Source organism: Lichenostomus cassidix, chromosome 4, assembly GCF_008360975.1.
Source record: "Lichenostomus cassidix isolate B80296 chromosome 4, HeHo_3.0, whole genome shotgun sequence".
Taxonomy (NCBI): Eukaryota; Metazoa; Chordata; class Aves; order Passeriformes; family Meliphagidae; genus Lichenostomus; species Lichenostomus cassidix.
Window position 1 is genome coordinate 70,541,918 of NC_139484.1, and position 71,681 is coordinate 70,613,598.

At 42.1% G+C, this 71,681-nt stretch overlaps 2 protein-coding genes across 4 annotated transcripts; both read right to left on the minus strand.

Moving 5' to 3' along the window:
- Positions 1–1,091: 1,091 nt before the first annotated feature.
- On the minus strand, positions 1,092–3,789 carry NKX3-2 (NK3 homeobox 2). The gene is made up of 2 exons (XM_085059831.1): positions 3,164–3,789; positions 1,092–2,712 (listed from the first exon to the last, which is right to left on the minus strand). Exons 1-2 carry the CDS (start codon positions 3,558–3,560, stop codon positions 2,234–2,236), a joined length of 876 nt encoding a protein of 291 aa, XP_084915957.1. The 5' UTR covers positions 3,561–3,789; the 3' UTR covers positions 1,092–2,233.
- Positions 3,790–21,115: 17,326 nt separating this feature from the next.
- BOD1L1 (biorientation of chromosomes in cell division 1 like 1) lies at positions 21,116–57,984 on the minus strand. 3 transcript variants are annotated; one of them, XM_085059832.1, is made up of 25 exons: positions 57,635–57,980; positions 57,081–57,205; positions 55,628–55,818; positions 53,841–54,461; positions 53,156–53,305; positions 51,684–51,853; positions 50,663–50,786; positions 50,182–50,326; positions 49,447–49,522; positions 42,449–48,557; positions 40,550–40,617; positions 39,081–39,150; positions 36,510–36,553; positions 35,525–35,612; positions 34,347–34,426; positions 33,636–33,720; positions 32,593–32,657; positions 31,210–31,285; positions 31,095–31,129; positions 29,162–29,207; positions 26,304–26,338; positions 26,114–26,198; positions 25,509–25,662; positions 23,684–23,827; positions 21,116–22,497 (listed from the first exon to the last, which is right to left on the minus strand). In XM_085059832.1, the coding sequence occupies exons 1-25, from the start codon at positions 57,827–57,829 to the stop codon at positions 22,389–22,391; spliced, it is 9,090 nt and encodes a 3,029-aa protein (XP_084915958.1). In that variant the 5' UTR covers positions 57,830–57,980; the 3' UTR covers positions 21,116–22,388. The 3 variants fall into 3 exon arrangements, 2 of the variants coding, with proteins under 2 accessions (XP_084915958.1, XP_084915959.1); XM_085059833.1 differs by having other exon boundaries at positions 53,159–53,305; positions 57,635–57,979; XR_014851936.1 differs by lacking the exons at positions 21,116–22,497; positions 23,684–23,827; positions 25,509–25,662; positions 31,095–31,129 and having other exon boundaries at positions 57,635–57,984.
- Positions 57,985–71,681: the final 13,697 nt, after the last annotated feature.

Here is a 71,681-nt window from a genome sequence, read left to right on the forward strand (position 1 = left end):
CAGCGAAATGACAGCAAGGACGTGCTGGAGCGAGGGGCTGACAGGGAAACAGCCCAGCTGCGCCTTGGGGCGACTAGCAAGCACAGCGGGCGGGAAGCGCTGGGGCAGCAGAGGCTTCCTGCAAGCCATTTCGCGCTCGGGAGCCGCCGCGAAAGCCGAAAGGTTCCCGCGAACCAACGGGAAAGGAAAGGAGCCGGCGGTGAGGAAGAATCAGCGGCGCCCAGGCAACGCGCCGCCCGTGAGCGTGGTCCGAACAGGGCTCCATCGGCGGAGAGAAACAACTGCAGCCACCGCTGGGTCAGCTCCCTCCGAGCGCCACTGCCCGGCCCCGGCCCCCGGCTGGAGCTGCCCACCCCATGGCACGCTGTCCTCCCCTTCGGCCAGCACCGGCCTCGGCAGGGATGAGCCGCCAGGACCGTGCCGAGGGTCCGGGCTCGCAGCAGAGGCTTGGAGGAGTCAGTCCAAGGCGGGAGGCTGCCCCAAGTGGCTATCGCGGTTGTGTCGGGATACAGACGGCCTCGGCAGCTCCGTCGAGGACTGCGAAGCCTCCTCTCGCAGCCCAATCCTCAGCCCGCGCCCCTGGTCTCCCCGCCAGGCTCCAGCAGAGCGAAAAAATCTACCGACCCACGCACTGTCCCCGGGATCCGCCAAGGTTTTAGAGGGACACGGCCCGTGGCAGAGGGGCCACAGCCTGCACGGAGAGGCCGCCATCGACCGGGAAAAGCAGTTCGAGGTCTCAGTGGCTCCTCCGACTGCACGGCGTCCTCACCGCTACCGGCAGCCGTACATTCAGCCAGCGACCCCAGCTCTCCGGCAGACGGGGGATCGCTCCACCCGGGACAGGCGTTACCAAAGCAGTGTTTGAGGTGCCCGGCCACAGCTCCTGGGCCCTCTCCGGCTCCCATCGAGGGAAGAGGCATCGGCGCTGCATGGTGCAGCCGGGCAAGGCGGCCCAGATCCTCATCGCCTGCCTCCGTGCAAGTGGGAAAAGGAGGGATGGGGTCTGAGCTACAGCCTGAGGTCTGCTGCGGGGAAAAAAAATCGCTGGGGAAATCAGTGTCTGCTCTCAGGAACGACACAAGCAGCAGAGGTAAGTGTTCAACTAAAGTTTATAAATTAAAAAAAAACCAACAAAACAAGTACAGCGGGTAGCTTACAAACATTCACAATTCATTTGAAGTAAATAATCTAGTTGAGTGCACAGTGCCATTAAAAGAGAAATGGAGGGGGGGGAAAAAGAAGGGGAAAAAAAAGCAACGAGTTACCTTGGAAGAGACTGTAATTACATTGCTGAGCAGATTAGAAATCCCTACCCCTGAAGGAGAGGTCTGCAGAAGAATCATAAAAGGCACTGATGGTATTAAAGTTTCCCGTTACATCGATTCCTTAAAAAAGCCTGACTAGAAATATTCACATTGAATATAAAAATAATAACAACAACTTTAATACATCTGGAAAGTGCGAAAAATCCGTAACTCCTCCCTCCCCGAACACGGAAAGATCTCAGGAAAAAAAGGAAAACAAGAAGTCAGGAGTTTCAATATAAGTCTCACCCTTTTGTGACATATTTATCCTTTGCCAGGGGTCATGGAGTACAGGAATAACATGGGCAAGAAGAGCAGGGGGGACCTGAAAGAGGCTTCCTTACATTCAGCACCATACAAGGCACACTCAGTTTGCAACAAGTTGGAAGACCAAGGACTCAGACGACAAAAATAATCTTCCTTACAATCCACCGAGGGAGTCCTTGATCTCCTCTTTTGAGCTGCATTTGGTTTTGCGGGTTGTACTTTTTTTTTCCTCTCCTTTGTTTTCTCTTTCTTTTTCTCCACACAAGATCGAGTCTCTACCAATCCGAAGCAAAATAAAACAAACAAAAAGTCTACACCAAATACACTGACAACATGGATACCATGAACAAGTTGTGCCGAATTGTGAGAGTCCTCGGCTGGAGGAGTGGGGATGGGGTGAGGGCCAGGGTGGGGATGGCCAAGAAGTCCTACGTTGAAAGAGAAGAGGGTGAGGAACCATCCAAAAATATTAATAATAAAAATAACAATAAAATAATAATAAATACTGTCCAAGGCACTGAGAGCTGCAGCTGAGGCTCTGCACTTGAGAAGCTGAATGGATGGATTGATGGACTGGGGGGTGGCAGAGGGAAGATGGGATTCCTGGCTGCCAGTGTGTATGGTGGGGCTGTCGGGGCCGGGGGGTAATGTATGTGTGCCTCTCACTGCGTGCCGGCGGCTGCGGCGCAGGTGGACAGAGCCCACCCGGGAAGGCAGTAGTAGGGGTAGTAGTAGGATGGCTGGAGGGAGAGCAGCGAGGGCGGCCGCAGCACCTCGCCGGGGTGGTACTGTCTCTGGTCGTCGCGCACCAGCACCTTGACGGCCACCTTCTTGGCGGCGGGGGCGGCGGCCAGCAGGTCGGCGGCCATCTGCCGCCGCTTGGTCTTGTAGCGCCGGTTCTGAAACCAGATCTTCACCTGCGTCTCGGTGAGCTTCAGCGAGGCGGCCAGGTCGGCCCGCTCGGGCCCCGACAAGTAGCGCTGGTGGTTGAAGCGCCGCTCCAGCTCGAAGACCTGCGCGTGGGAAAAGGCTGCGCGGGAGCGTTTCTTCCGCGGTTTCGGAGCCGCTGCCGCCTCCTCCTCCCCCGGCAGCAGATTCCCGCACTTGCCCGCTCCGTCCTCCTCCTCCGGGGGGCTGCGATCTGCGGTCAGGGCGAGAGCACGGCGGTCAGGGCAGCAGGCACCGGGTCAGCGGCATCCCCACTCCTCGCGGGGCCCGCACCCGCGCTCAGGCGGCCAGGCGCGCTCCCTGCGGCCAGTCCGCAGCGACGGGGCGACTGGAGAGCCAGCCAAGCCGCTGCCCGCCCCGTCGCCGGGACAGCCGCCGCCGGCAGCCGGGGCTTCTCGCTCTCCTTTAAGCGCCGGGCGCCCTGGCGGGCTGCGGGCTCAGCCCGGCCAAAGGCCCTCCCCGATCCGCCCTCCCTCGCCCCGCGGGACGCGTTTCGGGTTTTTTCTCCCCCCGGCACAACCCGAGCCCGTCGCACAACCCCGGGGGGCGGCAGAAAGCCACGATATCTCCCGTTCCCGGCCCACCGGGGCCCTCTCGCCCTCCTCGCACGGGTGCGGAGGAGCCGCCATCGGGGCCGCCCCTACCTGAGACGGCGGCCGACATCTCGCTGTCGCTGAGGCCGGCGGCGTCCCGCTCCGCCGCCTTCGGGGGCTGCGCCTCCTCCGCCGCCAGCCGCCCCCCTCCCGTGGCTTCCGCGGGGCGTGCGCTGCCACCGGCGCCCTCCTCCTCGGAGCGCCGCTCGCCCTCGGGGTCCTCGCTGAGCGCCGAGTCCGAGTCCCAGCCCGCCGGCGTCCGCAGGGCCGGGGCGCGGGCGGCGGGCGCGGGGAGCGGCGGGTCCTCGGCGGCGCCGCACAGCCGCCAGCCGCCGGCAGCCCCCGGGGGCGGCGGCCGCCCCGCCGCGTGGCGAGCGCGCTCCTCCTTCTTGTTGAGGATGGCTTGGATGGAGAAAGGCGTCAGGGCGTTGCCGCCGCGGACGGACATGGCCCGGCGGCGGGCGAGCCCCGCGGGCGAGCAGCGGACCGCGCCGCGCCTTCAGCTGGGCGACCGCATCGCCGGCCGCCGCCGCGCCGGTGCCGGGCCCTGTTCTGCCGCCGGGAGGGCGGGCGCCAGCGGGAGCAGCCTCTCTGCGCCACTGCCGGCCCGCCCGCCCATAGGGCCGGGGCCGCCGGGGCCACCGCGCTGCGCCGGGCGCCGCCGCGGGTCCCTGGCGGCGCGGCGCTGCCTCCGCCCCGCTCTGTCCCGCCCCCGCCCGCCCTCCGCTTTTTCTGCCGGCCGCGCCGCCATCCCTCACGGCCGCCTGACAGCGCCGGCCCCGCGCCTTCCCATTGGGCAGCCCCCGCGCGCCCCGCCCGCCCATTGGCTCCCGCCGCGGGGCGATGCGGCTCCGCGGGGCGCGCGCCGGGGCGCGCCGCCTCTTAACCCCTTGCGGCCCGCGGGGCACCCCGCGCCCGGGCCGGGGAGACCCGCGGAGGGACTGTCCCTCTGCACGCAGAGAGCGGCGGGTCCCACCTGGCCGCTGTGCGATCGTGGTCCAGAGGTGTTTCGGGTGTTTGTCCCCTCGCCGCGCCTCAGCCGAGCGCTGCAGCCTGGCGCCGGGGAAAGGCGCGGTGCAGACGGGGAGAGTGCCGAGGACGGGACCCCCGCCGCAGCCCGGCGCGCACCGCTGCGCGCCGCTCGGGAACAGCCTCGGAACTCGTTCGTTTGCGGTCTGCCGGGGCCGAGGTGCCCAGCCCCTGCGGGTCTGTGCGCCCAAGCTCCCGGCCGCCCGCGCTCTCGGGGTAAACGCAAAACAGCCGCGGCCGGTTCTGGAAAATGCGCTTTTCACCATTGCGTTTGTTTAAAAACATGGTCGGGTTTATATCAAGTACGGTCTTCTGTCCATGGGGCTTTTAAAGCCCGTATTAGGAAAGCAATTTCTCTCAGATTAAACTCTTTTCCCTAAACGATGCTTTCCCTAAAGGAAAACGGCCCTGCACAAGGAGCTTTTGGAAACTTTTGCACGCACGTGAATTGTATATATGCGACTCGTTGCCAAAACAACAATATGCCCCCAAGCATCGTGCTTTTCTCTTTTTCAAATAGTGTTGGCATTCTCGGAGCTCATAAAAATACCGGCGAGGGTATCAAGCAGGTACACGAGAAATGAAACGCCTGCGCTTCAGGAACAGGGGTGTTCGGTGCCGAGAGAACGCGGCAACATCAGCAGATAAAGCACATGGAAAAGATAGCCGCAAACCCGCTTTCCCCCGTGAGCTAAATTCCCAGGGTGTCACTGGGCTTCTCCGCAGGCGAGTGGCCACCGCCAACACCTCCCTGCTGGATCTCACAGAGATGAGCGTCTGTTCGCAGTAGACTACGGAGCGACGGTAATTGATTATCAACGACTGTGGCACGAATTAAAAGTTTTCAATCAGAATTCTTTTAAAATAAGTCAATAAAATAAATAATCCCTCTTTCATACGCAGCACGAAGATGGGGAGAATCTCTCCTGACCAAGCGAGAACTGGCTTTATCTTTCTGTACAGATTCAGACCGTTTTAATAACCTTGCTTGGACTCACTTTTTACCTAGGTATTTCCACGAAAGCCATCGCTTTGCCACCGCAGACTTCGGTGTCACGATACACTAAGAAAATATCCAAAGGGGAATTTTTAAGAGCTGGAGGTAAACAAGAAGCATCTAGGTAAGCTGCGATAAATCCACTTATGAGAAGATACATGGTGGGGGGGCTAGGAAGGGTGCCTTGCACGAGTATTTTAAAGGCTGCTTAACAGCCAACAGATGAAATTAGGGATGTCAGAAGAGCTGCGTGGCCTCAGACACGGGGACAGAAGAAGGGCTCCGAGCTTGCAAGGGGAGCGCCTGGAGGTGCGGGTCGGGAGGGTCGTGGTTTGGGTTGACGGCCGGAAAGGGGCTCGGGGCACGGCGGAGACAGGGGGCTCCGGCCAGGGAGTCTCTTTTAAAAGTCGGGCTCTGCTCAGGTGCGGCAGAGCGCCGAGAGCCAGGCGGAGCGGGAAGCTGCCGGGGAGGGCGAGCTGCTCTCCCGCTGCAGCCTCCCTCCGAGCTCCTGCACGGGGAGCTTCCAGCCCACGAAGACCCTGATTTAAGGGTTTAGTGCCCAAGCTGTTGAAAATACCTGCAGTTGGTTTAGAGTGGCTGTAATTCTTTGCTAATTTACTCAGCTCTCCCCCCGCTCACACATTTCCTTTCCTCTTTTCTTTCTTAACTTTTTTTCCTCCTCCGCCTCTCGGGCGATCTCTGCACCCTCTTTTCGATCAGAAAACCTCTGTTTGGGGGAGGAAATGCCTGGGAAGAGGCCGGGAGGAGAGCGCGGCGGCGGGGGCAAGGCGCAGGGGAGCGGCGGGAGGCCGGGCAGCGCCGGGCCCGGGGGCCAGCTGGGTGGTCCCGCCTCGCCCGGCCCCCAGCCCCGCCGAGGAGACGGGCAGCGGCAGGGAGGGCAGGAAGGAGGGATGGATGGGGCAGAGCGGCTGCCCGGCTGTGCTCCGCGCTGGTACGGGGCTGGCAGCAGGCTCCGGCCGCGCTCCGCCGGGCAGCACCGGGGGGCACGGGCTGCCGGCTGGGTGTGAGGGACACAGGGCCTCCTCCGAGTGTGGGAGGGAGAAGCCGGGATCGAACTCTCCCGGCTGGAAAAGGCTCGGAGGGGACCGGAGGACGCAGCGGTGCGGGCGGTCGAGAGGCAAGGCAGCGCCTGCAGCGGGGATGTGTGCGGGACACGATTCCCGCCGTGCCTGCCCCGACAGGGGCTCCGTGCTCCCGTTCCTCGCCGTCTGGGAGCGGCCAAAAGCCACAATACACAGCAGTATACCGTAATACACGGATTCGCCTTTCACCGACGTGTATTACATCGCAGAGGGAGAAAGCCCAAAGTGCGCCGTGCCCCAGAGCTGCCTCTCCCCGCGCCCAGCGGAGAGCCCGGCCGGCTATCCCGGGAGCCCTGCTCGCTGTCCCGGGAGCCCGGCTGGCTATCCCGGGAGCCCTGCTCGCTGTCCCGGGAGCCCTGCTCGCTGTCCCGGGAGCCCTGCTCGCTGTCCCGGGAGCCCTGCTCGCTATCCCGGGAGCCCGGCTGGCTATCCCGGGAGCCCGGCTCGCTATCCCGGGAGCCCTGCTCGCTGTCCCTCTCCTGCCGCTTCCCCGCGGCCGGGCTGCCCCACCTAGAGGCGGCCTGGCCGCACTGCCCGCCCGGGGCTCCCCTCGGGGCTGGGCTTGTCCCCTCGGGGCTGGGCTTGTCCCCTCGGGGCTGGGCTTGTCCCCGCCCGGGGCTCCCCTCGGGGCTGGGCTTGTCCCCGCCGGCCCGGGGCTCCCCTCGGGGCAGCGGTGACAGCGGGGCTGGGGTGGTCAGGGCACAGCCCCGGTGCCCGCTATCCAGTGCCAAACCACGGCGTGAGCTGGCTAGCAGGAGCGGAGCTTGCCCGGCTGCAGTCGGAGGTGGCTTCCCGCAGCCACCTGAGCCGTTCTGCTAGCCAGGTGAGAAGCTCACAGAAGCACCGCATATGACATGTGGGGTGATGAGATGCAGAAAGATGTGTTCTGCTCCCGGGCAGCTTATCAAGGCCTTTTTATCACATGTGAAAGGACAAAGGTGGCTGCAAAACCTTAAAAAAGCCTTTGTAAAGAGAACACATTTTCTACATAATATATAAAGTTGTATAAAAAGACCCAGATGATCCCCTGAGTGGGAGAACATTGCAGTGGGAAAAGGAAATGTTATAACTTTTCCTTCAGGGCAGGATTTGCCCAGTATGGGAAAATAATTAGTGGTGTAATCTCCATGTGCCAGTTCTGGGGCAGAGCCAAGCTAGCACAGTACCACTTCAGCCTTCCAAGCTCTTCTCAGCTCTGAGGCAGGCCAAGGAGTTTCATGGCCAGGGGCTACCACACACTGTAGCCCTCTTGGCAGCACCTCCCAGAGCCTGCATGGTGGTAGGTAACACTTTTGCCATACCTTATTAGAGGTGAAATTTTCCCTAAACAGAAGTTGTCTCCCTGAGCTAGTTTGCCTCTTGATGTACTCAGAGCAGTGCAAATCCTTGCTGTGTCTCTTGCTGGGTCTTCCAGGGGCTTAGGCAGAAGATGGCAGTGCTACAAACAGTGTTTCCTTCTATGAGGAATTTTAATCCCTTGCTGGTGATGGGGAAGATTTTGTCCACGGCTTTTACCTTGTGCTTCCCTCTGGCTGTGCAACAAAGGCACATAAACATGTCCTGGACAACTTGCTGGTTTTGCAGGAAAATCTTAGGTCATCTGCTTTTGAACAGGTTTTGACTCTATTTCTTAAATAATAACAATTGATTTCCAACAAATGTAACTGTAACTACATGGTAGGTGACAGCTGTACATCTCCAAACCACATTCCTGCCAGGATTTCTCTGTATATTTCATGGCCTCATATAAGTAACTGCTGCATCATTCAGTCAGCAAATTGCTTTTTCAGTTGGCATCAGGATTGTGTATTGTTGCTGAGATGTCAACTGTAAGATGCTTCTGTATTCGAGTGAGAGAAGGACAACCAAGACAGAAATTGGAATGACTTCTAGAATTCAACTGAATATGTACAAATATAATACAGGCAGTGAGAACTTTAATCTCACTAACTTGACAACCTTTTAGCAAATTTGCCCAGTGAGTTTTTATAGCTGCTTACATATATACAGTGACACAATTTCTCCCAGTCTTATTGCCCAGAGATGCTGTTTCTGGGAAAACCAACCCAAATCTCCCTCTTGTTGCTTCATCTTTACACTAAGAAGTGAAAGTTTGCCATGCAGAGTTTACCAAGTTTGAAAAGTTTACCAAGCATGAAAATAAAGTTTACCAAGCATGAAAATAAAACTACCAAGATTTAATTTCACTGCATGATGGTTTCTCCTAAATTATTCCTCCTTGCAAGACCTTGAAAAGAAAAAGGCAAACGATGGGCTGTGTAACCATGTCATGCTCCCAGGAAGGAGTGAAGCTGTACAATTGTGTCTGATGCTTAGCTCCAGGAGGCAACAAGTTCTGTACACATTGAGAGCCCTGACCCACAACCACCTTCAGGCACCACCAACTTTTGAAATAAATCTTCTCTTTGACTGTCTCCTTATTTTTATGATAGGTTTCATATTAAAGAAATAAATGGCTATATATTCCTCGTTGTCTGATGTAGTTACCTGTAGGATGGCAATACAATCTGGATAAGATCAGCTAAAAAAAAGATAAGAAAACAAACAAACAAACAAACAAAAAAAATCAGCATATGCAAGTGGTGCTTCTTGTAGTCATGAATTAAAGCTTTTGTAGACCCTGTACTTAGCTTTTAATCTGTTTTATTTGCAGTCCCTGAGAGGAAAATTGAAGTAGAAACAGATCAAAATACTTATATCATGTGTGTGAGTCATTCATACAGTGTATCTATTTGTGCTGGATTTTTTCTTATTTAGTAGAACATTTTAATGACTATTCACCATATTACAGTAGATGCATTTGCTGTGTGCAAGTCTCTAGGCTTTTAAGAACACTCCTAGCACAGATTAATCATGTTTATTTGGTACAACTTCATATGATATCCAGGTTTCCTTTACCACTGGTCTTCCATCTATATAGAAGTCATAATCTTCCTTACTTTTTGTTTGAATAAGTTGAGCTCACTTTTCACATATGAGGGATTAACTTGGCAATTAAATCAATGGCTATGTTGGGGTAACATTTAAATATTTTTATTTCTTCTGATGCTTAGGTAAATCAAGTGAGCCTCTCAGGATTCTGGCACTGTTTACATTTCTAAAGTGATTTTATATGTTTGTCTAAGAGTCACCTCTTTATTGATAGCAAGTCAATAGTCATTTTACAGCAATGTTTCTATCTCTTTATTATTCATATCAGGAGTAGACACCCACCAAAGTTAAAATCTGGGGGTGTTTGTAACTTATCTGTTATACATTTACACAGACCACCAATTACTCAAAAATTTCAGAATTTGAGATCAAGGACTTGTTTGTTTCACATCCTCCTCACACTGAATAGGAAGCCTAGACTGCAGAGATAGGATGTGGAGTTTCTCTGTGTCCTGGGCAGTCTCCTGCATGCAGTGCTGGCTGTTGGGATGCTGCTCTGAGGAGCAGACCTGGCTCAGGAGCTCCTGTACTCACTCAGGTTTCTCAAGCACGGTGTGATGCAGAGATGAGAATTGTGGAATATCTGTCCTGTTTTGGACCCAGACCCGTGTGATTGACTTCATTGTAGGGAAATCAGAGGTGTGAGAGCTCCAGCAGCTGCCCAGGGGGATGGTTCTGGTCCCCAGGAGCAGCCCATCGTGCTCCCAGGCAGAGAAGGAAGCGAGCAGTTTAGACCAAGAGTGTCATTCCATGGTAGCTCTGTTCTTTGCAGGGACCTCTGGCTCTCTGAGAGCACTGTGACACCTCTGGTGGCACGAAGGGCCCCAGCTCTGACACTGTGGGACAGGGTGCTCATGCCTGCAGCTGCCTTGCAAGCTCTCCGTGCTGGTCTTGCCCTATAACCTGTGGTGGAGCTGCCAAGCCAAGCAGCTTGAGCATGGAGACCTTGGATCCAGCACTGAGTTTATGAAGTTCAGGCAATTAGCAGCTTCACTGTGTGAGTTGTTTCCGCTGGCAATGATTTTGTATGTACAGTGACTGTATGTTTCATCTGAACACAGCTTTTACATTAAATCACTAAATCTTTTGGCTTGCCCAGTGAGAATACAAATACTTACATAAACTTCACAAATAAATTAGTGACTCTGTTTTGTTCAGTGCACCTGCAGGTTTAATTGGCTGCCTGAAAATTACAGACCAAAAAAGCAAACATGGCACAAGTTGTCTGCAGGCATTACAGGCAATTGTTCCTATTTTCTCAATGTTTCTTAAAGGAAAGAGACTTTGAGCATGTCACTTGTGGCTACAAATAAGCACCCTATCTTGTCCTTATGACTCTCAGTTCTGTCCTCTCAGAATGTCTTTCTCCATTAGATTTTTTTTGGTTTTTGTTTTGTTGCCTAATTTTAAATATTCTGAATTATAGGTTGTCTCCTGAGTAGGTTCTCAAGGTATTCCTGTCATACAAGTAGCTATTTCTAGAATTTATTCTAGACATTTTTTGGGATTTATCTACCAGAAAAAAAATAATAAAGCAGGTGACAGATGACAAATAAAAATGTGTAATATTGCAAAAGCAGTTTGTACTCTACCCATTACATGCACAGGTATAAATGAGATGGTTGGAGAAATATCCACTACTAAAGGATTCTTGTGACTTAGTGGAAAACTCTTGTGATGTGAGAGGGACAGAAATGTAGGTAGACAAAACATCAGTTATGGACTCCTTAGAAAACCCAGAAAATCCTTCTATTTCTCCAGGTTTTTCACAACAAAAGAATACAGAAATATGTCTGCAAGTGAAACAGAGAACTAGAAGAATGCTGTCTGGAAAGACATTTTGGTAATACTTCCAAGATTGTAAATTGTGATATCCTGCTCTGTGGAAGAGGTTATTTTTGGCAGGGCAAATGAGAGCTCTCTGCTCTCCCTACTTTGGAAGGTGGGTAGTCTGTGGTGTGACCTTCTGGTGCTTTATAGTGTAATCTGTATTTTATGAGAGCTGATTAACAATTCCACACTTTTATCCATGCACTCTTAGCATTCCAACCCTGTACAGGACCATAGTAAACTGCTGCCTGTAGGAAGCATTAAAACACAGTATTCAGTCAAAAATGTTGCTATCAACTCTCCTTTCACATCTCTGGAGGACTTCAGATGTGTCCATATTTCTTTCACACTCTGTACACTCTGTGCAACACCTCTCTGTCAAAGACCTTTGCACCAGTGTTATTCTTCATAGCTCCAAAAAGATGTCTGCAGTATAGTCTTTTGCAAAACAAGTAACAAAGCTGTTGTAGTCCAAGATCTTTGTCCCAATGTGATGATTTGGTCTGTCCAGCTGAACATTGCAAACAGGGATGGTATGTATGTCTATGGATCACTCACTGATATCTGTTTCTCTGACTTTACCCATAGTTATCATGCAGGGGACAAAAATCTCCCACAGGCAAAGGACCTTCATGTACAACAATATTTCTATCACAGGGTTAAATTTATCTATTTTTTTGTCTCCTCAATGTCTAACAAACCTCTGCAAGCATAAGGTGTGTTGACCCTGAATCCCTGTGAGCTGTTGGCAGGCTCTGGAAGAGCAGCAGCATGCTGGAGGGAAGAGTGGACATCCTGCAGTCTGGAGGATATGGAAGAGCTTTCCAAGCCCAAATGCCTTGCTCCTTGGTCTGCATACAGCAGGTGCACCACCACAGCTCCTAGGGCTACTGGCTAACACATGGTGGCTTCCAAAGCAGGCCCAGGCAGCTCAGGTACCCTCTTTGGTGTAAGGTAACAACTGCTTTTACAGAGACTATATTAAGTGTCAGAACACCTGGATAATGAGACAGTGAGATCCTTCCAGTGAGGAGGAGGCAAGTCCAGCAGCTGTGGAACTGGAAAGACAAATCAGTGTCATGACAGGGATCTGTGCATTGCTCTGTTCCAAAAGCCCCAGCCCTCTGGACATGGTATGTGGGAGTGGTACTTGTGAGCATCACAGTGCCACACAAGCATTTAATAAACTACTTTTCAAAAAGTGTTGATTCTGAGACTCATGGTAAGATCAGCTTTTGAATATATTGGGTTGCTGCTGGCTGTAGCTTGCTTAGAAACAAATCCTTTGTCGTGTGACCCAGCATCTGGGCCCCAGCCCAGAAAAATCCCCTGTGCATTTTCTCCAAGAGGCAGAGAGTGTTCAATAATTTCCTTGAAGAACAGGCTTTATTTTCCCACCTGCTGGCTCAGCTGGTTTTTGATATTGAGTCTTTTTCTTTGCTGTGGTCTGGAACTCTTAAAGGTGATTCCAGTCACATCGGAGTTAACTGAAAGAAATGAGGAATAAGGATGGCTAATGAAAAGGGGATTATGATTGCTCTGCTTGATATTTGCACAGCTTCTCTCATCATATTGACTCTCAGAGGCTAGTACAAATCAATTAAAGGCCCCTAGGTGAAGTCTAACCTGGTTCAATGTGAGTACATCCATGTACTTTTTCACCCAAAGAAGTTCTTGGTCATGGCAAGAAGACTGAGAGGAGGGAAGAAGGGAGTTGAAGAAAGGACTTTTTAAGAAATAAAAGGAGGACAAGGGCAATGGGAGAGGTCATATATCATGTGATTCAAGAATATGCAACAAACTGATGAGGGAAAGGGGAAGGGGAAGGGGAAAGGGGAAAGGGGAAAGGGGAAAGGAAAGGGAAAGGGAAAGGGAAAGAACAAGGAGAGAGGAAAGGAAGGAGAACTGAGGTCTGAGAGGGACCCTGTGAGAGAATTGAAGCACATGGGTGGGAACAAATGGACATTGAGCAGAGAAAGACAGGTCAGATGAGAAGTGAGAATGGTGGGAATTAGACTGGAAAAGTGCTAGGAAGAGTGGGCTAGAAAATGAGAGAAATGAGAAGGACTTAAGGAAGGAAACAGCAGAATGGAATGCATGGCTTCTATTAAATCACCAAATCTAACTCATTACACTTGAGAAATAAAAAAAAAAATTAAATGCACTGTTCCTGAAGTATTTTGATGTGCCCATAAATATAGACCCATGTTATATGGAATTTAATATTGTATCTATGAACACAGCACTGTGTGGACTTGGACTTTTGCATGGTACTGTGCACAGTGTTCTCCTGGATACAGAGTTGAAGGAAGGTGTTTGCTCTGAAAGTGGTGAATCCTTCCTGCGCCGTGCAGGGCGGCAGCTCAGGGGGAGCTGCTGGGTGGCTCAGGGTACCCGGCAGTGGTGGCCCAGCACCATGGCTCGCCAGCCGCCCCTGCTGCTCTCTGGAGCACTCTGGGTCTCGCCCAGCCTGCCGCAGGCTCTGTGCGCCCCGGGCAGGAGGGGATGCTGCCTGTGCCCGCCGCGCTCCCTGCAGCCTCCCGTTGCCATCTAGCGGCTCTTGTAGGACTAGCTGTGCCTGGAAAACAGGTTTTCCCCAACCAGATGGACGCCCAGCAATTGCTTTTCTGGAGAAGATTTTCACGATTTGCCCCCAAAGGCTCCTGAGCGACTTGCTCAGAAGCACAGGGTCTGATGCTTGCAGTGGAGAGAGGTCCCTTTCGGCAACACCCAGAGTCTGGTTGTGCTTTGCAATTAGACAGGCTATTCACCTGCCTTCTAGGTGTGCATTGTACACAAGGGGAAGGCTGGGAAAGTCTCAAAGGCAGCCGAGTGAGACTTCAGCCCTGCTGGGCTGCCTCCCTTACTGGCAGATGGGAGCTCAGCAGCACCAGGATCTTCACCTCTCACTTTTAACAATTCTGGTTTTTTGCCATGGTATTTTAGTATGTTCACCCTTGCTAGATCCCAACCAGACCAAGACAAAATCGTGTAGCTGTTGGGCAAGCACAGAGCAAATATTGGTCCAATGGGTATATTGCACTGGCTCCATGCCATTCCTCTCCCCTGGTCCATGAGAACTGAAGGCATGGTGCAGATGGACAGTTTAAGACTGATGTCCTTGAGTGAAGCCAAAAGTAATTGGACTCCTTTTCCTTCTAGAGAGCTGCCAGTCACTTTCCGTTCTTTTTTTCCCCCTGAAGAACAGAGATGATAAAAGCTGAGAAAATTTGGGAAAGGTGAGAAAAGAGGGAGAGGAGTGAAGGAATGAGATCTGTGAAGCATGCCCTCTCTTCATTGGTGTCTTTGAACAATCCAATTTTCTCAAGAAATCAAGTGGAAAAATCTTAAGGAAAGAGTTAGGAGAACTTACTTAGAAAAGTGGAAAACCTCCCTTCCCCTTTGCATTGCTTTCTTGAAAGGGAGACCACTATGAAAGAATAAAAGAATATTCCTGCTCTGTCTCATGGAGTACCTCAATACAGAACATCCCCACATCCATTGCTGTGGTAGCATCTGCTTGTCTTTGTGTTAACTTGTGATGGATTATTCCATTCTGGGTTATTGCCACTGTGGTGTGTAATCAGCATAGCAAATAATATCCAATTGTACTTACAATTTAGCACTTACACGCTGAACCTGTTGTAGTTTTCAGAAGAAAAACTTCCCCAATTGTAGAAATACAACAAAACTGTACAAACATCCATCAGGAGGTAGTAGCAGTAGTGGGACAGTGTTTGTTCATGCAAGAAAAAAGAAGCCCACAATATGTCTGTAACAGCAAAGCTTTGTGCATGTGTTGTATGGCACAGCTGCCTTTCTTCTTCCTTGGATGACCTTGAAGAGGATCCTTGTGTCTGCTAGCTGCAGGCTAAGGCAAACCAATGCATACCTGCAAAGCATGACTGCAGGGCAAAAATCTGAAGCCTTTGTATGAAAAAACCTCACCATAGATGTTTCATAATGAAAAATGTCCCCAAACTTCTATTTTTTTAAATGAAGAACTGTGTCCTTTTTTTACATGTTTATTTCAAAACAAAACTTTGCTCTATGCATCTGCCTAAATTGAAGGTTTCATTCTGTTCTGCTTTTTTTTTTTCTTTTTTTTTTTTTCAGTGGGAAAGAGAGAAGGAAAATATATGAGCCACTGAAAACTGAGAGCAAAAACAGCTTTGATTTTGGAAAACAGAAAAGTAACAAAACTAGATCAAGCAAAATGCAAGTCTGAAGGTGGCAGGGCCCTGCTGTAAAGAGATACTGTCATACAGGGAATAAAAGGCACAGATTGAACAGTGATTTTCAGGCTGGAAAAAAATTCTTTAAATCTAACCAGCAGCAGGAGTTGGGTGACACGGAGTGCTGTGTGTGTTTTGCCATCACTGGGTATCTGTAAGATCTGGTTAGACACCACACAGCTGGAACCACCTGGGACAAGCTGCCCAGTGGACCAGGGAGTCTTTTCTCCCCCCCATGAGAGTGGCTATCCTGGGCATGACTTCCAGAGGTGTTGGTGCCAAACCTTCATGAGGAAATGATCCAACTTCTCAGAGCCTCCAGCCCCTCTCTGGCAGCCCTTTGCCCCCAGCACTGTAGGCAGCAGGGTGTGGAAAGAGCACAACCTCCAGGGCCTCCCTGGGCTCTGTAGCTCCTCACACTTGTATCTCGTGGCTCTTCTTCTCCACTGTCATGCCAGTCTCTGTCCCCAACCCTCCTCTGATCCAGAAAAGGAGGTGGCACCTCACTGGGAGTGAATGAGTACCATTTTACTTTGATTAGAGCTTCCCCAAGAGGGTATTTCCTGTGACTGAGTGCCACAGAGGGTTCTAAGTTCAAAATTAGTTGAAAGAAATTTTATCATAAGTTTTACATTTTTTTAAGTGGCCTTATATTGCCTATTTTCTTAGCCTGAAAAATCCTGAATAAATAGACTTAAATAAGCACTATATTACTGAGCAATTCTTAGCTCTTGTTTATATAAAAAGAGCAGAGTGAACCTATCACTGTCTGAAAGGAAAGTCACATTCCAGATCTCTGCTTGCTTTGGGCACCAAAGCAGGAATGACTATTTCATTTTAACATTTTTAAGTTTATATACTGGAACTGATGCTGGAGTATCATGAATGTGATCACAGAGCATTTTTCTTTCATGTATTCCTCTTCATTCATTCATTTTAATGTATGTTGACTTATATAAATCATTGCAAAGCATGCATGACATGTTACAATGACACCTAGAAAAGAAAAGGACATCACTGGAGGGCTGAGTTGTCCAGTTGACAGTAGGACTGACAGCTTTGATGCTCCTCTGTTATTCTCAGTTACATCCTCAATTACATATCATTGCATTATGTGCAGAGGTACAGCCAGTGCTTGTGCTGTCTGGCTGTGTGATCAGCAAAGGAGCTGTGTATAAAAATATGGCTCAATTTTGCACTATTTGTGTGGTTTGCAAGTGAGGGAGAATCCATATTATTCTGAAATATGCTATAGAGCTTTTTCTACTTTAGCTATATTCCCACCAGCTAGTTGAACTGGATAAGAGCTGCACTTGGTGTATGGCTTAGCTGCAGCCACATGTAAGCATTGTCCTTCCACAAGGAAAAGCCCCAAATGGGCTTCCATAGCACATTACAGCTAGTTTAAATCCATCTGGCTTCAGCTTTCTAAAACTGCATGATCTTTTGCTGGTACATGGTAGATGGCAAGGATCCCTGAACAGCTGGATAATCCATCCTTCTTGCATGAAGCCTCTTTGTTTTGTCCCTAGAAATGACAAACCCCACAAATTACCCCACTGTTCACTTATACACCAATTTTTTTTGATAGAGAGGTACCATAAGGGCAGGGGAGAGCTAATGGTGCACCTGGATGATCAACACAAGGGCACTCAAATCCATGGTAGGATGGGAAGGTGATTTCACAGCCCCTCTCTGCCACATGGACATCATTTTGTGCAGGCAGCAGTATTTGCCCAGCTCCATCAGCAGCTGGTTTAGTAAACTGATCACGTTAAAAACTGATCTGCAGTTTTGTTTTGTAGAGGCAATTTCAAGCTCCCTGATGCAGCCCTCTGTGACTGTGCAACTCAGCACTGGCATGGAGAAAGGCACTGACCAAGGGGCAGGAAAGGGAAGGTGAAAAGTGCTTTGCAGGCACAGCCTGACCATACAACCCCACCCCTGGCTAATTAATTGCACAGTCAGTGCCAAAATTCTATTCCTGCCCTACTAAGTTACGGCCATTTCAAATCATATTTTTCTTCCCCGGTTGTTTGGCAAGAGAGTTATGTTCCTAGCTTTAAATACAGCTATCTAGGGACTCCCAGAGAGACATTTATTTTTATTATATTTTTCTTTTGGACTTTATTCACAAAGCCAGCAAGGATAACTAAAAAGCTGAGATTTGAAAGAGGAAGGGGGTTTAAATGAGAAATACCCTTTCAAGGAATTTTGGTGAAACATCTTGAAACAAAGACAAGAATGGAGATAGAATTTCCTTGGTGTTTAAACTTTCATGTTTTAGTAGAAGAAAACCCACCCTGTTTGAAACAGATTTTTGAGAAGCTGATGGAAGTAATGGAGTGTGACATGCAGAGCTGGGACAAGGAATATACTGGAAGAAGCAAGCACAGTATCTTTAAGAAGTTGCCAAGACCTACAGAAGGCTGACATGGGCAATTTCCTCCAAACTGAAGCTACAAGCAAATGAAATAGATGGAAGGTTGTTGAAATTGAAGGTAGGAGTCTTCTGAGCTGTATACAAAATGAATGAGCAGGCAATTATGAGGACACCAGAGCTATCAAGAGTTTGGAGTAGATGTGTGCTGTGTGAATGTGCAGTCACCTTTGTCAAGATGGTCCCAATAAATTTTAAAACTGAAAATTTCAATGGGAAGAGAACAAAAGTACACCAGTTACACTCATTCTTTACCATATAAACAGGTACAGCTTCAAGGAAATCAAATGCTGCTTTGGAAGGATCTGTAAAGTCACTCAGTTCAGAGCAACTCTCTTCAGACCAGCAATGCTCAGTGTCACAGACATCCTACTACCTCTTCCAAAAGCAAGGGAGTACTGAAAGTCTGTGGTGGCAAATGATCTTTCTCTAATGCAGAACTTGATACAGGTATCAGACTTTGGCCACTTTTAGTGTAGACATCTAAGCTGGTGTTGGACTTGCATCACAGTGGGCATCTGATTGTCACTATGACCAGGAGCACCTGCTGCTCCTGATTGCCAAGGTTTATGGGACAAATTCTCACTGAGTTTCTGGGCAGATGAAAGCAGCTCAGGACCTTATACAGCCTCTGAGGGATTGAGGTCAGAAATTGATCTGTACAGGAGGGTCTTGGAACATAGGTTGAGAGAGAAGAAACTGTAGATGTGTATTTGGGATGGATGTCACAGATTAACCCCTGCCTCTCTCCAGAGAGAAGTACAGAAGCTGTTGGAATAGAAAACTGAGGCACTCAGAGATCTGCCAGCGTCAGCAAAAACCTTGCCCCAGCTGCTGAGTGCACCCACTGGCTTTGGATCAGGCTCCAGAGACAAATTTTACCAGTTGCAAGACTTACAAGCTTGCCAGACCCCATCTAAAAATGAAAACTGCAAACTCGTAACTGGTGACTCTCTAGGTGGTTTTACAAAACCCACCACAAAGAAAAACAGCAGAATAAAATCCATTTGTGTGATTTAAAATCGATATAGTACATAACTCCATAGCATTTCAAGTTGAAGACAGTTGAGAGGTGTAAAAAGCCTTTAAGTAGAATGCACTAGAAATATGAAGAGATACTGAGAGCTAGCCAACAGGTCCTGCTCTGTAAAACTCAGCAGGAGGAGTTGAACTCCATCTTCCACCAGCACATCTTTGGTTCACTCAGTGTTTTAATATTCAAAGAAATGAAGTTGTTCCAAGAGAAGGAACTGGAAGAAAAAACAGCCATTAAGACGTAAAAACCAGCCAAGTGGTTTAGAAGCTTACTGGGATTGCAGTGTAGCCATGTTATTGCACCAAATGGCCCTGAGAAAATCTCTTCACAAAACACTTTCAGGACATTCTGTTTCATCACAGTGCAGGACTGTATTTTTCTCCTGACCTCTCTAAATTTGCATGGGCTAGGAAAGTGTCACTATTTTATGCCTATGTCAAGATTCAAGCTGGAGTACAAGCCCAGGTGTGACAGTGGCAAAAGATAGTCTTCCTCACTTCCTCCCTTGCCCTGCTTTGCAACTGTCTTTGACGGGCAATATGATTTATCCCAAGATGAAAACCAGGTGGGAATTGCAGGAGGAACTGTCACATAAGGAGATAAAACCCTAAAGTAGCTCCCGAGGTGCTTTGATGTTTTTGTCATTGTGGATTCTGCAAGGCTAAATCTGTAAACATTTCTGTTTATAAGCTAGCTACAAGCTCTTCCTGCTTATATATAATGCTTTAGACATGCTTGTCTTATTTTGGGACTATTTAGATACTATATCAGCAATACATCCAATCATAATCATCCACATAACCAGTGTCAGGCTTCTTGTGCCTGAGTCTCTCTGACTGCCACAGTGTGACTCCTGCTGCACCTCAGGGAAAACTGATTCTTCTTCCCCTCCCTGTCTTGTGCTCAGAAGGGCTCTGGGAGACAGAAGGTATTGAAAGAATTGGAAGTTGTAAACATCAATTATAGAATCACTTAAGTTGGAAAAGATCTCCAAGATCATGAAGTCCAACCCTTGATCAAACACCACCCTGTGAACTCAACCATAGCACACAGTGCCATGTCCAGTCATTCCTGGAACAGCCCCAGGGATGGTGACTCCACCACCTCCCTGGGCAGCCTGTTCCAATGCTTAACCACCCCTTTAGTGAAGAAACTTCCTTATGTCCAACCTGAACCTCTCAAGTTTTGGTTAACTACAGCAGACCAGTATTGTAATTTAGATGACGCTTTGAAACTACAAAGCAAAAAAATTCAAAAAATTTCCAATATGGATCAACAGTGATGTAGCCTAGCAGAAATATCTATTTTGTTAACAAGAAAGAAGCTGGCAGCAAGTGAAATGTGCATTAGATGAAGGCATGTGGAATTGGCAGTTTTTACCCTCTCTTAAGTGGCTGTCCTGCAGAAAGATAATTCCTTTAATGCCTTCATATTACAGGATAAGTTAATAAATTATCAAAGATACATCCCTCAGACAAGGAGATGTTCCCAAATGTTATTCCTAGATGTTATCCATCACTAGGGGGAAGGACAGTAGACCATCTTCTAGCTTAGCTTTGAGAGACTGACACTGATCTTCAGAGCTGTGTTTCTCTACTGATACCACCAGACAAAGACTCTCCAAAGGAACTGACCCAAGTCAGAGCTTTGTCAGTCAGAATCCATCAGAAGAGCTGTGCCTGTGGAACAGGCAGATATGAACTGTCCCAGGACAGGACAGGTACTGCCAGCAGAGAGAATAAATGATAATCATGTACAGTGCAGTGGGGAGGCTTCCTTAGGCAGCTCCTGAGCAATCTCACTACTGAACTCAGGTGTAAAGAAACAAAGGAACAGGTGCAGGGAGACTCCAAATCCCTTCTAAAGTCTGGAAAGCACCCATGGAAAAACAGGCAGTTCAGCCTCTTTAATCTTACAGAACAAAGGCTGAGATGAAATCTACACCTTTGGTCTATGCATACTGCAGGGGGCAAAGGGAGAAAAGGGGAAGACAACCTATGCTACAATTGCACATAAATACCAGTATCAGTAATGTATGGGAATATACCAAGCAGTATGTTAGCAAGGTTATGTATCAATATGGCAGCACAGTTAAGGTAGAAAGTAAAAGAAGCTAATTTTCAGAGCAAAGGTATTTTCTTCTTTCAGACTAAGTTGCTTACAAAAGTATTATGTGCACACTTGCTTTTATAGTGTACTAAGGCAGGCAAACAGTTACACACTTTCCCTACTGTTTACATACCTAAAATATAAGCACCTGTGAACACTTTTTAAAGACAAGAACCAGGTAAAGCTTGTAGACATGACTCCAACCAGACACATTTGTAAAGACAAGTTCCACAGTAAAATGATTAAAGGAAAATAAAATATGGCAACTCAGATTTTTGGCAAACATTTTATATTTTTTATATAAAAATCTCAGTAAGAAACCTAGCAGAATATCTGACGGAAACATCTGCCTTACAACAAGTTCAAAAAAACTCACAAAAAAAAGAGAAATAAAGAAAAAAAAAGTAAAATTCCAACCCCCCAAATCTTTAATTATAAACCAGAATATCAACAAAACACTTAAAATAATCTCAGATTGTTTGGCAATTCATCACATCATAACAAGAGACACATTTGATCATAAAAAAAAAGTTTAACTTTATATACAACTTCACTTGAACATTTGCTCTTACCAGAGTTAATATACATTAAAAAAAGATTCTGGCAATAATACCAGCTTCTATTTTTAATACCTGTGTATAAAATGTAACATAAAATGCTGAAGCTCTATAGTTAGGAGAAGTGACATTTGATTTCAATGGGTCCCTCTTTGTTGAAAAAGACAAATACTGAAAGAACAGGTGTTCAGTTGCAAAATAAAACTTTCATTTTAGGGTGGTGTTGGTTGACTGTGGATAAATCTAACTTAACACTATTTGTTTCTTGAAGTTGGTAGTGGATTTACAAGTGAAAATATAATCTAGTAAGATTACATTTTAAATGTCATACTTTGTCACAAATGTGAACAGAAAGGAGCCAAGTCCCTTTCACTATGCTAAACTACTTTAATGCATGCGAGAAAAATACTTTACCAACTGTCTGAGCATATTTTAGAGAACTTCAGATTTTAGACAGCCCTGGGGGAGCAGAGGGGAAGTTTCCTACTGACATCTGCATAGAATGTAAAATATATAATTAAAAAACCCTAAGGTATATACTAAAGTTTACAGACCAATGCTTTCCATATAATAAATAAAATGTCCATCATTGATTAGATTCATACACAGAGTAAAATACAACCTATTTTTACAAGTTTATGTACAAAGTGTATTAGTAGGCACATGGGTGCCTTATGGGTTGGAAGCATTTGCATTAGCATGTCACATTGGGAAACTCCAACTTTCCAAGTCAGTGATAAAATATATAACTACTTTGTTTTTCATTCAGATACAAAGTAAACTTATTTTTCATCTGAAATAAATGTACATAATATTCTGTATAAACAATAGTTTATAAAGCTGTTTAAAATGTAACTTAAAAGTACTGCATTGTTTAACTTAGAGCTCTGAAACAAGCACGTGCAAATCCCTTTGCTTTAAAAAAAATAGAAGCACAGATGTTTGTTTTCCTTTTGACTCTTCCAAGAACAGTACTGGCTGGTAAAGATTATCGTTTTGCTTTCTTTACTGGCGTCTCCTCTGCTTTCTGCTGGCCTTTTCTCCGTACCACTGTTGGGCTGTCCTCCCTTTTACGCTTGGCAGACTGCACCTTCAGCCTGAAAAGCACAGCAAGCGTTACTTTCACTGAGAGATTATTTTCACAATATTATTTTCACTAATTTTACAGGTAGAGCCTGTGAAACAAGGAGTGGTCAGGCACAGTTCTGTTCAGAGGGCTCAACTAGACTGTCCATCTCTGATGAATTGCAAGGATATATTATATAAAAGCTCACTACTTAAACACACATCTTAACATGATATGGGGTACTAATTCTGTATGTTGGAGAGTACCCCACATGTAGAATTTGGGGCTAGAATTCTCCTTCATCCTTCCCTTTCTTTGGAAAGATTTGTGGATTATAACAGGATATAACAGACTCCATAACCCTGTACCATGTCCCCCAAAGACAGAAGAGCAGCAAAAGTGTCTCAAGCCCTGCATGCACCAGAGGGAGTGAAGGGCAGACATCAGGTACCCCTACCCTGTGCATTCACACACCCATCCATATGCTCACCAAATTTCAGCTCCAACTAATTGTAACTGGGCTTAAACTCTGGGTTATGAATGGCCATTCAGAACCACACAAAATAATGGAGCTGAGGTGAACTGGGACAGCCAGCAGTGCACAAATGTTCCCCAAGTTCAGCCTGAGGACACTAACATTTCAGAGAGGATACAACACATTTTACAGGTAAACTACAAGATGCAGAGCAAGTGTGCATCATATTTGTTACTTATTCCTTTGGGATTTTACACTGTCATCGCAGCTTTACAAATTAAAAAATACACCAGGAAAGGAGGGAAAGGGAAATATATTCAAAACTTGGTTTAAGGGCTCTCAGAGTTTCTCCTCTTTTTATCAGCTGATCTTAGATCTTTGAAGCATAAGAATCATGTCACCATATTTAGCTTTAACCTGAACTACTGATGCTCTTACCCCCCACCCAGGAAAGAATCACAGCTGAAGTTAAAATACTACATAAACAGCATTTTCAGTTCTCCCAAGAGGTTTCCAAGCATAGAAAGAAAAAAAATCTAGTCTTCCAAATGTCAAATAAAGGAAGAAAACGAAAAAAATGTAAACAGAAGAAAATCCTTTAAAAGCTTTTATATATCACAAGAGAACAGAACAAAACTAGTCTGCTGTTCACATTCTGAAGCAGTATGTTACATATAAGGAAAGAATCAGTGTAGTGGCTTCCAAAACAAATACTCAAAGTAGATTCAACTTTAATACTTACTGTGTCAATGGAGGAGATTTATTAATTTTTGTATCACTTGGAGATCTTTTTTTAGCTGCTAGTTTCTGTCGTTTTCTAGGAGAAACTGAACTTGGACTGCTGCCTTTAGAAGTTGCACGTGTGGTTGGCTTGCTGTGCTGCTTTCTGTAATACAAAAGAATGATGAATTTATAGACAACAAAATACATTTACCCAGTCACTGTCTTCTTGCATTCCAACTGCAGATAATTCAGACTGCACAGTGTTTGCAACAAGTATCAAAGTTGCCAAAAGAAACAGTGAAGAAAACATATTTGCCTGCTTCAAGACACACTGCGATGCCAAGCTGTGTATTTTCGTATCAAATGTAGAATCAAAAGGCTGCTTTACTGACAATATTTGGCATTGAACTAAAAACCAAAAACCCTGTTGCAAATCTGCAATATTTTTTGTACTTAAGTGTCCATGTTTAAAGGAATGTCTTGTAGTATGAACTCACTCACATAAGCTTTGGTACCCACAAGTTCAGAAACATAAAACCTGCTTAATTTCATGTGATTAATTTCACAGTTTAGAAAACAGGTGACTTAAGTCAGAGCAATCCAGCAATGCTGAAAATGAAGAAGCATCCCCTTCCACAAAATTATTCCCAAATGCTACTTATAAAATGCAGACTGTATGCAACACCTTAAGGCAGAGATGCTTTATTGCAGTCAGAGCTAGAAAAGTAGAATTGGATATCTGAGACACAACCCCAAATCTATAAAAAAGTAGATGTTTCTACAAGCAAGCAGAATAAACCCACAAATATCTCAACCTTTATTACAATTTTAGAGTTAATGATCATGTTAGACTAAAGGAAGTCCCCTAGCCTCTCCCAAAACAAATTTGTGGTTTACTAAGTGCTAGTGGTAAACTTTCACAGTTTTTATGTAAATGAAGAATCATATAATTACTTTCAGATTCAGTTCTGAAATAATCAGTTCAGGAACATTGTGTGAACTGTGCTTCAAGTCCTGCCCAAAGGCTAACAAATAATACACACAATATAACATATAACATCCTTAGAGTGAAGTAAATCTGGTAAATACAGTAAATTGAAAGTAATCTCACCACCAACACAAAAAAAAAAAGCCTGGACTCCAATTCTGTTCTGAAAGACAGCAACATAAATCAAAACTTCCTAAAGCCGCTATCTTTCATTGTTTCCACAATAAGATCAAGAGGATGAGCTCTGCTAGAATTCAGTTTCCCCATGAAAAGGCAGACCTGTGCTAAGGCAGATGAAGAATTGCTCCTTGAAAGCAGAACTCTTGCTACCACACTCATCTTTTGCAGCAAGACTGCTCTGCAGGCTTGCAGATCACCATACTAGAAATTATATCCTCCAGTACTGCAGATTCATGTATTTAACTTGGACAATACTTAAAGAAACAGACAAGAATAATTATATTTTCACCTTGTCCCAACATCAAATACCAAATGGTGAATTGTACAGTCAACTCACATCTACCATTTTACCTATCAAAACCAAATGTCCTTAGACTCAACTTCTGAGGCATCACTGGATTGAAGATGCCAACAGGATCAATTCTTATCTTACTACATATTCAAGTATGCCTTCTGAGACCCTAACAGTTTCCTCCCACCTCACTTTTTGTCTCTTCACCTCTAGAAAAGTGGTACTAGACTTTGAATCAAAATTATTTGGGAAGCTCTTATCAATTTAAAGCAAACAAACAGAAGGCAAGAAAAGGAAGCAACAACCTTTTCCCTGCAACAAACCCCAAAACAACAGAGAATAAATGTAGAAAAAAGTTTGTTATTGGAGTTTCTACACAGTTACCTTTGAGCCTCTAATCTTGTGGCTGATCTAGTTGTGGCCCCAGAATGTGCATCATCATCTTCCTCACCATCCTCTTCATCACCTTCCTCTTGCTCTTTTAGTTCATCTTCAGAAGATGTTAATTTCCGACGTTTCTTCTCTGGCTCCAGTGTTTCTGTCCATGAAAAGGTTTTACACATATGCTGTAATTTTCCAAAAGCCCTCCAAAAGCACATGAACACTTAATTTAGGAAAGGTATTCATTCTAGTCACAAATCCCATTTTCAGTAAGTAATTTTCCATTTCCTTTGTATTTCAACATTTTTAATTCACACTTGTTTGACTTAATCTTGCTAACACATTCACCACAGTTTACTTACACAGCCTGTAGCCAGAATTCATAGAAAATTCATGAGGCTTTATAAAAGCATCTGGGATGTAGCAATTCTGACATGAGATTACAGCAATTTACACATATTTACATAATATTTACACTAGCTGTAACTCAATGATTTTTCCTCGAGAAAGGAAAATTGAATAAAGCTTATCTTGTTGCTATTAGTAAACAGAAAGGCACAGCAATATTTTCTTAATCTGTTAAGAGTTGCATAGTTTCATGCTTTTACCAGTTTCCTCTGATTGAACCAGAGAGTGCTTGGGCTTTCTTCCCCTTTTACGCACAACCATTTCTGCTTTCTCAGCTTCATCTTCCTGAAAAACCAAAATGGAACCAAGTAAGTCAAGAACTATTTACTTTACATAGCAGACAGACATTTTTCATTACATACTACTTGTAAATTTACAAATGGCACTTACATTTGTTGTTTCTTTCTTATTAGATATGTCTGTACCTAAAAAGAAAGGAAAGAACAAAACTTAATCCCCAACTTCAAATCTTTCAATCAATTTAAAAGAGAGTTCTTTTATACTCCCTCAACTTTGCATAAACATCACAGTAGCTCAGAAAACATTTGAAGTCTCTTTCTAACTCAGAAAATGGCTTTGCTGTATTTTGTTATATACAGAGACTGGGATTATGATTTTTTTTTAAGTACTAAGGCTTTATATGACTGACAATATTTATTGCTTTGTTGCATATGCTGTTTTGTTTTAATGGAAAAGCAAATGTTACTTACCCCTTTTAACTACTGTCAACCAATTACAGAATCACAGAAAAACCTGAGGTTGGAAGAGTCCTCTAGAGGTCACCTAGTCCAACCTCCTGTCCAAAGCATGGCTAAATTAATTGATCTGATCATACTGTGCAAGATCTTGTTCAATTTTGAAATGCTCCAAGAACACAGTCCTTCCAGGAAATCTGTTGTAGTGCTTAACTGTGCCCATGCTGAAGCACCAAGGTGACTGAGATCAAGTTCAAAAAAGACACTGTTTGAAACCCTTCTAGTACCTGCTATACAAATTACATGACTTTCTCTGCTGAAGTATTTCTGATTTCCAATTCAGTAATTTTTACAGACTACCCTGTACATGTTAAAACATTTATAACTCTATATCCCATGTTTCAACTTGGCTTCTCTCCGTGGTTACCACTTTGACCCTAATTCTGTGGTGACAGAGATTATTTTACAAAGCTTTTGAACTCTGTCAAACAGAATTATCTCTATCACCACAAGGATAAAAATCCTTAGCAACAGAAAACAGAAGCAACCCAAATAAAAGCAAGTTTTTGTATCTTTTTTTCCCCTGCCATTAAATTGCTATCTAATTTCTCAAAGCTATATAAAAGAGGACACAAACTCTAAAACCCTCACCAATTAGACTGACAGAAGAAACCAAAGAATGTTAATGCAATGGATCTAAAATAGATCTCAAAGAGCAAAAACATATTCTAAAACTCACACAAAAGCTTTTTTGCACTCCTTTGTAATGTTATGGGGAAAAACTTTTATACAAAAGCAAATTAAGTAAAACTCAAATACATTTAAGTATTCAAAAAGTGAAATAAAACACAGGACTGTCCACTGTATTAAGTTCTTCACACAATGTAAATAAATACATAATACAACCAGCATGTATTAGTACTGTTGTGTTCAAAGGAGATACTTCAAAATTCCAGGACATTTTGGCAAAGTTGTCGCAGAGGGGTTTTTGACTGAAGAATAATGCATCTAGATCCATGACATGCCTTTAACAGACAACCCTCTGTAAGATGTGAAAATGTAGTACTTTTGCCAAAAGTATAAAAATAATAAGACATAGTATCTAAAGATCTTGCTAGTTTTAGAGCAGCAGCTGCAGGTTAGTGCTAAGTAGTTAGTTTCAAGTTCAGTGTCAGTGTTTTGGGAGGGTGATGCCTTCAGAAAACACACATCTCTTAACTGCATGTGCTGTAGTGACCAAAAACAAAACTCTGCATCCCACTGCATTCCTGGGTCTGTTCCTATTGCAAATCCTTATGCAGAACACCCAGAAATTACCAGAGTAAGTGAACTGCACAGAGGGATCCAACTTGGTTTCCTTTTCATCGCTAGGGGTTTTCAACCCCTTTAAGCACATGAATGCTAATATAGGATGAGAAGTTTAAAAGTGCATTCAACTTTACATATTCCTCTTAAAATTGCTGTGATATCAACAGCTTTGTAACTGGAAAACAGAATGTTACATAACACACTCAAACTTTAAATACAAGGTCAGATGTCTGTCCTTTTGAATAAAAAGCAAAGCAAAATGCACTTATTTCATTCTCACATTCTTGTCTGTTCTCTCTGCAGTTCACAGAAGCCAAGTACCACACAACGAGCTAACCCTCCAGAGACAATTCTGAAGCATATGCATTAAAGCTGACATTTTAATGGATGTGAAGAAAATAGGAAACAGTCCATATGTGCAGTGCAGCCAGATTAGTATCTCTGTAGAAACCTAAGCTTTTGGAAACTCCACAAGATTTATTTTCTCAGATTTGTTGCATGTTTGTTTGCATTTGTTTACAAACAATTTTTTAACCTACTTTTCAGGTTCACCTGCTTCCTGAAATGGGTTTTTAAAGTTTGTTTTATGAATAGCCATAATTAAAAAGACACATTTAAACAACCAGTGCAGTTCAGACTCTATACAAGAAAAAATTAGGAAAAATAAATAGAAGGGTATTTCACTTAATTCTAGTTTAGTTTGAAGCACTAAAAGTACATTTTTGAGTCAAGCTAAGCAACTATCCTCCAAAGATCTTCCAGCAGTTGTGAAAGGGGAAAGAAATATCCCCTTTAAGACACCTCTAAGCTCTTTAGATACCTATCCACAGATAAACCAATGAACTGAACAAAATGTGAAATTTAATGTACTAAGTGTGATTGATTAAGAAAGAAGACATGCAGAAATGGAAGAGTCACTTAGAGCCAGTCTACCTTCCTGTGAAGCTCTGCCACATGCCTGGCACACCCAATCAGTTGGTATATTATGCAATTCATTTTTCAGCACTGAGCAGAGCTGCTGCAGCTTTGAACTAAGTTCTTATCAAGCTGCTCTTTTTTAAAATGAAAAACTTGGTAGCAATTAGGGATAAGTGTTCACCTCTTTCTTCAGATGTTTTCATTCATGAATAACACTGACTGCCAGAGATGATGTCAGGAAAAAGGACTTATGTGATTTTCGTAAAAACCCTCCTGTATTTCTTCCATCTTTTGTTCTATATGTTGAGGCAGGTATCATTTGCTTACCTGTTTGAGGTGTTTTCCCTCTACTTGCAAAGGCAGGAGACTGCAGCTGAAATTAAAAACAAAGTGGGTTTCTTAATTTAAAGAAAATCAGAAAAATTCAGTGTTGTATTACATAATCACAGAAACTTGCTCACATTCATTATAGAATGAATCTTTAAATCTAGAAAATGTGAACACTAATGAGCACACAGAAAGTTTGTACTGAGTTTAACCATAGGATGCATTTTTCTATTTTGATAAAGAACTGAAACCAGTTAAATCAGCCCATAAACAAATCATAACACTTCCAGTAACTTGACACTAAAATCATTGCAATAAAAGACACAAAAGATAAAAGCAGTTTCAGTCAAACAATTTCTGAGTATTTAATTATCAACAAAATAGTTTAGTACAGTCACTTTATGTAATCCCACATACAGATTTACAGAACTAAAAATCACCATACATTTTTTATTTACTCAGAATGCAGAAAAAGCTATTTATAATTACACAATATCCTATGATGAATGCCCAAAAACGTCAGTGTTTTCACCACTGAATTCCTACACTAGGATGCCTATGGCTCCTCTGATGTAGCAACATGTTGCCAAAGCAGCCCTGGGAAACTGTGATGCAAAGGTATCTCACCTCAGAGAGCCCCTGTGTCAGATGGAGAGCAGGTATCACTCCTGCCGAGCCAGCCTGCAGCTGACACCAATCACTCACTCATCACTAAGAGGTACAAGACCTTTAAATGCATGAACCAGAACAAGATGATTCTGTTCCAGTACTGAAGGTGTCAAGGTACATCTATTTCTGAGGGTGATTTTAAAACTTGTTTTAATCCTTAACTGGACAAACCCTTCCCCCCAAAACAACTAAAAAACCAACCCACAACACCAAAACCCACATTAGCTCAAATTACATTTCCTAAAATTAATACTGAAAAAAAAATCAATTAGGAAAGACTAGGAATTCTGAAACAGAATTCCAGCCAACCTGTACGAAGGGACAAGACTCACTGCCTGAAATATGAGAACAGAACAAGCAGAGACAACAATTCCTGTTATCCATAAACTAGGTAAATTCCCAAGCTTTCCAACAGCCATGCCAGCTGGTGCCTCACCAGGCAAATAGGCAGAAAACACGAGTTTCAACACACCTTCATTTTTAAAATCACCCCTTTCCTATGCAATAAGATTGATTCTGAAATAAAGGAATTCCCTAGAGAGGAGCCTTCAACCAGAGTAAATCCAACTAGTTGTACTCCACAAACATGCCTGACCCATTACTACCCTGTGCTCTAATCCAAGTGGATGGCAGAAACAATACCAACAGAACACTTTCTTAGCTGTGAATGTCCTTCACAGGGGTTAGGAAATGAAGCTACCACTGAGCTTTAAAAGACAGGTATGCTTCATGAGCTCCTAGGTTACTCACCAGTATGTCTCTATCTCTTGCATGAACTGTCATGTTGCAATATGTATGTAATACAATTGCTTTACATAACATTTTTTACAGCTATGAAGAGATACTATGTGCTATTATTATGACACATTCAGTAGAGGAAAAGAAATTCCAAGTTTTTGAAATAAAGTCACCCTTGCTCTTCAGGCCAAAATTAGTCTCAGCATAAACTAAGACACATGCACACAACCAAAAATTCACCCTGCACACAGGTATATATTGGTAGCCAGTGTAAAACTTAGATATGTATTAAGTGAACTAAGCGTGAAGCTGACAGTTTATTTGCTACGTTCTGACTTAACAATGTATTTTGCTTTAAAAGTTCAGCTATATTAAGAGATACTATTAACAGTTTTTGTTTGCTTAGACTGAACTCAATTATCAAGTTTTCCATAAGATGTTTCTGAAATGCTGTTAACTGGTAAACAAATAAATGACTCTTGAAATACTGTGTTTAAATGCACCCAAACAAAATAAAGGCACTTACATTCCCAGTGCTCATATCAGCTTTTGACTCCCCACCTGAGGGAAGAAATATGAGTTCAGAACTTGAATGTCACTATTGTCCTTGTTCTTCCACACAGATATTATGAGCTACTTACCACCAGGTTGTACTGCTTCAAGAGGGTATTTACGAGGCCTTCCCCTTTTGCGTTTCACTACTACAGGCTGATTTTCCTATTAAAGACAAAGAACAAAAATATTTTAGTTACTGTAACTGACATTTGGTATTTGAGCAATACAACACAAAACCTGCTGAGTTCATAATGTGACAGTGGCAGTAGTAGTGCCCATCAGTTAAAAAACAGATGAGGCAGGTTTCATAGGAAGAGACACTGCCTGTTATGAAATCAACTAATATAGCTGAAAAGAAACAAGACAACTCGCAATTATACAAAATTCGCTGTGGCTTTACTCAGGCACAAAGCATGTCTTAGAATGCAGTACCTTCTGCTCCCTTAGCCCCAAAATCTCTATCACTTGGTCTCAGAAGTGCTGCTGGCTTACCCCATACAAGAACTCCAAACTTGACACCTCGTGAGCCCCTTATTCCAGTGCCACAGGCCACACCCTGTAAGCTGAGCAAGTGCTTCAAAGAGCTAAAATACTAGTTATCCCAACACACAGATTGCTGATATTCTCTGTATAAACAGGATCTTTACCAAAACAAGGTCCCTTCCTTTGAAGTTTTAAGCTATGAAAGCCAACTATTAAGTAACAAATATGGTCAGATGCTCAGATTGCGAGATCCCCGACAATAGATTTTCTCTTATATACAAAGAAAGAAGATTAAATGCCTCATTCAGCATTTACTGAAATTTAGCAGTATCTCCCCCAGAAATGTTCTTAGTGACTCAAGCCTTGAGTGAACAACCATAAAAATGTATTCTTTAGATTTCCTTCCACTTCCAAATTTGAGGCAAAACAAGGAAATGATGAAACCCAACATGCTTTGTGAGATCAGCGTCCATTTCTAGAGGCCAGCAGCAATTTTAATCTCCAAGGTCCAGACATTTGGTTACAACCCATACTGCAGAATATCACAGGTTTATGTCTAAGAGGTAATATGAAGTGTTTTAAGACCATTAAAAGATAGTATTTTTAAAGCCAAATCATATTTGTTCATGACTTAACTGTCCACGTCAATTACAAAGTTCTCAGAAAACATAATTTCTATACAATACAATTCTACATAATTGCTTTCTAGACATTTTGTAAGCACTACTAAGCACAGGGAGGGACTTACTCCTACTATGGTAATCAGTCACTAATGTCTTATGGTCTGTGAATTTATACTTTGTGACAGAGCTATGTAAGTCCTTGGTACTTTACAGTACCAAACAAATTTTCATAACTCTTTTCTTGGTAGGTGAAGACAGTTTTAATATTGCTGTCAACAAAATACAAAACACTTATGTACTGCAAAGACAGAGTACTGTGAACCTGCACTATCTCAGGCAGTTAACAGGAATAAGACCACTCACCTCTGGAGAATTTTCATTCGATTCTAGACTGTGCTTTTTCTTTTCCGGTTCAATGTTGAATTCATCTTTACACATACAAAAGAAAAAAGAAAAAGAAATTGTATACCTTTGTTTTATTAGGCAAAGGAAATGGTATAAGCCACCATCTCCACATTGAAAACATTATTTCATTCTTTAGTCCAAAATTCCCTAAAAACACCCATCAGAAATCAACACTGTTTAATTTGTAGCAACAGTGTACTGGTCTGCCAAAATGCTTCCCGCTAACACGAGATGAGTTAGGCAGTTACCTTCTATTTTAAGGTAAAAACAAAAGCTCACAAGTGTGACATACTATAAAATGGTACAATAAATACAAGCCCCTCTTCCATTTTCTCCCACATTCCATGAAACAGGAAGCTGAGGATACAAGAACATTGCAGAACAGATTCAGACTTGTCAACTTGATCACATGAGAAACAAAACTCGCAATAGGTCAAAGTGACATCAGGGAAGATTCTCACACTGTTGCCACAAAGACAGACTGCAGTAACATCAAAGCTGGTATTAATACTGTGGACACACCATCTTTTATTATTTATTCTAGTGCAATGAGTAAGTCAATTACAACAATGGAACTTGCACTCTTTTTCTGGTTGGTTTCTTGACAGAAACAAACAAAACTGATTTAATGGTGATTATGTCATGTCATAGAAGGACAGCTCATGCTTGTGGTCAGAGTTAGGAGAAGTTCTTGTCACATAATGCTGACCATGCTGTTTTCCCCACCTACCTGTTTATTTCCCATTAGCTTTCCTATCCAAGGTACATACTGAAGCAATAATGCAGTGAATGGCTGGTTGCACAGCAGAAACAACAAAACTCTTCTCACCATTAAAGAACTAAGATTAATGCATCATTTGATAGCAGTGATAGAGCAGATATCAACTCGAGAATACATGCAAGTATATTTGCTGGGATCAAGTTTTCAATTTCTCTCAAAAATCATTCAAATGAAAAGCAATGAGCGTTCAGTATGGGTTCAGAAAATCTGCCATGATTACCTTTTTCTTCCACAGTACTTCTAGGAGGTGTTTGTGTTACATGAATTTCTTTGGACGCTTCTGCTGCATCACCTGAAATAACTTCCTACATTATTTTGAAACAAGAGAGGAAAGAGTGTCTTACTACACATTGAAGGTCATTGTCAGTTACACTAAAAACCACCCCAACCCAATACATGAGTAGTTATTTTACTCATCAAGATTTTGTACTCTCTTAAAAACTTTGATGCTGAAAAGCTTCACCGAAAATCAGTGGGTGAGATAGTCCCAAATATACTGCATGTGCTCTTAAAAGGAACATCTATTTTTTCCTAATTTCTGTTTTCATTCAGCAGGAATCAGTGCTAACTCAGAACTCCAGTAAAGTGCAATATCCTTTTGAAGATCTCAGAGCAGTGTGTCCATGCAGATGCTGAACTGACTGGACAGCTGGGATCCAGCAATGCTCCAGGAGATCCCAAGCTCCTAAATATTGTGCAACTCAGTCCTCTCAGTCTTCCACACCTCAAAGACATTCAACACAGACCCCTGCCTTTTTTTAATTGTCTCCCCCACTGAAGAGTATCATTTCTCTAGTCATTTCTTTTGTATTCAAGACAATCTAAAAGTAGCTTAATTATGGAAACCCATCCCCAAATAAACTGCTGAAGAAATAACAACTTAGATTTTCACCTTATTTACAATCGCAGAACATAAAGTTCTTGGAAATACCTTGACGTTATCAGGTTTCATTTTGGAACACTGACTTTGTTCATCATCTTTTAGCACATCCTGAGCAATCAGCTGGTTGCCTGCAAAACCAAGTGACAACTGAAGTGTTACAGAAATGTCTTCTACATTTGACATATTTTCATGCCACTTTTGTATCAGCTCACTATTCCTGACATTCAAAAGTCTGAAAGGAAGTATCTTACAAAAATATGAACTGAAAGTTATTCTAATCTCTCTTTAAAAAGAGAAGACAACACAATTACAAAAGAGAATTACATGTTTCTTGTATGTTACAGGTGTGGTTTGTTTTGTTTGCTTGTTTCTAAAGATAAGCTGAAAATTGAAATTTAACATATTTGAAATTTTTCCACATCAAGAAATGAGCATCAACCTTAACTTCAACTCACCCAGAGAAAGCAGTTAATGCTATGTGGGACACTAATGAACACATGACTTCTTATTACTCACTTCAAATCAAAATTCTTAGAATAAGAATAAAAGCTGTTATACAAAATGCTATTATTAATTATACTAACTTTTTTTCTAAATTGTTCTCATGCTGAAAAGACAAAAGCAGTTGAGGCCAGAGCTTGAAGAGAAATTACATTGTCAGTCTTGTAAGTACTATATCAATAAAATGCCCAACTTATTTCTATGTTATTCTACTTATTTCTACTTTATACTTATTTCTACCTTCATCTAAATTTAATTTAGAAATGTTTATAGTATTCGAAGGACTGAATTCCTTCTCACTTTTTGCCTCCAGACAAATAAAAGGCTACACTAAAACTTAGTTCTTTCCAACCTAAGAAAAGGAAGCATCCAGCCCCACAAAGTCTGTTGAATGTTTAGATTTTCCCCTAATGATCAGTTTCCTTATATTTTAAAAGGATATAATTAGCAATTATTTTAAAGACTAAACAAAAATGTTTCTTCATTATGATTGAAAAAACTACTATAATGCTCTTGTGTGCAGTAATTAAATTAGTATAATATTTTTATCAAATATATTAACTGTAACATTCAAAGTTGTTCTGGAAATATAAATTGCCTTGGATTTTGGAATTTCCCACATGCCATTCTTTTCTCAAAAATACCCTTTTATGGCCTTACCACAGGAGAACTTGGTTTACAGCAGAAAAGCTTTGCACAGATGTGTGTATTTCTGTATCACTTACTTTTTTCTTTATCCATTGTTTCTGAAGGTTTCCGTTGTATTCCTCTAGATCTATGTTGTTCAGTTGTCTGGGTATCCAAGTTTTCCACCTACACATAAAACACAATAAAAGATAACATCTTTTTTTCCATGAAGTTTACAAACACAGAAGGGAGAAACTTATTTCTACTTGTTACATTCAAGTACAACATACATTAAAATGGAATGCAGCAGTTTACAAAAGGAATTTATTCTTAGAACTCAAGAACCATTAATAGTACCCAACAGCATGATCAAAGAACTTCAGACTTGCAGTGTTTTCAGGTTTTCTGTCAGATGTTTTTACTGAAAAAAGTCTCAGAATGAAGCACCCTAGCACATGTTTTAGAAGAAGCTAATTGCAGTAAATCACACAAAATATTTCTGCATTTAAAGGATATTCTCCTACATGCAGGAACAATAGAAGTGTCTTATTAGCACCAGAAATGTGGCCAGCCAGCATTTCCATATAGTAATAAATAACTTTACTACCCAAGTTTAAGCAACCCTAAACAGAATTTCAGCTTGCTACCTACATTAAATGTCTCGTTTCTGCTCCCTAAGATACACTTTACATTTGCAAGTTTCCCAGTTATCCCTCTTACAACTTCTTCTGAAAGACACCAGACTGCATTAAATTAGGTTTCTAATTGTGATCAAAAGCTCCAAGAATAATCCCTCTTTTTTTCCTCTGCTCTCATGGAGATCAATCAAGCCTCTCTTTTCTGCCAGTTAGCAGTCTTGAAATAGTCAGACTATGGAACAACAATACAAGATTTATTTACTGGCAGAGTTGAAAGAATAATTAAACATCAACCTACACAGCTGGACAGTCTCATATACATAGGCTCTGCATATACAAAAATAGTATTTTCCTTTAGAGAATATTTAACGTAAATAGAAGTAAATTCAAGTATGAGAAAAGCAGCACAGACTTAAGAGAATAAATTTAAAAAACAAGAACTTACATGAGAAGCTTCTCTTTCTGAAGGAATATTCCTCTGCAGCAAATCTATTAAAAATAATTACAACACAATCAGAAAAGCTAAGCAAGAGCAAAGTATCACAGTATCTTCTACTTCACCTCCCTGAAAGGATTCCAGAGAACTTGAAACTATGTAAAACTTACTTTCAATGTTGGAAATAAGAGACATCTGATCTTCTCTTAACAAAACATCCAGAAAACAAAACAAGAACATGAATTTCTGAGCATAGGATAACTGAGAACCAGTTTATGGTTGAAATATAGGCAATCAAGGAGCTGTCATCTTTGAAATTTATGGTGACTTGGACATTTCAAATATAGTTCTATCACTTGAATCAGAATTTCATCCATCACAATCTTAGATACTGGATCATGGGATTAAGTAAAACGTGATTAAGCTATGCTGTAACATTTTGCTTCCAGAAAACTAAAGTTTGCATAATTGTTCTAGTGAGACATGTAGCTAATAGAGTGCATGCAAGGAAATTGTCCAACTGCTAGGCTCTGCTGTAGTCCCACTCTGATGAAGTGGAGCCTCAGCCTTCTATACAACAAAAGTAGGGACAGTAATCATGAGAGCTGATGAGTGGTCTGGAGTTTTGACAGAATTCCATAACTTTCAATACATAAAGAGAATTATAAAGCATCTATCATCTATCAAGCATTCTTAAAATTTGATTCATAAAAGCACTGAATTAATACCTTAATTAAAAAAAACTCCTAAAACATTCCAACCAACTTTCCTTTCAGCTACAGTAAGAATGTAAACCTAAAATCCGATAAAGTCACTTTTTTACACAAAATGTTATGTATTTTTGTAGCTCATTTCTTAAATCTACATGTTTTAGCAACAATTCTTCCACAGCTCTACTGCTGAGTAGTATATCTTTCAATTTTTAAAGCAGTGTCAAATGAAGAGCTAGTTCCTACCCACTCAAACAGCAGTGATTTGTTTACATTCCAAAGAATCTTGGACTACTAAACTACTGTGTCTGCTGTTCATATTCATGACAGGACACACATTTGTCTTTTAAACAACTTCCTTTTACGTACGTTGAGCTGTATGTATATATACATGCATATATACGTATAAGAGGGACTATTGTGGGGGAGCAAAAACCTCTACCAAGACCTAAAAAGCATTTGTCTTCAGTATGTGCCATATCCAACATGTTTAACAAACATCCATTTGTTCTGTACAACATTTTATAAGAAACAAGATTATCACAGCTAGTTCAATCTGCACATTTTAAGTCCTGTCTGGGTGACTGAGTGATGGAAGTGGCAGAGTTTTAAAGGCACTTCAAAGAAACCTCACAGTACAGAAAAACCTGTTCAAATTTTAGCTCTGCTGTCTTGAAGTCTACATTCTTCTAACCCATTCTCAGGGTTTACATTTTCTTTCTTGTGAGCAGAGCATGTCTCTTATCACTCAGCTGAATATACAACACCCTATAATCCAGGCATATGAATCTGAACTGTCCTGAGAATAAAAGAATTCTGAAGTTTCGTATCAACATTCATATTTCACCTTACTGCTATTCTTATTTTCTAATCGGTAAATGGTTATTTTGGCATGCCTATTCAATATGTCTAAAACTTTAGAAGTGAGCTTATCAGTGTGTCCTTCCATAGCATGTAGGCTTTCAGCTGCAACTTTCTCTAAGAGGAAATGCATCTTTAACCTCCCTGGACAATACAAGCAGCAGTAACGCTGGTACCTCTTGGGGTGCATTTTAGTTCTGCTTGTAATTCCAAAAATTGAGGATTAGCTCTCATCTGGTAGCGTTGTAAACATCTTTGTAATGCATCTGGAGCACAAAATCCATCAAGGCACAAAGCAGGCGTTTGTTTCTGCTTGAACAGGAAAGCCAAACAATTGCAATGCATAATTTGGGTTTGGGAAGACCAGATTCTTTTTTAGTTTTGGTCCTACTGAAGATTAGCTTAAGTACATGGAAAAGGAATTATTGAGCACAGATCCACGTTGACTAATTGAGGTTTCTAACTAGATGATTACCTACTTATAACTGCTTTTCAAATTTGAGTGGATAGCCAGAAATACTTTTGGAGATCTATTATCTTTTGGAGAGCTACAAGAAGAACCCAGAATTCTTCTGTGAAGTATCTGTGATTTGTCATATGGTACTTACTATTTTCATATTCTCACAAGACCTGTCACAACACCCTAAAACCAGGTTGTTCTAAATATATTAGGAAGAAAGTCATTCCTTGGGGAAGTCTCTGTATCTTTCCTGGACAAATGTTTTTCTGTATTTATTGATTTTATATAGAATATTAGCAGTCTACTTTCTAAAAAATCCTTAATTTTCCAATTTTTTTCTACTTTCAGCATATCATATTGGAAGAAAAGTCTGATCCTCCTATCCCACAAGCCAAATTCAAGGTCTGTTGAACTCCTAGAAACATTTCAAGGTTTCTGAAGGCTTTCTTCAATTCCTTTATACGTCATACATAACAAACCTGCAACCCTCCCATCATAAGTAATAGTTCCTTCAGCATGAAAATAAGTTTCTATCAGTACAAAAGTCACCTTTTTGCAATTGTTTAGTTTGAAGATCCACACACCTCTCTTCAGTTCTTGCACTTTCAGGCTGTTGTGACTAAAGACAAAACCAAAAGATACAAATATTGCAGACATTCAGAACAAGTATGTCTCACTCTGCTCCCTTATGTCGTGATGAGCATTGTCTTAACATGAACTATAAAAGTCTTCAAAAGCTTTCTTAGTAAGACATCAGTACAAATATTAAAAAGGAACAGTCAGAGCTAAGTTCAACAGTACAGTACTTAGACTTGAGCTCAGAGTTAACATTAGTACCAGAGATTAGCTTAAAAAAGCAGATTTCAGGAATTCAAGGTCCAACACCTACTCTGAGTTCCAAACACAAGCAATAGTCTAGAAATGTTCACCTATACAGGAAAAAAAAAATCTGCAATGTATAATGAGGTACAATGATCTCCCTTCAACTTGTGTTTTGGGTGGATTTTTTAGGTGTGCTTTTTTTTTTTTTTTAAAGGAGTTTCAGATCAGCTGTATGCTGCATAGCTAATGCTATATGGAGCAAAGCGTACACCAAAGGCTAATCTGAACATTGTAAACTCAGCTACAGTTCCACATTATGGCTATACTGACTCTCAAACCATGTTATGCTGGTAAACAGTACAGCTTTTTGCAGGTGGGATTCAACTCTTATTAATAAATCCCACCAGACTGAAGCTGACTTCAACTTTCCTAAGTCCACCCTTTCATAGATGCTTGGGAGTCCCTGAACCATGTTATCCCTCAAAAACTTACTCTCAGAGCTTGGCAAGAAACATGGATGCACTCCTGAATCTGAACGAAGAATTAACCCACGTGGAATCCCACCTACTATGGATCACAGCCCAGACACACAGACAGACTCAGCTTTGGTCTTACACAAGCTATAGGTGACCAAACGAGCCCAGGCAGCCTGGATTATCCCAGGTGCCCCACTCTTGTGTGACAGCAGATAATGGGCTGTAGTTATCAGAACAGAACAGCAGCAAGTGCTGCCCAAACACACAGCGGATGTGTGACTTTGAAGACTGGCCAGGAAGTGAAGCAATGCAATGAACAGCAGTGTAGGTTTGTTTACTGGTTCAAAGAACTAAACCAACATTTGCCAGCTCTAGGAACTGGGGGGTGTGTGATTATTTTATAAGCATTATCAAAAGCAACATGCACACAGTAGGACCAATTTTAAAAAAAACAAACTTGGATGCCATAGTCACAGAAGGAGTATGGCTGAAGGAGGGAATTATTTCTAACACTGAATAACAACATGGACAGCCCAATTTAAATGCCAGCTGCCTAGAAAACTGCAGCTGAATAATCTGGAAAATGACTCTTTCGAAGTTCTCCAGTTAAAATGCCATATGTGCAGCATGAAAATCAGGAGGTTCAGTAAGAAATCCTAGCAAATATATATGAATAAGCAAGAAACAGTGCAGTAAAAATTTTCAAAATAACATAAATACCTTGTCAGTTCTCAAGGTACTTTCACATTCTAGCTCCTCTGCCAACTTTGGTAAGGCTGTATTATTGCCTAATGAAATACAAATATGTTAAAATTATCAGATTGCATTATGTATTCTACAGCAGAATGCTATTTCTCAGTACTACCTCATGAATACAGCACACGAATTTCAAATCTTCCTGTGGACAACAGGAACAACAGCCAGTCTGTTTACAGCAAACCAGCTCAGTAAAACCCCAACTTGGCATCTGCAAGAACACAAGTACTCCTATGTTTTCCTTAAATACAAAAGGCTTGGAAAATATGCAGTATTGAGATTTACCACAGCTTACTTATGAATTCTGACTTTGACTTTTTTTTCTTGCTTTTCCTTCAAAAAGAAACCATCAACAGATTTTTTTAGACCAAATTCCAAACAGCAAACAACCTCTGTATTAATGAATGCAGAGCTAAGAGTTAATACTAAGGATATCTTTTGCTTTAAATCTAAATCTGTCAGCTCTAGAACAATAATCACTGAAAATGTCCACTTTCTACAGAGACTGAAAACTCAGTAGCTCCTGTTAGTACCTATGTGGTTTCAGGAAATCTTAAAACCCCTTCCCATTTCATTCCCCAGGGGAACAGCTGTATGCTTGTAACATCTTAAAAACAGGCCATGGCAACAGCATCATCACATGACTTCTACAGCATTTTTGGAAACCTATTCCAGAAGCCTATTTAGACAGCTTTTCCTCAACAAGAAATAGCTGTAACATGGTAATTCACCAATGATGCATGTGAAGTGATTAAATTATGGTTGCAGTCCACAGAATAAGCACCATTACCACTGGTACTTACAGAGGCTACATCAATGGACAACAAGGACTGAGGCAAGCACTGAGACAGGAATACTTCACTGGGAAGCATTTTACACTTTCATGGCTCATGCTTGGCTCTTGTACAAACACCAAATAATATTTTACAAGTTTACTAAATCAGCATCTTTCCTAGACAAATTCCTAAAATCCCCAAGTCTGCAGAGATAGCTTTCACAACCAATAGATCAATAAAACTCAAGAATAAAGCCAATCTTCGAGAAACTGGACCTAAGCTCACATTATAAAGTGTTTTTTTAAATAATAGCAAAGACAGACATAAGGAGTAAAATATTTTAAAAATAGTACTTGATCAGCATCATTCTACTTCCTGTGGTATAAACAGATTTTTCTACAGTTTAATTTTTCCAGAATTTATCATGAAGTAATAATCTTGATTTCATTATAGCATCTACAGAATTTATTAATTTTCAAAAAAATTGGTGCTTCAGCTACTCCAGAGGGTCAAAAAGGCAAAAAGTCAAAAATAGTAGGATGCTCATTACACTGTATTTTAGGAACCAGCAACCATGCAAGTTCACTTCAAATGTTAGCTTAAAAAATGGATCTGGATATGGGGTATGATATCCTTAATGCCATATACTATAATCTTCTATTTAAAATAGACAGGTACTGCTCACTTAAAATACTTGTTTAGGATGACCATCTGATTCCTTTGTAACACCAAAGCAGAACCATTTCAAGTATATTCACAAGCCAAAATTAAGTGTAAGACAGTGAATCTGAACATGACCACTAAATAATCACCCAGAGAAAATCTGCAGTTATGATTAAGGATGGCCACTCATAACCTTTTCATTTTCCAACACAACGCAGGTAATTGTGCTCAGTTGGTCCTATTCACCCAGAACCACCTGCTTGTTTATTTGTCACCAGTTTTTAAACGTATTAACAGCTATTTTGCAAATAACAAGGAGATGAGGTATATTTCAACAATACAAGTTGAAATCTAACTATAATAATGGTAAAATGCATCTATTTATGACAACTTATAAACTGAAGCATTAAAAAAAAATCCTCACCTGAATTAAGAGCTGCATTACTTTTCTGAAAAGTAACTTCAGTGCCAGTATCATCTGCTTTGACCAAGTTGGTTTTGTCATCACTGTCATATAGCTCTTCTACACGCAACAAAGGGAGGTCCTTTTTTTTCCCTAATTCTGCTTCTATTGTTACTTCACCATGGTTGGTGTTTGCAGTCACTTCATTTGCAGAAACTAAGGAAAGAGCCTGTGTCTCAGGCAGGGGAGTCCTTATTTCAGAACAGTCACTTTCTGAAAGTGAGTTTGATTCATAGTTTACATTCTTTACAGCTTCACTTTCTATCACTGTTTCTGAAATCACACAAGGCAGTTCTGATGTAACATCCTCATGCAAAACATCTTCAGCTTGCTCATCATTCTCACCTGCCTCTGGGGAAGGACTCTCAGCAGTCTCTGTACTAATCTCCACACAAAGGGCCTCATCTACACTCATGAGGTTCACTGCATTTTCATCTGTTTCTGTGATTTCACTGTCTACTGTGGCCTGAGATGCTGCTGATTCTGTTCTCACCCCACTCTCATGTGCCTCGTTCTCTCTACCAGTAACAAGTAAAGAATTCCTGCTTTTCTCTGGGCCTGTAGTTGACAGGATGCATTCAATCTGGTCAGCAGTATTAAAAATTTCTTCACTTTTGTCTTTTACTTCTGTATTCTCAGCAGCAAGTTGACTTTCTTCTATGACTGTGAAAGTGAAGAGACTATCACATTCTTCCATTGTGCTCAGAGTGATCACTGCCCCTTCCTCCTTATCCTCTACATTTGAATTGGTGTGCTGATCTTCACTGCCAGTTGCAACCCTTAGCACAGGAGCTCCACACTCTCCCACAAAAATCACAGAGCCTTCGCTTTTCCCATCTGCACTGAAAGCAGCAAGTTCAAACTGTTCATCTACAGTTGCAGTGGTCTCCACAACCTTACATTCCTCTGATGCATTTGGAGAGAGAATGGCATCTTCATCTCCTGCTACAATAAGCTGACTTTCAGCTTGTGGTGCTGCACTGATCAGGACTATCTCACATTCTTCTGTCATGCTTGTAGTGATCATAGCAGCTTCATATCTTCCTTCTGTTTCTGAAGCACTGAGTTTGTTTTCATCTTGCATAGCTACACTAGACATAGGAGCTTCAAAACATTCTGCTGAACTTGTAGCGATCATTAATGTTTCATTTTTTGACTCCGTGTCTGAGATATGTTGAATTGCCTCTTTTGAGACTTCACCTGACATCAGGATTACTTGTTCCTCCACAACACTTGTGGAGATCATAGCACACTCATCCTTTTCTTCCTTACCACTAGCAGTTGGGTGACTTCCATCATCACCATTATCATCTCCTGTACTGGATTCACTAGGCATGGGTACCTCATACACTTCCATGTCTATGGAAACCATTGCATTCTCATTTACTTCTTCTGCTTTCACAGAGGGGAGCTGACCACTATATTCAATAGCTGCACTTGACATAGGAGCCTCAAATTCCTCCACAATACTGGTGGAAATCATAGTGCACTCATCTTTCTCCTGCTTACTGCTGGAAGTATTCACACACTCTTTAAACTCTGTAGCTGTACTGGGCATAGGCACTGTGTCTTCAGTGTCTATTAAGATCATAGAGCTTTCCCCACTTTCATTTACTCTTGCAACAGCAAGTGGACCTTCTTCAGCATCCATGGCTGAATGTAATGGAGCATCTTCCACTGTGCTGGTAGAGATGATATCACCTTTTACTTTTACTTCTCTGTCAGCAGGAGTAAGAGAAGTCTCATCTTCCTTTGGAACCGCACTACTTATAGAGGCATCAAATTCTCTGCTGTCAAAGGAAGTCATGGCATTCTCATGTTTGTCTTCAGCACCAAACTGAGTCTTATCTTGCACTGCCATAGCACTAGTCATGGGACCCTCACATTCCTCAGCATCTGAGGGAAGCAAGGTACCTTCATGCTTTCCTGTCTGTGCAGCCAAGGCACCCTCATCTGCAGCACTTGCACTGGTTACACTGCTTTCAACAATGCCTTTATCATTTTTGCAGTCTGTGCCACAATTAGCTTCTTTCTCTGCACTTGTCATGCTGTCGACAGTAAGCTTATTTGTATCTGTGCCAGCCACTCCTGACTCAGCTTCCATTTGTTCAGCAACTATGCAGATAATGGAACTTTCACCTTCTTCTGCACCTATACAAATTAGTGCATTTTCACTTTCCATTCCTGTACAAGTGGAAGCATGCTCATTTTCTTCATTTCCTCTTCCTGTACTGGTCACAATGTCCTCTCCTTCTTCATCCTCTTCTTTTGAGCCTGTACTAGTCACAAAACCTTCATCATCACACAGACCAACACTGACTGTAGTGATACTGGCTTCTTCCTTTGCCCTTGTACTGTCCATTAGACTTTCACATTTTTCAGCTTCTAAACAAACTACAAACCCCTCATTGCTGTCTTCTAGCCCTGTACAGACTGCTGAAATTTCAGCATCATCTTCTGGGGTTATGCCTGTGCTGGTCACTGTGCTTTCACCATTTACAGCATCCTCAGACTTGTCACCACTAGTTCCAGCCACGGCACTGTTGTCTGTGACCACTGCAATACATGCACCAGTTACAGTGTTTTCTCCTTGGGTATCTGTACCAGTCACAGAGCAGATGATGAAGTTATGGCCTCTTTCTTCTGCACCTGTGCAAGTCACAGTACCTTCGTGTTCTTTTACTCGGCCAGCTGTCACACTGCCCCTAAATTCACCTGAATTATCACCACTGGTTGACCCTTCACCTGTTTCTGTCCCTGCACTAGTTACAGCTCCATCGCTCTCCATTTCACCTAAACAGGACACAGAACTTTCAAATTTGCCTGTAGCTACACAAGTTGAGGTCTTTCGCTTTTCTTCAGAGCCTGCACTAGTCACAGCATCATCTTTTTCTTCTGTCCCAGCACTATTCACACTGTCTTCAATTTCTACTCCACTTGGGTTCACTGAATCCTTACCACTTTCTTCTGCATCAACCATGGTACAGTCACCATTTTCTCCTCCTTCTGTACTTGTTAGGAAACTTTCACTTTCTGCCAATCCTTCAGTGACAACACTGCCACCACCTTCTTCAGCTGCTGCAACAGTACAATCACCAATATCTGCTCCTGTGACAAAACTGCAGCCCTCATTACTTTTTACCCACATGCCTGTTGTGAAACCTTCATCAGCTTCTATGCTTGTGCAGATTACTGTCACCTCACTTTCTTCTCCTGAGCACGTGGTTGTAGCATCACTGTCCTTCTCAGAATGTGATGTTCCTGCAGCTCTTTCTCCTCCTGTACTAGTTGCCATTGCAGTGCTTTCAACGATCTTTTCTGTGCTAGTTCCTATCACAGTGGCTGGAGTTTTCTGTAGGCTGTACAACGAACTAAGTTTACTACTTCCTGCACTGGTACCTACAGCATTGCTTTCATTTTTATCTTCCAAGCCAACCACACTAGTCCGTTCTTGACCATTGGCTATAACAGAGCCTTTAACAGTTTCCTGAGGAACTCCTTCAGGCACTAAAACAGAGGAAGACTGGATCATATAATCAGCATCATGCACCTTGTTCTTTTCCACACTATCCAACATTGTGCTTCTTTGTCCCTTTGTGGAAGGATCTATATTCAAGCACACTCTTTCTTTTCTTCTTAGGGTAAGTTCCTTTGTTGTTACATCTCCACAGTCTTCAGTTATGTCAGACACCAAGTTTTCCTCTTTTCTTCTCAACTCCCTGTTCTGAGAGCTTTCCGACTTTGCTGCTTCATTGTAATCTTTTCGCTGACATAACCCAGCTGTACTGTCTTCCATTGCCTGTTCGTTAGGCTGGGACACCTCATTATCTTTTTCTGTACTGTTTGCCACGATGGTGCTGTCACCATCATCTTTCACGACAGAACTCGGCGCTGCACTGTCTTGCTCCATGTATACAACCTGTGCTGTATCATATTGGAAAGCATCTTCCAATAAGGAAGTCCCATCTGAATTATGGCATTCTTTAGACACACTACCTGAAGAATCTCTAAAGTCTGAGATATCCATATCCATGGACTTTGCATCAGCAGCATCTTCTCTTGAAGAATTAATTGCTAAAGGAACATCATTTGAATTAGAATTTATCACAGTTTTTAAATTCTTTGGTCTTCTGCTATCTTTTGAAGCCTGATCCTTACTGGACACATTCTTTAAGTTTCTACCACTTGTTTCACTCACAATGCCCATTTTGTAAGACCCTTGTTTACTGGGTCTTTGAGCCATGGAAGCTTTTTTGGACAAAGTGTCTAAGGCACCAACTTGTTTATTAGAAGTATCTTCTTGTTCATCAGTTTTTTCAGCTGCAGGCAGAAACTGTGATTCACAGGCTTCAGGATCTGCCAAGCTGTGTTTTAACTCCTTATTTGAAATAGAGCGAGATAATTTTTGTTTTGCAGCACACTTAGTATCTGTGGCTTGAAGAGAGTTTTGAATGTTTTTTCCTTCAATGTTAGATGTTTCCTGTGCTTTTGTTTTTATCAAATCAAGTTCCATCAGCTCTTCCTCATGACCAGAATGCAAGTCATCATTATTCATAGTTGCCTTTTCAGAGGCTGGAGCCTGGCTGCTTTCAGTTGTGCTAGCTGATTGCTTTTCCTCCTTAAGTAAATCTTGGTTTGATATACTGCTTTTTCTATTTTCACAGGATACCTTCTTGCTTTGTTTTTTATCCACTGCCACTGTGACATTCGATACTCTTTCATGCCCATTATCCATTTCTTTACTATCTTTATCTTCTAATTTGATGCCCTCTTCCTTCTTCTTTAGTTCCTTGTTGCTGTGCTTTAAGTTCCTGCTTTTATGACCTTCAGCAGAGACCCTTCTTTCTAGTTTGGAATTACTTAAATCTTTATCACCTCTGCATTTCTCTTTTACTGACCCTTTTTCTCCAGAATGTAACTTAACTCTATGACTAAAGTCTTTTTGTGATCCCTGAGTTGACTGTGGGCCACTTGCAAGCTCAAACTCAGCACCACTCTCCTCCAAACTTTTATCTTCATTCCTGGATTTGTGTTGCTTATCTGAATCATTGTCTTCCAGGCTTTTATCTTTGTCCAATTTCTGTCCAGTGTCTTGTTTTGTTAATTCCTGTAATTCTGTTTCAGATGCTTTGAACTGTTTACTATGACTCTTTGACTTGGACTTTAACAAAATCTTGTCTTCTGCAAGGCTTTTAGATCTTCGTCTATCTTTATGAACACCATCTTCATGTTTTACATTACTATCAGAGTTAGTTGATTCTATTTCATGTTTATCTTCTGAGTAGCTTTCACTCCTTCTGTGTGATGCAGAACTAGGTTGCTTTGAGGCACTTAGGGAATCCTTCTGTGGCTTAGAATCACTCAGGGACCTTTTGGTCTTGCATTCTGCTCTTGATTTGTCTGTTGAGAGATGCCTATCTTTTTTGTTTTCTTTCCGCAGCAATTCTTCAGCTTTTAAGGTTGATTCAGGAGGGTTTTTTCCATCTTTTCCTGTTACTGATACTTTCCGTTCACTTCGGTGTTTACTTTTTCTTTCACTTTTGTCATCTGAAGAAACCTTTATTTGTTGATTATGTTTCTGACCACCATCCTCTCCTTTCACACCTCTCTCAAATGAATGTTCAACATCTTCACCCGATTTGTGAACATCTCCTTTATGTTTGTGCTTTACAGAAAGCTTATCTTCTAAAGCAGTTTTTTCCTTTTCGTTTTTATCTCTGTACAACTTGCCTTCTTTTTTGGCAGAATTTCTTGTATGTTGAACTTCCGTGTCAGTATCTTTTTTGGGGTGTTTTTCGTTCTTAAATACGGATTTCTGCTTCTGTGGTTCTTCAGTATTGACTTCTGCTCTATCCAGTTGTCTTTTTGGATCCTTTGTTTCACTGTCCTGCTGAGCTCCTTCAGCCTGAAGAGAAGTGGAGGTTTTTCTTTTATGTTCTTTTTCTGCTTTAGAATCACTTTTGCTTTCCTCAGTAGAATGGCCCCATTCTGAAAGTCTTCTAAGTTGTTTAGAGATTTCGTTTTTCCCATGATTGTGCTTCAGTTCTTTGGAAGAATTTTTTTCGCAAGTCTACAAAAGAGATTTTTTAATATATATAAGTACATGCCACACAGTTCCTTCACCTATGTGACTGAACAAAACTTGCAAGCACAAGCTCTTGATACAAAACAATACGCTAGGGAATACACTTAGCATTGTACTAAAAATTCACCTAAAATATAGTGAGTCAGAAAATGAAAATTGCCATTTTCATTTCAACTATCTACTATTGTGGAAAAACCCAAAACAAAAGAAGTTATTGTTGAGTAGCTTGTCTGAACTTCATTATCTTTTCTTTATAAAGTAATTTTTCTAAAATGACTTAAACTTGTTTTTGAATAGACAATCATAACTTCAAGTACTCTGTAAGTTACTTTACATAGCCAATATGCTGTCTGGTAAAACAAAACCTTAAATAAAATTTGAAAATAAACAACAGAGCAAAACCTAAAAAAGATAAATCTAAACTTCTACTTGAACTTCCACTCCCACCTTTTTTAATTTAAACAATGTTGTTCATTCAAATTCTCACTATAATTTTTTTTTCTTTTGTGTTTGGCGCACAGTCAGTTTTCCTTTAACTTTCCAGTGAGAAGTTTAAAGAGATCAAGCTCAAGTCTTTGCATATAAAGGACATCGCTCTTTTTTAAAACCCAGCACAGAGCAGGGCTCAAACTGCATCTTAGGTTCTACCACAATATGCATCAGCACTGAATACACAAACCAAATTTCAGTGGCTACTGGAATTCAGAAAACATTACTACAATGATGTCAGATCACTAACACAACTGAAGAACAGGCGGGAAAAAACTTATTAGTGAGAACGAATGCAATTATATACAGTTTGGTGTGGACATAGGAAAGAGTACAGTTAGACTTCAGAGGAAGACCACAAGGTTTATATTTAAGAGATACCTACCTCATTTGTCTTTTGTATTTCTTTAGAATCTTCTTCAGATGGCTCATTTTTCTTTCTGCAGCTATTTTCAGCACGCCTGAAGCGGGTATTTGCACAATTTAATGAAGAACAATTGGTATCAGCCTAACGTTACTTTGTAAACTTTCTGTTTGCAAAGCTAAAGGCTAGAGAGAAATGCCCACTAAAAATGCAGAAATAGAACATAATCAATGTAACTTCTGACTGACCAACTTGCCCAGGCTTTTTTCTCTTATAAAATTAAATATATCAACTTCAAAAATATCCAAAATACCAGTGCTTTAAAGCAGTATTAGTATGACATTGGTACTGCTGTTGTCCCTGTAAAATGCTAAGAGTTCTCTTTGCCCCATATTTACCTGTGTGTAGTTATGTAGACAGGTACATATCTACATAAAACATCCATCTAAATATGAAGTCAACTTGACTTTGCCTACTAGATGCACAAACATGTAAAAGCTCTCCATCCTCATGCCTTTATTACCACTCAGTGAAAAGCCACATAAAGACTGCTACTGCAGCCTGAGCTGCAACGTATTTAAGCAGCTACAATTTTTCTGCCTGAATTTCATGCTTATTAGCAACATAATTACGCAAATATTTTAAGAGAAAATTGCCAAAATGGATAAGACTAAGTACAAAGTTGAAAAGAGCCTTTCCAGTCTGGAAAAATGAATATTCAAAACTTTAACTCCTTTTGAGCAAATATGTAAGTACCTTGAATCTCTTTTCCTCTTTCTGCTCAAGGCCACTTTTTTTTCCAAAAATTTCTGTTCTTTAAGCACATCCTTAATGCTGGTACCAGTAGTTTTTGACTCTAGACCTTTTGATGAAGGTTCTTCCAAGTGCGAACCACTCTTTCCTAAAATACACACAAATGGTAAAATACACATCATTATATTACTGCTTCAGCTATAAACATGACAGAAAGCAGTACAGAGGGTACTACAGTGCAGCAGAGAATAGCAGTTATATAGGTATTAATTGAGCTTAAGCAGTGTAATGGATATATGAAAAAGTGAAGAACTTCTGTATTAATATTGTGCATTATAATTTTTTCTGTTACATCACTGTTGAGATGCTGCGTTATTAAGGGAAGGAAACAACTACAGACCTATGTGACCATTACTCAAAGCTGAATGTTTTATTCTACAGAGAATAAGCAACAGCAGGGTGGCGTGGGTGTATCTTCTCATACCTTTAGCATTCTGATTTCCAGTTTTTAGGGATTTTGTCTTTTCTGCAGCTTTCTGTTTACGTTTTTCCTCAAGTCTCTCTCTGTTAATTCGCCTTCTTAGGAGTCTCTCTTCTTTTTCTTTGGCCTAGAGAAACAAAACCAAGGAAAACAATTTATCATTAGGTCAAAGAGCATTCTTTGACTACAAATATAATTCTAAACCTCATAGAAAACAGAACACTGTAGCTTAAGGCAAACTAAAACATAAACACTCCTTAGAAATCATATCAAAGTTAGCAGAATCCTCTAATATTTTTTGTGAAGTGAAATTAGCTGAGTTCCAGAATTTCATTGCTTCTCAATACTGCAGACTAGGCTATGAAACCTTCCCAAAGAACGTATGTTTTATTTGTATGTATATACAATATATACACAGCATATATATATTATACGTATAACTATAAATATATGTATACCTGGCCAAAGGAGAAAACCTAAAAGAACTGCTGCTCCCTCTTCTCTGTGCAGGCCCTTCTGCCACAGAACAGAGTGCACATGCTTAAATCTCTGTCTCTGTTCCCAGTGGCTGCAGACTTGCCACAAACTACTGCCATGGTCAGCAAGGACTACATTTGTAAAGAGCTGGTGTAATGAAGTTGCCTGCAGCACTCAACACAAGCCTGATCTACTAAAAATCCCACTGAACGCAGGCTGCAGGTATATATGGGCTACTTTTTCTATCCAAATTGTCACTGTACTTTGAGAAGAGGGAACAGAGATAGAAAACTCTGTCATTGCTTTCACTGCCAGAAGCCTTCAAACTATAAGCAGCAGAGCAGAGAGCTGTGCTGGAGAGCAGACTGTGCCACACTGATGGAAACATGAATAAAAGCCAGCTGTAATACAAGGGAAAAAAAAAAAACTCCCGAAGGAAGAAACAGAAGACTTCCCCTCGCACAAACCAACACCAAACCAGAAGAGGAATTTCTGCTCTAAAAGGTTTTGGGGCCAGAATGTGAGCAGTAGCAAACCCCAGCCTTACGATGGACTGACGGCGCTGTTCTACAGTTCTTTCATCGTCGGAATCACTGAAGTATTTGGAGTACAGGAAGGGCTTGCGAACGTAAGCATGGCGAACAGGCTTGGCTTTCCCATCACTCAGCTCGTTAGCATGGGGCTTCGTCTTACTTTGACTGTTTTTCTCCTCTTCATCTAAACAAAGGTTAGTGAGTGTAGGGATATATTGATAAATTAGGGCAGTGCTTTCAACGTAACTTTTGAGATGGCAAAGCTACTCAAACTGTATTAACAATTATTTACTCTAAAACCATAAATAGTTAGAAAAATTAAACCCTTTTAGCGTCAAAATATCACTAATTATGAAAAAATCAAAGGTGTATTCATGTGTTCGTGTGCATCATTCAGCCAAAAAACTGCATGACACAAACCCTGTAATAAGCCAGAACAAAACAACTGGGCTTACCCTCTTGCCTGTAATCCCACTGCCCCTCTACATATACTATTCAATAGCTAGCTATGCATGAGAAATCAATACAATTTCTGCTATGATTAGATTATAATTCTTCCCACATCAAAAACATCAGTACAGTATTAGAGTACATAAAAACAAGATAGGCCTACCAAAATACATACACCAAACACACTATTGGTTACACATATGTAAGTATTAGTCAAGTAAAAATAACAAAATCTATTTCAGTTTTCTCAGGATTACTGGAAAGAGTGCAATACTGAAAAATTATTTCTATTCCTGAAACATACTTAAGGGTTGATTTCATTTCATAAATACTTAGTCATAAGAGCACAATCTGTCACACTCCAAAGGAAGACCAAAGCCAGAGAATACACAAGTCATTCAGTACTTCTAAATTATGTTCTAGAGCAGAAAAGGTAAGATATGAGCATGCTAGAGAGAGCTCATTCAGGTACTAAGGCATTCTGCATTATAAAGTGCAAAGTTTTACTAAGTGCAGAAATCAGAGTCTGAAGTCTGTACTAGACAGAAAGAACACAAAAAAGCAATACAGTCAGTGAAACAACTTGGTGTTTCTGAACTTTTAAAGGTATATCCATTCCTGCTCTTTCTACTGTAGCCAAGTTCCTGAATCCTAAAGCTCTAAACCCAACCTGATCTATAAAGTCAGCTACAACCACTACCCTGGGGTCACAAAGAACTCTAATATTAACCAAGTTCATTGCAAAATGGAGGGGAAGAAACCCCACTGAATATTCACCATTAAGTGCTTTTGTCATCTGTGTAATACTGTAGAATAAAAAAGCTTTACAACATTTAGAATACACCAAACCATTAAAAACATTAAAAAAGTAAATCCACTACTCCTCTTTTGTAACTGCACAGATATTATCCAGTCCACATTCAAATTCTCTCTCATAGGTAAGTACAATATTGCAAACCCTCATATTTATGATATAGTACACTCAACAAAAGCATTTCCTACTCCTTACTACTAGTTAACAATGTAATTATTTTACCACCTGATGTGATCTCCCCCTCTTCAGTACTGTCAGAAATTACAGGCTCCTCTTCGCTTTCCTCTTCAAAGGAAGAAAGGTCACTGGTATGGACAGAGCTGACCGTGATGTCACTGAGTACATCCATATCTGAGTCTATCAATGTATTTTCTTGCAAAGGAAAAAGTAAAAATAAAGAGCTGTAAGGGAGCACACTATTTGTGAAACTTTTCTTACAAAACATAAACCTTGTCAACTGAAAAAAAATTATGCTAAGAGTTAGAAATAAGAAAAAAATGTAACACCTTAATGAAATGTTACTAGACTAGCACCGGTTCACTCAAAACAAAAATCGCTCTCTCAAAACAAAAATCATTCTGATGTAGAACTATGAAGTTTAAATGAAGACTGAAATTGTTGAGAGAACTTGCTGGATTAAGATGACCAATCACACACTTGAGGAATCAAAGGTCATCTGATTCCTAATTCAGGTATTTCAGTAAAGAAAGATGGACCAAGTCCAACTGTTACTCACAGAAAAGTTTGCTAGAACTAGCAGAAAACTTACTGATGCCAAATATTGCAAATATTCTGATTAAAATATACTGATGCCAAATATTGCAAATATTCTGATTCAACTCCTGAATAAACTTAAAAACCTCACTCCTTATTCATATTTTAAGGAAGAGCATTGCCCATGCCATACCTTCTTTAGTTTCCTTAGTGGTTTCAGCTGTTTTATGTTTATTGCTATTTTTTTCTGGAACTAACTGTTTCACTGGTTCCGACTCTTTTGCTTGCTTTTCTTCTTTGGACTTTGTAGTATCATCACTCTTCTTTGAATGGTCAGATTTCTTGTCAAGCTTTTCCTTCTTTTCTTTTCTTCTTTCACTTTTTTCACTGCTGTCTGGTTTCTTGTCAGATTTATCCAACAATTTACTCTTTACATCTTCACTTTCCTGTTGAGTATCTTTACTTGTAAAAGTCAAAATATTAGTATCCTTTGCTGAATTTTTTATTTCTTCACTTTGGCAGGGAAGCTCATTTAAATCTTCACACTTTGCAAGTGTTTCAGCCCCTTCTCCAGAAAGGTCACAAATTGCTTTCTCTCTGTCTGACAAGTCCTCCACATTTTTCTCTTTATCAGTGCTACCATCCACACTCTGCTGAGATGAGAGTTTTCTTGCAACTTTGTCATTGTTCCTGGTATTTGAGGTCTCTGTTGAAGCCCTGGCAGCACTTGCTTCTTGGTTAAGAGAAGTTATTGTTTCCAAAATGGACATTGCATCACTAGCTACATTAGCACTTGGAGCTGTAGCAGAGACACCTTGAATAGTAAGAAAGAATAGAGTTTTACTTCACCCCAGTTTCTGTAATTCTGTTCAGATAGAATGTTAAGCAAGTGAAAAGAAACAGAACAAACACTCTCTATAAAATATGTATGACTAACTAAAATATTTGACTAATTTTGCCTTGAGAGATTTTGGTTAAAAAAAACAAACAAAAAACTCCAAGAAGTTGCATTCCTGCAGCAATCACCACACAATTACTAGATATTCATTTTGTTCTGGGACACACCACTGTTCCGGAGGACTGCTACAGAAAGTGGGGATTGCCAATGAGAAGGACATTCTGAACAAAGTCCTTGTTCAGCTTTACCAATATCCTAAGTGGGATGGTGACTCTGGATAAAATATGCACATATATAATATATATTCTATATATACACACACACTGCAGGAGAAAGTTCATAGCTCACACCTCTAATACCTCCTTAAGTGTCATGGGAAATCAACTCAGAATATTGACTATATAACAACACCACTATCAGAAATACCTTATCACTTTTCCACCATCTTAGAACCAGCTCTGAAGATTGATGACTAGAGTTAACTAGACTAGCACTCAGAGCTACAGCTGGGTTGTTAACCCTTTTTAAAGGACATGGGTCTCACAGGAAAAAGGCCAGGATTTAAATAAAGGTTACAAATAGATGGATGGCTGTGGAGTCTCTTAGAACAGGAAAGAATGGACAATTACCTGCAGGAGTGTTTAGAAGCTGATACAGGTAATACCAGGACCTTAGCCATCCAAATTTTATGGAACACAGCAACTGCACAGGTAACTATTTCTCAAGTAATTTCCTTCCTCTCTACCAATGGACAAAAAAGTTGCATCATTCTTCTCTTACAGCTATGTCTTATCTGATCCTATAATATTAAGACAACTTTTCTCCACACAGCAAAGTGATCCCTCATAATCTCACGCAGAAGTGTCAGAGTGACATTATCATAATAGGGTGACATCTCTCTTTCAAGCTTTCTACCTTTATACATGGAGTAAGAGACAAGTGTTATGGCATGCTGCCTGGAGTTCAGCTTGCTAATACTGATACTAACAATGTTATGGTAGCATCAAACATAGCTAATGTTTCTGCTCTCTCAAACCTCATTGTTTTTTGTTAACAGACTACTCAGAGAAATGGTAGAGTACCTTGTACTGTAACAGAAGCATCTGCTTTCTCCTCACTTGGAGATGTGCTGGGGCCTGCCTCCTCTTTGTGATTCAATGTAGCTAAAAATTCATGGACAGCTTTTTCCACCTGAGGTCTGAATGTGTGGTTGATCTTTGGGTCCACAACCTGAGAAATAATTCTGTCAATCCCAGATTCCAACATTCCAGACCTGGAATAAAGTTACATAAATTAGTACGAAAAATTAGTTTTCAAGAATGTATTAATGAAATATGATCATTTATTTGTGATGCAAACACTCATGAGAACCTCCAATGAAGCAGCAATGTTTTGTGTGCATCCCTATGGCTATGTATTTAGCCTGTGCCTTATCTGTAAGAAAAAATGTGCTAGAGAAACAAAACAATCCAAGCACACACAATTAACACAAAGCAGTTTGTTGTTACATCATTACTGGTTACACCTACAAGTGTTATCTAACTGCAAAAACTGTATTTGTGGAAAAAAATTAGAAGGAACCCTGTAATATCAATTCCCACAGCATAAAAGAGATGAATTATAGAAGGCATGAGGTATAAATAACTACTAAACCACTAACCACTACCCTAAGTTACTTTCTGCCCACTATAAGGTGGCAATTTCTGCAGCTTTATAGAAGAGACCTAATCTTCAGTAAAATAAAATAGAAAACCCACAGCTATAAAGGTTATCCCTTCAGACCCCTATAGTCTTTCGTGAAACATGCTACCTCTTGTCCTTATTGCTTCTTTAACAAGAAAGAACAACAGCTCCCCTCCCTAGAAACCAAACAGTCCTCAATACAAGTTATCTATGGTACCACCACAGCACAACTGAGTAAATTTGTTCCCAAATCCTTGGTTTGACCCAATTTAATGACCAAACTCGTGGTACTTTGAAGAAATTTCCTAATGTTTCTTATGAGTCTAAGAACTCAGAAGAAAGACTGAAGGAACGTTCATGAAATAATGTATAATCAGGTTTAAGTGTCTGACAGGATTTTAATATAACAGCAATTCTTAAAAACCTCTTCTCTGCCTAGCTAGATTTAAATCCATTTTTCTGTTTTGTGACTTTAGGTTTGTACTTTGCAGAGTTTAGTTTGTCAAATACTCCTTAGCTCTAAACACAGTAATTACAATTTAACTAATACCTCCCTTACAAGAAAAAATAAAGGTAGTAGCCTTCAGCTAAGGGGTTACATCCCAAGCCAAAATCATGGTTTCCAACCCTGCATCATCCTGGATCAGATCAAAGAATATCTGCAGTCTAGTTCTGACTAATACTGATGGCAAGTTACTACCTCAAGTTATACATGTTAAACATTGAGAGCAAAAAAAAAGTTTCTTCGGAAGTTCCTTTGAAGAAAGCAGCCCACCTTACATTGACCCACAGTCTCTGTCACCTATCACAATACACGAGCATGTTCAGAGAAAACCCAGAGCTGCCACTTACTTGAGAACCTGCTGCCTAATGTTATTTCTCAGCTGGTTCTTGTTGAGATGAGGACTCCAGGTATGAGTTGCCAAATGATTAGAAACAAAGTTGTCAACGCGCTGTCTCAAATTCTGGTAGGCAGGCTAGAAAGCAACAGCAGAGAGGTTGGACCGGAGGGATCGGGTAACTGGTTGGTTATCCCCCGGAGAGCAGGCTGGTACAGGTGGGAGCGCGGTCGGGCGCTCGGCAGGCGCAGCCGCTCCGGCAGCCGTGCGGCGATGGCAACGCGTTAAACGCCGCACGGCCGGGCGCCGCGCGAACCGGTGTGTGTGACCGAGCGTGCCCCGCCGGCCGGCCCGATTCCCCGGGCGGCCCGGCTTCGCCCCGCGGCCGCGGCCGGGGGCCGAGCCGAGCCGAGCCGAGCCCCGCGCGGGCCCAGCGGCCGCTCCGCTCCGCTCCGCAGCGCCGAGCGCGGGACGCGCTGCCCCGGGCCGGGCCGGGCCCTCCCGACCGCCGGAGCCCGCAGCGCCGGCATCCCCCCCGAGCCGCCGGCCGCTCCCGCCCGCCCGCACCTTGGTGTCCACGTCGGCCAAGCAGTCGCGGCGGAACTGGTCGAAGAGCCCCTGGCTCTTGAGGTGGTTAACGATCATGGAGACCAGCTCGGGCTCGGCCGCGCCGCCCCCCGCGCCGGCCCCGGCCCCCGGCAGCGGCGGCGGCTGCTGAGGGGGCGGCGGCGGGGGCGGCGGGGGCTGGGGGTTGGTGGCCATGGGGGCGGCGGGGCGGCGGCTGCTGCCGGCGGTGCCGGCCGGGCCCCGGGACGGGGCTGCTCAGAGAGCAGCGGCGGCGCTGACCCCGGAAGCGGAAGGGGGCGGCGGGAGGAAGCGGCGCTCGGCGCGGGGGAAGGCGGAGGCGCCGCGGCCGTTCTCGGCGCCATGGGCGCGGGACGAGCACTGGCGGGGCCGCGCGCAGCCGCCCGGGCCCGGCTCGGGGGCGGAGGGGCGGAGCCGCCCGCGGGCCTCGCGCCGGTGGGGCCCGATCCGCCGCGCCGCGCCGAGGGGAGGGCAGGGCAGGGCAGCGGCGACGCTCGGCCCCCGCCCTCCGCGCCCACGGCCCCCCGCGCGGCGCCGCCGCCGCTGGGCGTTGAGAGCACCGCGGGCGCGCCCGACGCCCCGGCCGGCACGGCCGCTGCTGCGCTCCCGGCGTCGAGCGGCGGCTCCGCCCCGCGGCCCGCCCCTTCCTGCGCCGGCCGCCATGGCGGTGCGGGCCGCGCGGCGCGGCGCGGCGCGGGGCGGGGCGGGGCGGGACACCGGAGCGACACCGGGGCGACACCGGAGCGACACCGGGGCGCGGTGTGCCAGCTGCGCTCGGTTCGCTCGGGAGCTGCTCTGCCCTCCCCTCCCCGGGCCTGTCTCAGGGCCCCGCCGCACCCCTGCAGGAGGCGGCCCGAAGATGATACTTAAAATAGTCGAATTTAAGCTTGCCGCCTTTGCAGATCAGTGTATTCTCATGTGCTCTTGTAATAGAAATGTTTTCAGCCCAGGTCTTGCTGGTTACCCTTTTAGGCGCTTTTCCTTCGTGTGTCTCAGTGTAAGAGTCACAACTGTCCAATGTGCTGAGGCAAGGAAGATTCATGTTAGCTGTTAGGAAACATCTTTTTCTCAGTTCGGGTGGTCAGGCACTGGAATGGGTTGCCCAGTGAGGTGGTGGAGTCACCATCCCTGGAATTGTTTGAGGCGTCTGGTTCCGGTGCTGTGTGATACAGTGTAACCTGTAGCCCTTGCTGTATGTGTTCACAAACTGGTAATGGCTGTAGTTTCTGCATTCCCTTTTAGGAAATAGTCTAATTTTAAAATAATTGTGATATGTATTTAATATAAGAAATCTCAGAAAATTTCCTAATATCTTCTAAATATAGTAGATAACAGATATTTCTTAGTTCCAACTGCAGTTCCTAAATTTCAGACAACATTTAAATTGCTGAAGGAATACTATGGTATGAGAGAAAGGAGACACATATCATACTGTGGGAACCAGACGTTGACATGGCTGCAGAAGGAGACTGGACAAGTACATGAAAACACAAGTCACAAAATTCAGGGAATGTGCTTGTGGCCCAGGATGCCTGCTCTGTTTGCTGCTAGAGCCTGGGAAGGTATTATTTTCTCTTTCTAGCTTTGGGCTTGCTTTTTGTCCCTGAATATGAGACGACTCTAAGGCTGGGCAGATCAGTTTCAGCCATTGCTGTCATGTCAGCAAGCCACGCAGCTTGTGATTTCTGATTAACATACTTTTGTCTCAGGTTATAGTTGACTAACTGGAGGCGTAAATGGCATGATTATGCCAAATTTGAAGCAGAAAACCCGTTTCTTAATAGGAATAAAATACCATGATGAATTTGAAAATGCTTTTACTGATAGTAGCATAACTAAAAATGAAGCACTGGCAGCAGCTCACTCTTTCTTTTTTAAACAATGTTGCAGAAATCTTATTCTATGGATGCCTACCACAGGCATCAAATTTGGAGTGGCCAGCATGCCCAACTGATTCTGTGAGTGTTCATAGAGTTAAACTCTCTTGAAGTCAGTTCATACCATAATTGATAAAAGTGGTAACTGAACTTGACAGGTTAGTTGATGTTTTCTGGTTTTTGTTTTTCAGTGAAACACTTTCTTTGTGCAGTTTTTTCCTCAAAAAATTTGTTCATGCTATGTATGCTGATAATGAATTTGAATTTATGAAGTGTCTGAAATCCAGGTGACAGCTGGATTAAGAAAGTAAAAAAGGAGGTAAAAGTCCTTCACTTTGCATGGGAGCCAAGGACTAATCTGAACAAGTTTGGTAATCATGGCAGATGCCCTTCCTCTGTGATGAAGTCTGTTGCAAAATTCTGTGCTCTCCAAAGATAAAGTACTTCTGTCAGTATTGAGTTTAAAAAGGTGATGTTCCTCTTAAACCACTTTAAGTCGTCTTTTACAGATAAGGGTACAAAGAAAGGGGAGCTCTTTAGTAACGTTTTGAGTTTTTTAGTAAAAATAAAGACTTTTCACCAGGAATGACTGAAATGCCTGAGCAGATTCTTGGATAGTAAAAGCTCTAAAGCTGCCCAACACCAATGAGAGACCTGTCCTGGATGAATTGCTCACTTCTTCCCCTACATATGTGGTAACAAGTCTGTGCCTCACACCATCTGTGTTACTGCTGTGGCTCCAATCTCTGAGGTTTGTTTTCTTTAAGTATGTAGCTTATTGGTATATTGTTTATTGTGGCATGATAAACGCCAGAACTGTGGGTGCTGAATTGATTTGTTGTATAAATGTGCATCACCTGATGCATATTTCATTTTTGCTTCTCCCTGTGCTTAAACAGTATACTTTTATGATTGTCTGTAGTTAGAGAAAACAAACTAGATTGTTTCTAGTTAGAGAAGGCCTCAGATTTTCTGGTGCTTACTGTTATGGGATTTTTCTAAAAAAGGCAAAATTATGATGCCTAGGGGCAGCACTAGTAATCACAATCTAGTGCACTGTTTGGAGCAGCAGAGAAGTGGTGCCAGCATTGCTGAGGTTTTATGCTTCAACAATAACAGCGTATGTGGCTTCAGCTGGGCTGCAGCGTGAAATGCTGTCCTTGCAAGACTGAAATGTAGCCAAGGCACAGACTATACCTGCAGCTGTGATGTGATTGGAGTGATGTGCATGTCCTTACATGGGAATAGTTTCAGAAGATAAAATGTTCTTGGACTGCCATGAATGGAGGATACGATTTTGTAATGCTTTTTTTTTCTTATGTAAATAAGAACATTTGGATAAACTGTTGTTTAATAGTGCATGCTTAAAGTGCTCTTTCTGGCTTCACAGCCATGTTTCTTTCCAGGAGTCAGTCATGTTTTTATTTGTTTGAACAGGTATATACATGTATTTATATTTTTTATTTGGCTGGCAAGTAGGCCCTGTGTAAAACGTGAAGCTTGGTGGCTTAAGTGAATTATCTGTAGAACAGCAAATGTACTTTGCTTCAGTGGGAAGTTGCCTATCCTAAGTGTTTTCCACAGGTAAGCCTTTGGAAAGTGCAGAAATGAAAACAGTGACTAGACAACACATTTTAAAGTGATGAAAGGAAAGCTTTAATTTGGAGTAGGCTGTCATGAGCTTACACTGACACCTCTAGAACCTTTTGGTTTTCTAAAGAGATTCCTTGAGCATAACTAAAACTACCACGAGACCCTGGTTCTCCCACTGGAACTGAGCAGCATGATTGTTGTCCGTGATGCTTAAGTTCAGTAGAGACAGACATGGTGGCTCCTCAAACTGGCTAGTCAAATAGACTGAAGTGCTTTGTAAAAATACTGAAGTTTCCATGTTCACTAGCTAATACTACTGTTTGTATTTGCTGGGACGATTGTGTGAATAAAGTTTGAGAAAAACTTGTGAAGTCTCCTGAGTCACATTTCATCAACCTGCATTTTTTAATACTTATTGATGTGCAGAGAAACGAACTCATCTTTGTTGATGTAGATTAACATGGTAGAAGTATTTAAACTTACACATCTGAGTATAAATTTGTATGAAAGGTTAGGATTATTTTTTCAATTTCAGAACTTCAGTGTGACACCAAGTTTGTACATAATGCTTTTTAAAGTACATTATTTTGAGGGCACAGCTATGCCTCTTCTCCCTTTTTTTTTTTGTTTCTCTGTCAAGGCCAAGAAATTGAGTTCCTTGATGCCCAAGTTTTGTGAGATGAATAGAGCCTGTTTAGAGGGTGACATTTGAGAGCAAAAAAAAATTACTGTCACAATAACTTTAATATGCAGAGTTACTTGATTTGGTGTTTTTTTGTTTTGGTTTTTTGTTTTTTGTTTTTTTTTTTTTTGTTCTTGTAACCAAGAAAGGAATCTTCAAGGGCAGATGGAGTCTTGACCTGCCCCTAGAGGAAAGCCCATCTGGGTGGCCATGGCTGTGCCTGGTGGTGCATTGTTTGTGCTGCTCTCTTTCATGGCAATGAGAGAAGGGACAGGCACACTACAGCTTTCTTACCCCTTCACAAGCAATCAATGACTAATTGATGTAATATTGTTGGGATTGTTATTGGCATCTGAGGAATTGGACATCTAATTCCTGCTAATGTGATTGATGATCTCAACATATCTTTTTTTTTCCTTTTTTTCTTGCTTTTTTTTTCTTTTTTGGAATGTATCTTCCTACTTGCTGGAGAAATGCCACTTTATTTCTCCATTCTGGTGAAAAATGTTAGAGTGAGTTACTGTGCTCCCTTTAATAGAGTTTTTACTTTGGTGTTTGTTTTTGACTGGAAAATACATGTTTTTGCTATTTGTGTACAGGGAGACAGAGAAAAACTTAATGGAAGCTTGTTCTCCAGAGAGAGCACAAGAGATTATACTCTCTTTCTATGCTCTTTCACTTTTGCCTAAATGTAATTTTAATGGTAAGGTAAAATGGTACAGCTTAAACATGAAAGCAGAGTGAGTGGATACACAAAAGCATGACACCTTTTATATCAGCATTCTTTGCTGACTACAGCAAGGTGAAACCAAGGTGGAGGTATTGCTTAAATGGAATGCATGAAGCTTAAAGTAGAGCTGATGGACTGAATTTTGCTTTAATTTATACCTAGTGTAGTTCCATTGAAGTCAGCAGGGAGATGGATCAAAGCAGGACTTTGCTGCTAAATAATAGGGTGCTCAAAATTGCTCATGCCATCATTTCTGCAACCTTGGTTGGAATCCTCAAAAATGAGAGTTACTGTATAAAGTGCAAAAATAGTATTTTCTGTGGAATTTTTAGAAAGTGTTATTTAGAAAAATAACAAAAATTTAAAAAATAATAATTTGGGCTTTTGTCTTGTTCTCTTGTGCTGGGGATGCCAAAGGTCTGGAGAAATAGGAATGGTGAGTCACATTGCAACAGCATTCTTTTAGGAGAGGCGGGGTGGAGGGAGGGAAGGAAGGAGATGGGTCATTTTGTTTCTCTTGACCTACCTTCTGTGCTTGGTTCCTGGTGCTGCTGAGCAGTTCAGAGAATGCTGCCCAAAGTCATTGGTGAGGTGGGAGTGTGTGGAAGGGCTGGTGCTGAGGTGGTGTGGGTGGAACACCACCCTGCTGCGTCTGGCTGCAAATTGAGGCAGTGACTTGGGTGTATCAAGGGTGTTCACCCATTGCCAGTCTGCTGCACATCCCACTGGATATCCCAGCAGCATGCCTGCCATCCTTGCCTGTCTCTCCTTCAAGGGGGCAGAGAGGAGAGTGTTACCACCTGAGGCTGGTCCTGCTGGAAGTTCAGATGGAGTGTCTGAATGGGAGTCTGGAGATTTCCTACTGCCCAGAGGAGTCCCCCTCAAACTTGCACTTTAAGGACAGCTCTTGGGATTGTTCTGAAGAATGTGGAAAGTGTGAGGAAAATATCTGCAGTGAAACAGCAGAAATAACAATGCTTGCTCAAAATCTTTCCTCCTCACCTATTGATTTGCACGAAGATGATATGAATTTAATGTCTTTAAGATTCGTGCTTTTTTGCCAGATTTCATTAAATTGGCCAACCGTTTCAAAAGTTATGGGGCAGAGGTGGGAGAAAGGCTGGCAAGTAGTGAAATAATTGTTTCCTGGGGAAAAAAATAATTGAAGCCTGGATCGACTATGATATATTATATGTGGAGATAACCAGTTCTGAATCTATTCAGAGACCAGCTGCTTTCTGAATAGGAGCTGATATAGGAGTCAGACAAGGGGAAACAATCCCAGACTCATGCTGGGGAGTGTGAGAAATACAAGGTTTTCTATTTGATTTGTTAAACCAGAGGAGAATGGAAAGTCAAGGAAAAATATTAACGGTATTACCAATGACAAGCCCCAACATTCAAGTATCCCAATTTTGATCTTATAGTAGGAAGAGAGCATTTATAAAATTTATTCTCACGAATGTCTTGGGGTCTTTAGCTTTTATTTGCTCTTTGTAAGGTTTATGAAACCTTCCTGAAATGCAGAAGTGTCATATTTGCTTCAGCAATGGGATTAGTAAAAACACATTTATGCCCAGTAAAGAGGAGTTAGTGAGGCTGTAAAGGAGGAAGAAACTTTGCAAGAGCCTTTTTTTCCTGTTTTAAGGGTATGCTGGCTGGAAGGAGGATGAGTGGCTGAAGCAGCAGTGCTGTCACAGAGCTGCTGGATCCAGCTGGCACGGCTACAGCCCCTTCTGAGAGGAGAGAGCAGGACTGCTCTGTGTGCAGCCTCTTCTGCCTTGGGTATCACAAACCTGTCCTTTTTATACTTTATCCCTTTATCTTTGTTGCTGTGTGTTACTGATCATCACCTGACTGGCTTTGTTAATGCCATACAGCTTGTTTAGTAAGAGGAATTTTTGAGAGAGCAGCATTGCACTTCAGCGGATTTATTTTGTAGTTAGAAATGTAGATGCTTTGGTAGAGGGAAGGGAATGCTGCAGGGGGACAAGGTGGTTTTTGGCTTGCTGAAAACATGTGTGTCAGGTTCAGAGGCTATTAGCTGAGGTGTCTAACCTGAGAAACAAGGACAACTCTCCTTGCACCTCAGACTGCTCTGCTACCCTCAGGTGATACACACAGTGGGATGTTTTGCAGTGTTTATCACTGATAACAAAATATTCTAGTCCTGCCAAGGCTGCTGGCATCAAAGGAAATGATCTAAAGTGGTGACAGTTTTCTCATTCTGGGTATGGAGAATAGATGAAAATTTATTTCTGTGACTCTCCATAAGTCTGAATTCCTTTGCCAGGACTGTTTGTTTTCTCTTGTGGGAAAACAGAGTCTAAAATTTTCCAGAGTTTTGATTGTATTTACTTCTGTCCATTAATGAAAAAACACCAGCTTCCAACTCTTCCTCCACTGAGACAGAATGAGCAATTGCCCTCATTAGACAAGGATACTTAAGTCTTCTTTTCTTGGTTTCTAAAGTAAAAAGGAGGGAGAACATGGTACTGTGTAGCCATTGAGAATGCTAAAGAGGAAAGTAGCTTCTCAGGACTGCTGCTTCCAAATCAGTGTTAGATTGTCCCACAATTTGCCTATTCATATGAATAGAACAACTCTCTGTATCCTGGTTTGTGTGCCTCTTCTGGCATGAGCTTGGAAGGTATTTTTTTCAGCTTTGATTACCGAGTAATTGTTAATATCAGTTTTATTTAAGGACTAATATAAAGATCCCCCGGCAAGATTTAGATTTTTTTTGTTTGTTTGGGTTTTTTTTTGCTGTTTAAAATGTCCTTCTGTACTTGCTTGGTTCAGCCAAATTTACAATTTGCTGCTTGTTGAAAAGAGTCTGAAGAGACAAGATTATAAAAAACATGATGTACACACACTCCTCATAAACTAAAATCCTCTGGAGCATACCAGAACTTTCTTTACAAGCCTGCAATAAAGTATCTCAAGAGCAAAAGGGAGTCAGGAGAAAGATACATGAACTTTCAGAACTCAATAAATGCTGGTAATAGTGAAAGTTTGTGAAATCTACCATTCTTGAAAAACATCTGTAGCACTAGATTATGCCTTGACTTTTCCTGCAGTAGCTTCATTAGTTGTGGTGGTAGAGTACTGCGTGTAAATCAGAGTGGGATTTTACCTTTATAGCAGAGGAGGGAAGAACAGAGTTGCCATATGCCAAATTTCTCACTTTGCCTGAGGGAAGGATTAAAATAATTTATTGGACAAGTAATCCAAAACTCTGGGTCAGGTGAAAGCATTTCTAGATCCTCCTGGGATTGTATATTATAGATTGCTCCTCTGCTATTAAACCAGGCAGAGTGAATAGGGAAGTGTGGGGGGTGTCCAATACCTGTTTCCTCTATAAGGCTATTATCAGATTCTTATCCTGTCACAAAGTAGCAAAGAGAGCCTGCTAAGAATTTCAATGAACCAACCTTCTTCCCTTCCCCTTCCCCTTCCCCTTCCCCTTCCCCTTCCCCTTCCCCTTCCTCTCCCCACTCCATATCTTTTTGAGCTCCAGTTTAGCTGCAGTTAGAATTTGCATCTCACAATTACATTCTGTTGAGATCCTGCCCTGTGTGCTTGTGATGCTATTTAAGATGGCTATTTGCACTAGCATATGAGCAAGCTAGGAAAATGCAAATAATGTATTAAATGAACAGGGATTTTGGTAATTTAAAAATATTAATTTTATGCATTTTTGCATCTTTTTGCTCCTGGGCAGACAAAGGAAACTTAAGTTATGGATACCGAAATTATTCCATGTATTCATCTAGGTTTATTCTTCTATTCTTCATACCAGCTCCCCAAAGACACATTTGTATAAACAGAAGCATGCTAATTAAAATTGCCAGGGAGTCATGATCTATTTAAAGTCTCAAAGCACAATTTTGCTTTTAGCCTTCGTATTGTGATAGTGTAAAAGAGCAAAGTTTCTCTTCAAGATTTAAACATAATGAGGTGAAAATTTTCGTTAAGTATGTGCTATTTGGCTGCATGCTGCTCTTATCTCCGCTAACATGCACCTGATTTCCTTTTCTATCTTGCCTTTGTTCATTTGTAAATCTCCAGCGGTCTTTCATGTTTTTTAAAGGACTGCAAAACTCATTAAAACTTTCCAATTGTTTATTTCCTTGTGCTTTCTCATTTAACCCTCTTTTCACGGTTCCTGCAGTTTGACATAAAGTAGCAAACTTTAAACAGTTCAGGCATACTACTGTCTATGCCAATAGTATTTGCAGGTCTATTTATTGTAAATATTTATTTCTTCTGCTGATATATAGGCTTAGCTATTCTAATTTTTTTTTCAGTCTAGTATCTTTATTTCCCAAACAAAGACCATATAATTCCATTGCCTATAGTCCATAACAATGATCTCCATTTTTTTTTTCCAGGATGACAGTCTCTTATGGTTTTTCTCCTCTTGCCTTCTCCAAGATGCTGTGTCAAAGTCTTCCATTGGGGACACTTGTGTAACTCAATAGCTATGTATATTTGAACCTTTTTTTTAGCTCAAGAAGCTCTCCAGTGTTTATACAAAGGGGCACATTCCCCCCCATATCCAGAAAACTTAGATTTGTTGAAGGAAATGTTTCCACATTCGCTGTAAGAAGAGATAGGCAGTAATCCACTGAGCTCATCCAACCTTCCTCAGTCCCAAATTCACCTTCAAACAAATCATTCTGTTTGTGCAGTAGTGTGTGACTTACACACTTTGGCAAGTGTCTGAAGCGGGCAGAATTCTTAGGCCCTCATCAACAAGACATATAATACCTATTTTGGGATTTGTGTGCCACTTGCTGCAAAATGGCAGCTCTGAGACAAATATCAACAGCTTCTTTAGTGAGTGATAAATCTGTTGGCTTGGAAGGAGGGCAGGAAAAAGCAAGAGAATAGTTGAGTGAATGGCCAATAGGTATATGTACAAAATATGTAACTTGTTTAAAAGTCATGAATACAAGTTAGCCGTGAGAGACCAACAGATTCACTATAGACACTTGTGCCTGCAGCACAGAAAAGTTATTTTCACTTTGAGTATTATTGCAGCAACATTTTTTCCACAATAATAAATTATTTTCTGATAATTTTGGAAATCCTGGTTTTGCTTAACATACAGTTTTGAATAGAATAGAATAGAATAGAATAGAATAGAATAGAATAGAATAGAATATTGCAGTTGGAAGGGACCAACAGAAACCTGTTATCCAACTGTCTCACCAGTTCGGGGCTGAACAAAAGTTTAAGCATGTGGTTAAAGGCACTGTCCAAAGGTCATTTAAACCCTGACAGGCTTCTGGCATTGACCACCACTCTGGGAAGCCTGTTCCAGTGCTTGGCCACCCTCTTGGTAAAGAAACTCTTGCAAATGTCCAGCCTGAACCTCCCCTGGCACAGCTTTGAGACATTCCTGTGTGTCCTGTCACTGGATCCCAGAGAGGAGAGATCAGCACTCCTCTCTACACCTCCTCTCCTCAGGAAGCTGCAGAGGTCAATGAGGTCACCCCTCAGCAATGAGGCCACAGCAGCCCTGAGCACAGCAGGACACTGCCCTGTTTTCCTGGTTTTGCTGTTTGATGCACCCAGGATGGGTTTTGCCCTCAGGGCTGCCATGGCCACTGCAGGTTCACACTGTACTGCTGTCAGCCAGCACCCCAGACCCTTCCTGCAGGGCTGCTCTCCAGCTGCTCCTGAGTTGTGAGGGATTCCTTAGGATGGTTGGGAGTTCAGCATACTTCCTGCAGCGTGGTTTAATGCAGAGGTTGGGTGCTGATGACATGCTGCTAGTCCACACAAGGCCTTTTGGGGGCCATACAAAAGTAATCTGTCTCCAGATGTGCTCTAACTTAATTTGTGAGGTTTGACTGTATTCTTGGAGCCAGAGTGTTCTCAAACCACTGTGTTCTATGGTCCTGTGTCCAGTGGCCTCTTGCAATTGTCCCTGAGCAGAGCAGGCTGGGTTTTCAGGCTGGAAAAATGTAACATTTTGCTTTCAATTCAACCCTGAATGAAAAAATCCAAAACGGGAAAAAAAAAAAAGAAAAGAAAAAGAGAATACCAAAATTTATATTTTAGGTTTTATATATTTGCATGTTTCCAGTAGTGCATACAATGCACACTAATGTCTCCCTGGTAAAGTAAGAGGCACTGCTCTGATGTAGTATGATTTCCCCCAGATTATCCAGCAGCGATTAGCTTCGGTATTATTATGGTTTGAAGCTTGCCTCCCTAGTTGAGGCATTTATAAGGTCCCCATACCTGATTTCGACCGAGCGCGGATGTCTCTGCGAGTCCCCGGCGCTGCCCTGGGCTCGGCCAGGAGGTGGCAATCTCTGCTTTCTGTCCGAACTTTGGGGAAGTTGTGCCCGCATGGCACCAGCTCTGCTCAAAGGGCTGCGGCTGCTCTGCGGCTGTGCTCCGACTGGCAGCGGGGCGAGATCTTATTCCAAATCTCTTAACATTTGAACGCGTACTTAGTCATCAGAGTACTTCTAAAAGCAGAACTTAGAAAGCCTGTTGCTTTATAAGTCGTAGCTGTTCCTTTCCCATTCCCAGCTCTCAATTACAGGCAGAAAATCCCACAGCTCTAAACTCGCAGCCATATAAATGGAGTTGTGTGTATCATATCTTTTACTGTGAACTACAGACATTAATTAATATGCCAGGACTCAGACCTCATAAACTTCATGTTCAAACATCCAGACTTAATGTCACTTATTAATATTTTAAATTAATCTTGTAAACAGGCAATGGAATGAGAAAAAAAAAAAGCAGCAGGTATTTTCCATGCCTATTGTTAAGTGTTTGCCTCACTTACTAGGTCCAAGCAATGTAATGTCCTTTTCTTGTGGAGCAATTGGCCAGTAAGCATAGCCAAGGTCAGCAAGTCCTTGAGCTCTCTGCTGTGTAAGTGCAGTGTTGCAAAGCAGCTCTCAGGTTCTTTCTGTACTGACATTACCTCTCCCTGCCCCATTCTGAGACCTCTTTTGCATACCAAAATGTACAGCAGTCAGTTTCATATGAAAATGAATGAATACTGATTTTTGGGGTTTTTTTTGCCTAAGCTTTGTGGGACATTTGAATTTCTGTTTGAAACTGGGAGAGACATGTATAAGTCTTTTCACAACAGGTATTTTGATCTTAGCCTTTCTGTCTGAGATACACAAGCAAGCTAAAATACCATGATTGCTTGTCTACTGGCAGTGTGAAGGAAAAATAGGTTTTTCATTGTTTAACTGCCTTTTGCTCTGGACTATTAATACCTAGAACTTGCCATTTAAATACCTGTCTGTATTCTGGCAGCTTGAGGAAATTTGATGAGGATTATTAGGAAATTAAGTTACAGTTAAGTTAAACAATTATGCTGAGGGCATGCAGTCTACCTGAACAAATGAACCTGCCCAGATACGTTCTGTCTGTTGGTCAAAAGCAGAGTATGAAACAATATTTTTGCTCAGTTAAAGACATACGGTGGGAGCTTTAGGGAGTTTGTAGTTACAGCAGCAGGTAAAGAAAATGTGCTGGTCATTACATTTTCTAGTGTAACTTCTCAAAGAGAGTTGCTTTTTTTAAGAGCACCTGCTTTGTTTATGACCTGCCTCATTGCACCACCTACACCTGGGTGTATCTCTGTGCTGCTTGTGATGATGCCCAAGCATCTTCTGGCACCATGGGAAGCGCTGCTGGCATTCACTGCAGCCAGGCAGCTGGAGGTTTCATGTGGGAGCAGAGTCACCCATGTTTGGAGAGAAACAAGAGCATCCTGCTAGCCCTTGGCAGCCTGCAAATGCATTGGGTGTTGTGTTGTCCTTGAGTTCTCATAGCTATGCTGGGAGCTGCCTTGCAATTTCAGTATTGCTCCTTAGGTAGCTGTTTCAGGTGCTTGGATGCCATGGTGATGACTCCTGTCAAGACAGATAAGGAGGAAGGGTTGCTGACTTAAAACCAGTGGGATATTCAGGCATGGCATAGCTGCTGTTCTGAGGCAGCACTTCAACAACAGATGTTTTGTATACACATTTTGGCTAGAGAGGTTCTACAGTCTCCATTCTCAGAGGTTTTCAAGTCCCAAGTCACTAAATCCCTGAACAACCTGGTCTGATCTCACATCTGGCCCAGCTTTGGTGAGGAGGTTGGCCTGGAGTCTGCTGGAGGTTCCTTCCAGCCTGAGCTGTGGTCATGAGTGCAGACCTCTGCAATGCCTCAAGCCCTGAGCTGGCCAAGCCTTGCTGTGCCTCTGCAAGTCCTGGTCCTAGCAGTGACACCTCTGCAAGTGCCAGTCATTTCCAAGCTGTGCTTCAGATGGCACTTAACCTTCAGCTGTTCTGTGGGCTGTTATCCCATATTGCTGCTGGGGAAACAATGAAACAGGTGACCCTGGCTGAAGCCCCAGGGAGGCCTCCATGAGGGCCAAGATTTTTCCACTCCAAATTCCTTTCTTGATTTTTACTGGGCTGAAATCTGGACATTTCAAAGAAAAGATAGGGAAAGACTTTTTTTTTTTTGTTTTTTTTTTAAATCAGATCCAAGAATAACCAATAATTGGGAGGTGCACTGACAGGACATAGAAAAGGTTGCAGGTTGCCATCTCTGGGCCAGTGAGACACGATGGATCTTTTGACTTTTATATATTTTGGGTTTACCTAGTCTTTTTCTAGCAGTTACTAGAAACCTTTACAGCTTCTACAAATTTATTTGGCTTTCTCCCTCCTCCTCCCTTAAAAAAAATTATATATATATATATCTATGCATGTATGTATGTATGTATGTATGTATAGTGCTATTACATTTTCCCTTTGTTGCTAATCTGGCTTTTTATCAGAACATACCTTTTGTTAAATTCCATAACCTCATCTAGCTGGGAAACACCAGCTCCTAATTGTGAGCTGAAAGCATTACACAACATAGTCTTTTTTGCAAATGACACTGTTTGAACTGAGTGGCTGATGCAGGTGTAAATCACAGTTCACTTGAACTTTGGTTATCAGTGAATGAAATCCAGACTCCACAGAGTCTGGCAGAGTTTGCATTCGAGTTGAATTAGCAATCCTTAAACTCTTGTTCTATTTGTAGTTGCTTACAGACATTTAATGCTGTAATCATTTCCTCGGCGAGTAAAAAGAGAAAACATCCCTCTTCTTAGTGGAAAAA

What these genes read in the sequence shown, in the direction of transcription:
- NKX3-2 (XM_085059831.1), bottom strand. Translation starts at nt 3,560, where the DNA reads ATGTCCGTCCGCGGCGGCAACGCCCTGACGCCTTTCTCCATCCAAGCC. An exon ending in GATGTCGGCCGCCGTCTCAG is followed by an intron (nt 2,713 to 3,163) that starts GTAGGGGCGGCC and finishes CCCTGACCGCAG; the next exon opens with ATCGCAGCCCCCCGGAGGAG.
- BOD1L1 (XM_085059832.1), bottom strand. Translation starts at nt 57,829, where the DNA reads ATGGCCACCAACCCCCAGCCCCCGCCGCCCCCGCCGCCGCCCCCTCAG. An exon ending in TGAAACCTGATAACGTCAAG is followed by an intron (nt 33,721 to 34,346) that starts GTATTTCCAAGA and finishes AAAATAATGTAG; the next exon opens with GAAGTTATTTCAGGTGATGC. An exon ending in AAGTACTGTGGAAGAAAAAG is followed by an intron (nt 32,658 to 33,635) that starts GTAATCATGGCA and finishes GTATGTGTAAAG; the next exon opens with ATGAATTCAACATTGAACCG.